This window comes from Vigna unguiculata, unplaced genomic scaffold (genome assembly GCF_004118075.2).
Source record: "Vigna unguiculata cultivar IT97K-499-35 unplaced genomic scaffold, ASM411807v1 contig_543, whole genome shotgun sequence".
In the NCBI taxonomy this organism is placed as follows: Eukaryota; Viridiplantae; Streptophyta; class Magnoliopsida; order Fabales; family Fabaceae; genus Vigna; species Vigna unguiculata.
Genome location: NW_021011261.1, coordinates 94,411 through 165,719, shown reverse-complemented (window position 1 = coordinate 165,719; position 71,309 = coordinate 94,411). Strand labels below are relative to the sequence as shown.

General features: G+C 44.2%; 3 protein-coding genes across 3 annotated transcripts; all 3 read right to left on the bottom strand.

The window, feature by feature from the left end:
• Window positions 1-29,519: 29,519 nt before the first annotated feature.
• Window positions 29,520-33,145, bottom strand: LOC114172408 (ribosomal protein S3, mitochondrial-like). The gene is made up of 4 exons (XM_028056899.1): window positions 33,029-33,145; window positions 31,837-31,986; window positions 30,153-31,743; window positions 29,520-30,067 (listed from the first exon to the last, which is right to left on the bottom strand). The coding sequence occupies exons 1-4, from the start codon at window positions 33,143-33,145 to the stop codon at window positions 29,676-29,678; spliced, it is 2,250 nt and encodes a 749-aa protein (XP_027912700.1). The 3' UTR covers window positions 29,520-29,675.
• A 181-nt stretch (window positions 33,146-33,326) lies between these two features.
• Window positions 33,327-36,290, bottom strand: LOC114172406 (NADH-ubiquinone oxidoreductase chain 1-like). The gene has a single exon (XM_028056896.1). The coding sequence runs from the start codon at window positions 35,081-35,083 to the stop codon at window positions 34,577-34,579; it is 507 nt and encodes a 168-aa protein (XP_027912697.1). The 5' UTR covers window positions 35,084-36,290; the 3' UTR covers window positions 33,327-34,576.
• Window positions 36,291-42,904: 6,614 nt separating this feature from the next.
• LOC114172407 (ATP synthase protein MI25-like) lies at window positions 42,905-49,265 on the bottom strand. Its single transcript, XM_028056898.1, has 3 exons — window positions 44,800-49,265; window positions 44,682-44,706; window positions 42,905-44,594 (listed from the first exon to the last, which is right to left on the bottom strand). Exons 1-3 carry the CDS (start codon window positions 45,065-45,067, stop codon window positions 44,015-44,017), a joined length of 873 nt encoding a protein of 290 aa, XP_027912699.1. The 5' UTR covers window positions 45,068-49,265; the 3' UTR covers window positions 42,905-44,014.
• Between the last annotated feature and the right edge of the window lie 22,044 nt (window positions 49,266-71,309).

Genomic DNA, 71,309 nt, shown 5'->3' with positions numbered 1-71,309 from the left:
TGACACTAGTTAGCGAACTGAGAACCCAGAGCTAGAGACGGAGATGCTCGATAGACGAACAGAACAAGTCCTCATTTCCTTTATGTCCTAGGAGCCTAGATTCCATAGATGAGTTCCCTAGGTTAGGATGCCCTAGATCGGTGACCATTAGCGATAGAAGCTCTTTCCCGGCTAAGCGCCCTATTCTTCTTCTACTGGAACAGAGATTGAAGCCAAGGAAGAGGGCAAAGCCATTCAATCAAGTGGGTATAGCGCGTAGAAGGCATGCCGCAGGCTCATTTCAAACAAAAAAGAATTAGTTAGTGGGCATAGACCGATCCATCCTATTCTTCATCTACGGGAAAGCATCCCAAGATAGATCAATTGGCTTCGTAGCTTGGTGCCGAGGGAAAGAAAGTAGGACTCCATTCTCATTCTAGTGGTTAGAGCACCTCCCCTCCATTCCATTCTAATGATATTAACATCAATACCCTTTGTTAGCCATCTCTGTGAGTTCAATCCGGGGAAAGACCTCTATTTGGTAGTTCATCTAAGGCTTTTTCATTCTCTATCTAGCTATCTCGCATCAGTCCAATCAACAAGCATTCCTTTTCCTCTTCGCTAGCTGTAAGCAGATCCAGAAAGGTTCCTTGGTGTTCTATTCATGGAAGGCTGCTCATTCTTGTTCTCTCTATCCTCGCTACCAACACGCAGTGAACTCATCAATGCTTCCTTCTTCTAATTACCCCCGGGAGAGATAGATTGGTTCTCTATTCCCAGCAATCAATCAAGGTAGCTATCTCATCCATCTGTAATTACTTTAACAACCCAAGGGGGCATGGATCAGACGATGATCCGCACATAGAGATGAGTGAGTCCTCATCATCGTGATTGACTTGAAGAGATAGCAAGTCAGGTATCTTGAGATCGCTACGTTCCATGAGTGCCCGCTCCCCGAGAGCCACTCTCTCCACTGCGCTTACTGTAAGTTGATGAAGATGGATGCCATGTTTCATTCCAATGAGCTTTCTTATTGATTCTATCGAGATTCTCTTTTTACATATGTCTGGGGCATTCCATTAGCACTACCAAGCATTCCTTCTTCAACTACGGTGAGTTAAGATAGGAGTCCTTTTGCTCCCGTTAGACAAGCAAGGGCGAAATAGAAAAATCAAAAAGCTCCGTCTGGAAAATCAGAGTAGGCTAGGGCGAGAACCAATAGAATATAACGAACAAAGGAATGGGTCTTCACCACAGGCTGGAAAGCAAATCCATCAGGTACCCTAGAGCAATGAGTCTTCGATGCCGAGTTCTTGATGGGCCGAGAAAGAACGATGTCCGGCATGGATGCCTTCTCTTCCCCGAGCTACAAGGACAAGGAAGCATTCTTTCCATGTGTCCTATGGGAAAATGAAGATGGATCATTTGATTCCACTTCTCCGTTCTAGGACATCCTTTTAGCAGAATGAGTGGGAGGCTAGATCGATGCTTTCCCAGTAGATCGATATAGAGAATCAGAGGACTCACTCTATCCAATAAACCGGTAGAAGTCCCACTAATAGAGTGGTGATCTTCCCCTTCCCTTAGGGGTTAACAATACAAAGATTCCACAGAAGCAGAATAACAAGTCTATAGGTCATGAAGGCATCTGGGATGCTGGCTTTGACGAGTAAAGGCAGTTCCTCTTTCTTTCAACAAGGGTTGCGGACAATGCCTGTTCTTCTTCTTTGATGATTCAATTTGTAGATGTCCCAGTGGACAGATCAAACAACGAAGCTCTTTCTCGATGTCAAGAGCATAGATGACATCTTTCTGGTTTGCTTTGCAGTTAGGCCTCTTTGTTTGGTTACGGGTCTCTCCCCTCAGAATGGTATCTGATTCAGGATAGCCTTTTGCCTGGCCGGTTTCCCAACCTCTTCCCACGCCCGGAGGCTTTTAGCTTCTTTCTCTTTACTTTAGTAGCTCGTGCTGATCTGGCTCAGCGAGGCCTTGATCCATATATCATTGAAAAAGGGTAGCTCACCCAACCGGAAAGCACCCCGTAAAGGCTGCTAGGGCTAGGGAGAAAACATACGAAGAATCGAAGGAAGAACTCCCAATGGAAAGAAATCTTAGCTATACAGCAAAGCAACTACTCTTCCATAATGATGGGAAGAGAGTGAAGAACAAACTCAAGTCAAACACACTCTTATGTTTCAATTAGGACTGTCCCGGGCAAGGATGTGAGCCGGTTGCCCTTTTCTGTAGACACTGATATGGAACCGAAGACTGACTCTGTGGTCACTGAATCTGAACTATAACCAACCGGCAAGGACGAACCAGAGAGATGAGCCTGATTACATTCAATAGAAGCCTAATGGAAAGAAGTCCCTTTACCTGATAGATAATGCTTGATCTTTGTTTCATAATGGTATAGAGATCCCGTGTTGAGAAACTGACTCCGTCAGAGCTATAGTGAGAATCATAGTTGATACCATTATCACATAGTGTTTCTTTTTTTCTACATTATGAAGTTTGAGTGGGTCAAAGGATGATAGGGGAAAGAGAATGCCCCAAAGATGAGCATGGGCAGGTGCCCAGCCACTGGGAAATGAAAATGAATCCAATTCAGATGCCAGTTTCGGGCTCAATCCTTCCATAAGCCTTTTCGTCGGAAATCGGATTCGAGACTGATTCCAGAGTCATAGACATCTGCAAAGGCATCAAGCCAGTCTGTCCTTTCCGCTAATTGCTTCACGAACTGCCTTAGGAAGAGTCAAAGCCAGGCAACGATTCCATCTGGTCTAGTGACTTAGATTCCCAGGCTATCAGCCTACTCATTTGGCATGGGAACTAGCCTTAGGGTACCAATATCGCTCCTGTCTCTTCCGTATAGGGGAAAACAAGGAGGACTCATGATTGGCATTACTGATTGGAGAATGAAGAATGCTTGGCATGGGCCTACTACTTCTATTGACTTGGATTCCTTTTCTATTGCTTCTCTCGCTTCCTATGGAGTCAAAAAGGCTGTCAATCAGGCTACTTTTGACTGCCATATGAATGCACACCCAAGGGAAAGAGCTTCCAATCTTGTTGCTACTCTTCCATAAATGGTAGTTCAATAGATGCTTCGTCACTTCCATTCTACTACGTAAGGGGAAAGTCACATCTATGGGAATCTCGCTACGAAGGAGCACATCTCAATCTGTCTATTCCAATCTATGTTCTTGCATCTCCGATCTAGCTACGGAGATTGATGGTAGGTACTCTGACTTCTTCTTATTCTATTTAGAGTGCATAATAAGGGTATAAAGTGAGCCTGTGAAAGAGCTTCTCTGAGTGATCTAGCTTCTGTGAGTTCCCTTCTTCTTTCTTTTTTTGTATAAGGTCTTGACTCGAAGAGGGAGTCGATTCACGTACTTCACCATTTCCCGGGTCGTTATCGCCTTTCCCCGGTTCAGGGTATGGGTTCTTTCTCTATTACGAAAGTCCCGGTGTGAACTCCCCTACTGATCTGACTCCAGCAGATTATATAGAAGCCAATTCTCTCTCTCGATCTACTTGACCGACAAGAGCTCTGAATGAATGAGCAATTAGTTTGATTCTAACTATTCAAAGCAGAGGAAATGGAATCTTATATAGCCTATAGCTATAGGGCTAGGCTCCGCTCCTCGCTCGAGCTACCAGCTTTCTTAGATTTCATTCCTGTTGACTAATCCGAGTCCTTGAGAGCTTAGACGTCAGCGGGGAAGAACTCCTAATTTCATCGGCTCCTCCTCTCTTGCCCTCTTGCTTGATGGTATCCAGTTGAAATGGTTGCTGGATTGCCCCTAGTTCAAGCTCTAAGTCAAGCATTCACGCACCAAAGACCTCTGACTACGCTCCTGAGCTCTATCTTTCTCTGTTATATTGATGGAGATAGAATCAGGAAACGCAGCCCGAAAGAGTTCATTGGCTGAGGCGTAAAACCGGCCTCTTCCTTTTCAATCAGAGGTTCCCATCCCACGGCCTCAAAGAAGGAGGCCAGTTAGCCGCAAAGTCGTCAGAAAAGAAAGAATAAGAATCGAGCTATTGAGATATGCCTCCCACCCGAAAGAGAAGAAGACGGAAAAACATAAGGGGATCTTTTTTTTTTTATTTGGCTTCCATTGTCTTGCTGAACTGCTTTTCCTGTTGAAGCTTTTACGGGGGCTTTTGCTCATGCCGATTCTGAATGCTTTCTCATGATAATATGAAATATCTCTTTTGTGTCCATTCCCCGAGACGAGCACAAGACAGTGGAGATTCGATCTTGTCTTCTTTCGCTTGGTTTCCCCAGGTGGTGCGGTTGGGGAGTAGAGAAGGCTCGTCGAGACCTCGATGCCGGGTCGTTCCAAAGTGACTTGCTATTGCTGCTGCAGTGCATCTTGTTCATCATCCAGGAATTTATTTCTAATCTTTGCCTTCCTTACCAGGAATTGGATTCGAACCAAGTATAAGATATTATAAATGTCGGAGAATACCGGGTATTAGAGTTTTTAGCATTAACACGATTAAATCTTATTTTTTCCTAGCCGATTCTTCCCTTCCTTCTCTTCTCACTCCCCGGGTTTAGCTCCCGACTGGAGGGAGAGGGGCAAGGCATTAGGGATAGCTGCTTTCGTCTCCAGTAATGGATAAGGTGGTAGTGCAAAATTTAAGAGTAGCCGTAATGGAAGAACTTTTTGCTTGGTTGTCCGGCCCTCTTCACCGATCTCCTAGCCCTACGAATCAAACATCTCCGGGCATCTGGTTTCAAAGATAGATTGGTTAGTCGCCTTCTGTTCATTCTTACCCCTTACTACCGGACCCCATTGGTTAAGTTGGGGCAGGAATAGCTATCGGACTACGATCACAGGCCGGGCCGACCTTCCTTTATTCTAGTCCAGTTGGAGAGGGAAAAGCCCCATCCGTTCCAGAAGTCGCAGAGAAATGGAAGGCTTAAATACCAAAAACTACGGAGGCATGATCTAAAAATGGGTAAGCCCGGTGGTTCAAGTTGAGCCTAGCCAACAACCAACATCAGCTTCTAGGGATAGTAGGAGCTCCAGTTGCTCCAACCATTCTAGTGAACCGGTCGAGACCAGCAGCTATGAATACCCTGTGCCGGTTGTGCGAAGGCAGCCTCAATCAAAATCAAGAAAAACGTCCTCCTAAGGAAAGAAAGCTGATTCACCTCTACCCAGTTAATCCCGAAGGAAGCTTCCCTGAGAGAGCTGCTATAAGATAAGCTCTTTTTCCATTTAGTTTAGAGAGAGTAGCTTGCTTTCCACGGTCTGCTATTCCTTTCCTCTAATGACTAAATTGAAAACCTACCGAAATGGCTCTTTAAAGAAGGGCTTTATTCACAGGAAAATTGGGAGAGGGTCGACCAGTCCATTTATCCTCCCACCACTCACCCAATAAAGCTCAGGAGTTCAGGTGCTTTAGCTGCTTGAAGCCCGATCGTCAGTAACTTCCACCTAAGAGATCTTGTTTTTGTCCTTCTCGGGTTCCAGTCCAATCTTCTGCTGCAACCTTTGCCTCTATCTCTACTTCTGGGTCTCGATCTCGAACTCAAACTGATGCCTAGCTCTTCTAGATGCTGAGACGCGGGGACATGATACTGACGGCCGGGGACCGCTGAAAGATCAGATGATCTATCTTCCTTTGACTTCCCCCCTTCATGAAGGAGTATAGTAAGGCCCCCAACAGGGTCAATGCCATGCAGCCGAGCAGGCACCGGTCAGAACTCAGCACCAAGCCGAGCATTCGCCGCCGCCCGATCGCTTGAATCTATTCCCACCTTCACATGCTTGCTGGATTAGAGGTGGGCTTGCTAGCGTCTTGCTATTGGCTTTCTAGATAAGACGGCTTGGCTTGGAGCTAAGGTGAAATTGAACAATCTGAACAACTACCTTTAAGACTTGAAGAGAGAAGAGACCTCCGCCCACCCACCATGCTACGCGAAAGCTGAACTTCAATAAGTAGAGCCTTTACGCCTTTAGTAGCCCATTTATCTGTGGAAGGGTTTTGGCCCCGGGCCACAAGTTGAATTACTTTATTTCAGCAAGCAATTAGGCCTCCCAGAAAGGAAAGGACATGTACCAGCTGTACGAGAGGAGAGCCGTGAGCACTTTTTCCTAATTAAGATGAGTGGGCCTACCTATCTGATGTTGCATGCTCGGATTGTTCAGCCTACCCTTTCTTTCTTCTTCTTATGCCAAGGCTTCAGAATCATCGAATTCCTTTCCTGATGCCGAAGCCTTTCTTTCGCCTCCTTCCCTGCTGCTTAGTCTGTTGATTAAGATGTGGGCAGATGATGATTTTGATTGAACTTATACTTATACGCCCACCAACTTCCACCTTAGCTTTCACCAACTAAACGAAAGGGAACTGCTGGCACAAGTCAGATTTTCACTGCGAACTTAATAAAGACTTCCTTACCGGCTACGCACTAGGATCCCCGGTACCAGATCGTACCATCATAAGCGACTACCCTTTTTGGTTGTGGTGTTGTATTTCCACAAGGAAGAACTTTATTTGAAAGTTCTTTCCCTCAGGTACTTTAAGCTTTCGAGAGAGATAGAGATGGCCTGCTTTATTGGAACTTCCTACGTGAGAAGGCATTCCCCCAGACCGGCTATACCTCAGCTTATATCCTTATATTCTAACCACTTTAAGTGAAATATCTTTAGAGAATAACTGAACTTGTAAACTGGATTTGACCCTTGGGTCATGTGCCCTTGAAGTGACCTCCTTTCAAAGACCCAGAAGTCTTCGACTACCTTTACTTTGAAGAATAAGATTTAGCCATTGGTTTGGCTACCACTCTAGTGGAGCACCGTGATAAGGCGCCTATTACTTACTTATTTTTCATGATCTCAAGACGACTTAAGCAAACCGATTAACAAAGGGATTTCGTGGTATTAAGGCTCATACGCTCGACCAAGAGTAAATGGGGGAAGCAGGTTTTGAGGCGAATGTCATGAAAGAAAAGAAGGGCGCGGTTCCGTCGGGCTAAGGTAGCCTTTTTTATTGAATTCCAAACCAATAGACTTCAGTCTTTATAACTACTTACTTATACAGCTTGATCTACTACGAAAGAAGCTAGACAAGATCTTATCGGGGGCACGGCCAGCTAAGGCTATCCAATAAATAGGTAAGCGTCTTTTTCCGATACTCTTCTTCTTTCTTATGGTTGATGTGATGGAAGCTAGGGTCATCGGCTATAGCTTCTAAAGTTACAAGCTGTTCAGCAAGTGATTTCATTCCCTTTTCTCGTCAGTGATCGATAGCTTTCAAGAGGGGCTTTCCAATGCGGCATTCACAAGGTTGAGTGAAAGAATACAAAAAAGAATGACCCAAGGGGGACGAGGCTATTCTCGCCTCACTTGAGCGGGTAGGAGCTGCTTCTTCCTGATTGGTTAACCAGAGAAAAGATTGTGGATCAATGTTATCCGAAAGAAAAGATCTTTTGATGTGCCTCTTTCGGTTGCTATCTAGCTTTACCGAATGAAGTTAGTCACCTTCCTTTTCCGCTTTCAGACAAGTAGCTAAGTCGTCTTAATCCAGCGACGAAAACTCTAGTCTTCCCTACCGGTGAATTCATTGGTGTGTATTATAGTGAAGAATGAAAGTATGCGCAAGAAATAGGCTATCAGATCATTCCTCTCTCAGGCTACTTATTTGAGAAGATGAAGAGTCCTTTTGAGGACTATGTTTCCGATATATTTAAAAGCAGACAAGAAGCTAAGAAAAGAGGAAATGAAGCTTTATCCTATATTTACAAGATCCTGTTGAATTCACTATACGGTAGATTTGGTATTAAACCTGAAAGCACAATCACTACCATATGCGAGGAAAATAAGTATAACTATCTGATTCAGAATAAAGATTTCAACATAGCTAATAAGCTTAGCGATAAAGACTATATTCTATCTGACTTAAATAATAGAGATGATGCCACCGACTGGGCTCCTCCAAGGTTATCCGCTGTACAACTAGCAGCTGCGATCACAGCTTGTTCGCGTATTCACATGTATAAATCTATATCTAGAGAAGATTGTTACTACACAGATACGGACTCCGTCGTTCTTAAAAATCCTATTCCTGAATGAATAAGAGATATCTTAAGAATTAGGTAAATCTAAGTTAGAATACAATGTTAAGAAAGGTACCTTCTTAGCACCAAAGAGTGATTTACTTGAGCTTCCAAACGATGATATTATCAAGCATAAGGGTCTTGCCAAAAAATTAGTCGATAAAGAATGGTTTGACTTACAATACGAATACATTTGAAATCCAGAGAAGCAAAATGAATTCAATAAAATGAAGAGAACTGTGGAATCACACTTCCACATAGATTGGAAGAATCTTATCATAATGAAAAGTAAAAAATAAGTTAAACTTTCTATCGATACGGGTACCAAGAGGACACCAGTTAGAGATGATAAGAATAATAGGGTTATCACAATACCATTGAATGTGAAAGACTTATCTAATCTAGAAAATAGGATTATGCTACAAGAATATAAGATTCAGAATCAAGAGAATCTAATTAAGTCAAAAGATGATCAGATTAAGTTACTGGAATCTCAATTAAAAGAATATGAATCACTTCAACATGATACTCTAGTGAAGCTTCCAATAAAGAAAGATCAGAGTCCGTCTTCAAAAGATGATCCAGTTGAGGCCCTCTCCACACATCCTGCAGATGAACCCAAGCTATCTACAACCAAACAGAAAAGAAACTAAGACTATATAATAAGAAGACTCAATAATAAGAGGAAGAAAAAAGAATACAAAGCTAAGAAAAAGAAGAAGCCCGGTTAAGCTCAATTACATCAATCCAACCTGGAGAGTAGCGTAAAGGGTATTTACTCGATGAGACGAAAGATGCCCTCATAGCACTACTTCTCTGCGGTTCGAAGGTGCCATCCATGGCGAAGAACCGCCATCAACCTATCATGGACAGGGGCTAACAACCTCTGATTGACGTAGTTTCCTATGCGGGTTGATAGGGAAGAAGAAAAACCGAAGATGAGTGATCTGCCCTAGTTGATGAGCCAGAAGTGGGCGTAGTTTAACCGATATCATAGAAGTACTAAATACGAGGGAATCCTGTCATTATTCTAAGATAAGTGCGCCCTTCGTTGCGAGGTGAATTAGACCGGTACCGGAGATGTGGAAATAGGTAATGGGATCTGGTCTTTTGACCGACAGAAATGCGTAGGAAGCGGTTCACTCTTCGCCAGAGTAGTGTCGCATAAAAAGCTGCTCCCCTTCGATATAAGCGGAGTTCCGGAGTACAGGCCCCAGGTCTTTCCTTTCCTGTATGGCAGGAAGTCCCTCCAGGTTGTCTGGTTAACCGGGCTACCTATTCAAAGATGAACTAATTGCCTTTCTTTGGTTTCTTCTAATGGCAGGCCTGTCCCTCCTCTATCCCTTCCGGGGTACCTCTTCATCTAGTATCAGACGATTCTATTGATTTCTTCTCGGTGTAAAACAAAGGGGTCTATCCCTAGGACTCTTTCTCGTGAACTAGGGTCAAGTCAATAGATGGATCGCCCTTTCCTGTCCTGGAAGTGGATCCCAAAACAAAGGTTCTAAGAGTCAAGTAATAAATGGCCTATTAACTTATTGAGGCTCTCTCCGGTTTTCTCATCTGACTCTAAATCATTCTTAAACCTGAGTTAAGTAGCTCTCTTGTTCTTGGCTGCTAGACAAGGAGCTAGGTAGAGAGATATAATATATCCTATCCCTAGGATGGTAGCTTCTATTCCTTGATTGCCCTGTAAGTTAAAGAAGGGATTAGAATGCTTCTTGAAGCGGCATAAACTACTATTTAGAGTCTTTAGTGCCGGAAACCAACTAAGGCAACTCCGATTGAATGCGGAATCCCGCTAGCCATTATTCGTAGGAACTCCTAGATCCATGAAGGATATGGGCATCTGTAAGCCGGTGTAGCTAAGCGAAGAGCGGAAAGAAGGAATCACAAAATCAATTCATTCCTTCTTTTTCTTATTTAAGTAGCCTAAATCCGAAAAAAACCTACCACTTGGCTGCTATGGAGCTAATGAACCTTGGCCTTTGCCTTTCTTTCTTATCTTTCTATCCCTGCCTGTATCCTATCCTTAGAGCTCCCCTTTGCGTTGATTATAGGCCTTTTTGTTTGCCCTTTTGGAGAGGTAAGGTATAGAGCTTGAATCCCCCAGCTGACATCTAATTCTCCATTGGGCATCCTCATGGCATCTACTTCTTTTAAAAAAGAGAAAAAGCTTTTGCCGCTCTTTCCTTGGCTTTCTTTCGCGTACGTGTGCTCGTCTATCCTTTAATAGACAGAAGTTCTCTGTTCGAAATCAAGCTACAGGCCATCTTTGATGGCGGTAGAACAGCTAGCAAGAGGTGCCCAGGTACCGTTAACAAGCTCATTAATTTCACTTGAAAGCGAACCCCATGCCTTATGGTTTTAGAGTCCGTTTGAGTATAAGCCTTTAGATTAGAATGGTTATATATACTTTAGAAAAGGGCTATCTCTCTCTAGCTTTCCTTTCATGCTTGCGTTCCTACCTACTTGCTTTCTAGCCCCGATGCCAATGCCCTTTCTGTTTTCGAGTCTTTGTAATCTTCTGCCATTCCTCGAGTACTAGCACACTTTGAAATGGTTAGACCACTGTCTTCGAGTCCGGTTGAGAAATAGCGGAATTGAGTACCGGGAAGTAAGTATGAGTAAGGTCCGGGTCTGGTTGAGTAACTCAGGATAGAGAGAGTCCTTCATTTCTAAAGTATGAATAAATAGTAGACATCTAGCTACCTTTCTTCCACAAAGAATTTCTATTGACCTCCCGCTGGATCCTCTTCAATCGGGTGATTACGGCCTGAAGGATCGAAAAATGTGGCTTTTTAGCCCTATATCGACTTTCATTCCCACTTGAAAGTCATTGTTAGGTAAAGCATCTCTAGCAGACGCTATCAGTGAATCTTCTTAGTCGATCGGAGAAAGGTAGCGAAATACGAGTGCTCAATTCAGATTCGATATCAGGGTTTTCTTCTGTTGGAGTGAATCCCTTGCTTGGTAAGATAAATTGAAAGGATAAAACAACAAATAATAATAATAAGATCTTTTTTTATTCATAGAATGGCAAATATACCCCTGTTTTCTAAACTGACTCCATAAGAGCTATAGTGAGAATAATGGTTGCTACCATAATAGAAGTGTTTTTTTGAACTTCTACATTATTAATATGTAGTGGGTCAAAGGATGATAGGGGAAAGAGAGCTCTAACAGTCTTATTGATAGGCTCCCCACAGTCACATGGGCTAAGAATATTTGAGTGGTGGTAACAAACATGGTTTAAATAAGTATCTCTGATAGAATGAACAATGATTTGAATATCAGGAGCACTCAATGCCTTAGTAGGATTCTTTAAAATAGGGTAAGGGGCTATGCACGCCCATATAGAATAACCAAAGAATATACAAAGAAAAATCACAAAGCGAATATCTACGTAATACGAGTAGTGAATAGCATACCTTAGATTAAAGCTCTTTATCCTTATAGGGGTATAATTTTGTAAGATATCTGAAAGTCCTCTTATCTGAGGAATTTATAAGAAGGGTATCCTATATTTATAGATATATCTAAAAGGTATCCATTTATAGAATGTATAGGTAACTTAAGCACTAGTTCCTTCAAGTTGATCTTACATTTTGTATATAATAGATTTAGCATCAGGGGGTGCTGATCTCATAAGTGTTTTAAGCTCATTTATAACTATATAAGTCTAATAATAGAATATAACAAAATCGCTACCCTTTCAAATATACCATGCAGGTTTAATACCTAAAAAATTATTAATATGATAAGTGGGTTGTTCCCTAAATTCAGGTTTATTCGTAGTAAGTTTAATAAATATATGATACAAATTCATTTTCATATATATATAGATTAATTAAATCATATTTTCCCTTTCTTTTCTTTTTTCACCCTATATAGACTTTTAGCTATCTATAATAGCTACTACTTTTTCTCTTTACACCTATGTGAGAATGAAACTGATATAGGGTAGGATAAAAGACTTTCGATTAGCTTTTTACCTGGCCATACAATTCTAGATCACTCTATCATCAAATCGTCGGGCGTTCACAACTCATATATAGATAGAGACAGGCCTCAGGTTAGGTGTTACCTAGCTAAAGGAAAGTAAAGGAAGATTTCTTTTATCCGAAGATAGGATATTATCCTAGCCCTAGGATAGAATGTGATCTCCCCTCCCAAAATAAAACAGAGAGAAGCCCTTTTTTATCCTATAGAGTGAGTGATTGTATTGGGGTATTTTGTTCGTGTTGGGGTTGGGTCTTGCCTTTCCCCATGCATTCATAGCGTTCGTTGTTTTGTACAGCTCGGTCGAGCCTTAGACGGGGCGTGAACCTTATAGAACCCCCTTATAAAGCTCCAGGTTGTGGTGATCCCTGCCTTCATCCATAAGAGAGAAGCGCATCCGCCCCTCATTCACTAAGGTATCCAAAATCCAGAATCGCATCTCTCATGGCCATGCGGTAGTAGCCGGACCTGAACCTAGCCTTGAGGCTGATCGCAGGGCATTCCTAAATTTCCGCTAATAAAGCGAATCCCGTTCCATAAGATGATGATCGTACTCCTTCCTTTTCGACTACTCCTCTTCTCCTTTGGTCAGGCAAGTTAGAGGCTCCCTTCCGTTGTTGCCTGATGGGAACGTTCTACCAGTGTTCCCGCTGCCGATATACCTATCTATAGTGTAGTGATGGTGTAGCGGATCAGTCTCATCCATATCAATAACCAATGTATCTGCTATGAGTGAATCTACTCCGGCTCTGGGTGAAACAACCACTGCGATTGCCTTTGACCATACCTTTACCTATGCCTATATTCATATCTTCCAGTAGCAGATCCAGAGTGAGTAGTTGCTTCAGTAGAGCCGGTTGATTCCGGCGATTCTGTTGATGAAAGCAGTCAATGAATAAAGACATGGTTGAGTCAGTCGACCGAGCAGTAGATTCTGTCGATTCAGCAAAAGTAGATCTAGAACCAGCTTCCCCACCACTACCTCCACCAGCAGCATAAGGCCTAGTTCCAAATCCTCTAGCAGCCCAGGTAGTAGAGCCTACAGCTGCACTACCTAAAGTAGCAAAGCAAGTAGCGGCAGTGGAAGTCACAGTAGTTGTAGCAGAGTAAGCTAGAGCCAGAAGCTTCCCACCTACTACCATCTTGCTTAGATAGAGAGCCAGTTCTCGTCATCCATTTATATAGGCGCCACCTTGCCTAGCATCTCTTACAGTTCGTATAGCAGCATACCTTCCATTTCGAGATCCAGAGCATCCACTTTCAATTCGGAGAACCATTTCGTGAGCCATAGCCCGTAGATAAAGGGAGGCTGTTCCTTAGGGTGGGTTGGGAAAAATCCAGGCAATGTTGAATTGAGAAAGAAATGAAAAGGGGATTTTTTTCTTTCGATTTTTTTGTCCTTTCTTTTTCGACTATCTACTCTCCCCGGCTAAGCCGGCAAGAGAGAGTGAGGAGGTCGTTACGTGAGCGTTACATGACCGCTAACATTCCATTTATTATGGAAGGAGAAGGGAACGCCCTATTAGTAAGCATATCGAGGCGCAGGTAGGAAGCACATCTGGCCATTGGAAATGCATTTTTCTTAAAGCAAGAAAGAAGACAGGATCTTCTACTTATTTTTTTGATATATGCCAACTGCAACTGATTCCACTTGAGCAAGAGCAGCTTGCCCAAGAACAAGAGATATGCGAAATCAACCAAGACAGGCAAACGGATTGTATTGTTTCATGGAGAGGGGACTCACGTCCCTATGGATTCTTAAGGGTGTTTAGGTAATTTTTTCAGTTCTGTCACTCTCTTTTCCCTTTTCTAAGCTATATCAACATAGCCAACTATAAAACGAATGCGCTTGTAAATTCATTCTTGGTGTAATACGTAAATGATTGGTGTCAGAATTTTTCACATCTCAGTCTCATCCGTAGTGTAAGAATTAGGAATTCCTCTTCCAACTCGTCCCGGAATGGGCGTTATGGCAAAGAACAAGAAGAAAACAAAAGGAGGAATTTGTCCAATAGTAACAAAGGGTGCCTCCACAGGTTGACATCCGATCCAACCTAGTAGTAAGCGATCCGCCAAAAGCAACCAAAATATTCCTTGGTGAATAGGGCGAAAACTTGAACTACGCACGTACATACTTTTAAAAAAAGGTAAAGCCAACAGACATATAAAAACTGGTGCTATTGCGGCTACACCTCCCGATTTGTCAGGTATACTACGAAGAATGGCATGGATCGGTAGGAAATACCATTCCGGCACAATATGAGGCGGGGTGGGCATCGGATTAGCAGGTATATAATTGTCGGGATGGCCCAAAACATTAGGAGCATAAAAAATCCAAATGGAAAAAAAGATAGCAAAAGCTACCCAACCTACTAGATCCTTTACATAAAAATAAGGGTAAAAAGAAATTTGATCCATCTCTGAATGTACACCCAATGGATTATTTGATCCATATTGATGCAATGCGGCCAGATGAAGAAGACTGGCGCCTACTAAAAGAAAGGGGAGTAAATGATGAAGACTAAAAAAACGATTTAAGGTGGCATTGTCCACGGAGAAACCACCCCAAAGCCAAGTCACTATGGTATCTCCTACTACAGGTATGGCGCTAGCTAAGCTTGTAATTACTGTAGCTCCCCAAAAGCTCATCTGACCCCAAGGTAGTACGTATCCTGTAAAAGCTGTCACAATCATTAATAGGAAGATTACAACCCCGAGACACCGAACAAATTCCCTAGGACTGCTATAACTCGCATGATATAGACCACGAAAAATATGAAGGTGAACCACAATGAGAAACATACTTGCCCCATTAGCATGCATATAACGGAGCAACCAGCCCCCTTCAACATCTCTCATAACGTGTTCTACGCTGTTGAAAGCTAGATCCACATGAGGTGTGTAATGCATAGCTAAAAAAACGCCAGTCACTATCTGAATGACTAAACAAATACCAGCTAACGAACCGAAGCCCCACCAATAACTCAGATTGCTCGGGGTTGGATAATCTATCAAATGTTGATTAAGTGTGGAGGATATAGGTTCTTTAAGAAGAGAGAATCGTTGGTTCCTTATAGTCATTTTTGGATCTTTCCTATCGTGACAACTCTGGTTCCCCCACCTTTTTTTCGTTCTGGGGCCCTACTTAAAAAAAGAATCCATTCTTGTATTGTAAGTAAGCCCCCCTTTTGCCTTGAAAGAATTTGGTTTCGCTGCGCCCTGAATAAATAAAAAAGCTTATTTTTTTTTAATTCATCCCATTTTATTTGGGCGAGAGGGAGGCTGTGAGTCACCTGGGCTACGGATTTGTCGGTTGGTTGATTCTCGAAATCACCTCTTGAGAAAAAAAGGCCCTCGGGTCCCGACCCAAAAATGAATAGGAAGCGGGGCGGGCGAGGGTCTTTCATTAAAGGGGGGAAAAGAGGGGTGGGGCCGCCTTGCGCAGCTTTAGAAAGGAGATATTTTAAGAAAGTCACTCTCTCCAACCTTTTCTATCTATCCTTAGAAGTTGGGCGAGATTCAATATGATATTGATTTGCGTTGGTTTTTCCAACGAAACTAAGCACTTTTTTTTCTCGGAAGGCTCAGTCCCACACTCTGACTTCCATGATGGGAACAACCTCCGCACTCCGGCGCTCCAATGAACAACAGTTCTCCGCCTTACTTTAGAATAGTGGTCGATCCCTCGGGAGTTACATTCGTAACTTAATGTTATGTTCACGCGGTGATATTATATCCAAGAGTACTACCCTGTACGTAGTCTATGTCTGGGGAGCATACTTGACAGGAGATAGACACAGGCGGTAGATAGGTCCCCCACTTCGATTCCAGCCCCGTTAGCATAGCATCTCCGATCCGAGATAAGGGATTACTCCGTTAGGTCTTTTCGGTCCGGAGCCGGCCGGTAATGGACCTACTTACCTTGCTTGTGGACCAGCTGCAGAGCTAACCCTTGTTCTATTGGTTTGGCGGTTGCTACCAAGACGATTTCTTTATGCCCATCAAAGGACCTCGAGATGCTAATCCACGAAAAACGATACGAGAAATTCGAAAGAACTCATATACGGAACGAGGGCGACCCGTGGAAATACATCGGTTTCTTACTCGTGCAAAGGAACTATTTCTTGGCAACTTGGACAACTTATAACGAAGTTTGTCCCGCATATCACTAGGAAGATCGGAATCTTTACAAAAGGCTTTATAAAGCTTTCGTCTCAATTCATATTTAGCCGCGAGCAATCTGCGTTTGTTATCTCGTATATTTCGCTTCTCCGACATCTCTGACTTAGCTTAGTTTCTCCCTCATCTTTTTGCAAAAAGCCGCTCCACGGTGGTAAAGTCTCATCTTGTGTGTTGGCCGAAGTTACAATAGTCACATTGAACCCTCGAATATGTTCGAAGATCTCGAAATGATCTTCCAGTTCCGGGGAGAATTCGCAAAACTCCGTTTCCATCGAGAATTGAATGGAGTTTTCCCGTATTTCGACCGGAGAATCTAACAGAGACATTACTGTCGAGATTCTTACCGAAAAATTAGACATTCCATGCCCTCGGAGAGTGCTTTGTCGTGCTAGGTCACTGACATATCCTTTTTCTTTATTTGACCCCAAGAATGGATTGGATCGAAACGACTTTCCTGTCGAACCCCTTTGTGTCTGTATGAATTTCTGACCGCGCGGAATCTCCATAGCCAATTTTCCATTTTTGATTATGAAATCATAGGGTGCCTTTGGTACTACTCTTATTTCACACGATCCAGGAACTTCCATAACGTTGGCGTGATTCAGTTTGAGCAACGGATCCTGACGTGATACATCTTCGTAATGAAAATGGAGTGGAAACATAGTGATGAGAAATCCAAATTCCCTCCAGACACTCCGAAAAGCCTGTAGCTGATGGAGTAGGACTAGTGTTTTGATTGTTTGTTGTGGTTGGTTGTTGACCAACAGAAGTCAAGAATGGGATGGGAAAAAAGGCGGCACAAAGGAAAGGTATGCAGAAATTCGGAATGAGCCCACCTACGCACTATGAAAAATGTTCTCACTATTGTATCTTGACCTTCGCTGCACACTTTGCCATATATTGATTTGTCCTATTATTGTCTGCGTGCTAGCGGATAGAGAACAACTTGAGGAAAAGTCAAAAGCATTTACCGCGCTCAGCAAGACGAATCTTCTTTCTATACATAATTTTGATAACCAGACGACTTCTCTGCCCTATCGGTCCTCTACCCGCTAAAACCCTCTCTATACCGGTCAACTATCTTCGTTCCTAACTAAACGACGCTTTCCCTCCTTCTTTTTCTCTTGGGCATCTCAATGTTCATGCAATGCATTCTTTTCGATCTTGTACTTGAACCTTCACTTTTTGACACTGAAGACCAAGCCAATCTCGACAAAGTGAAAAGTGGAATCGATTCGATCATGAAAGTCGGATAGCATTTATCGCCGCGTTGATCCGACCTACGTTAACAGCTTTCTTCTCTTATTTTATTGTTAGTTACAGGGGCAGACCACTCACTATAGTGACTTTCTCTTATATATATAATAATAGAAAAAAAGAGACACCAATGATAGATGTAACACTCAGCCAATCTGGAAAGTGGAGTAGAATCAATCAACTGGCATACCTTGAATCTAACCGACAATCCTTTCTTTCTATTCACTCCCAAGGTCGATGGGTCTCATAGCAAACCAGTCATTCATCCCGCTAGTAAGAATCTTGGATCTATCTGGGTTATGGCCTGTCAGGCCTCGTTTTACCCTGTCTCGAATGCGTCTCGGTTCCATCCCATCCACACCACGCCCTTGTTTCTCCCGCTAGAGCTTGCCTAGCTGTCCTCCGCCGACGGAAACCCGTTTAGGCTCGTTTGTTTAGCAGAACAAATAAGACTTTCAACCGAAATCCTTTCTTTCAATTACGTTGATGAGCTGGCTGCTGTGTATTAGTATTTTTTGACATTGTTAGTCGGTACGGAATAGTTGCTGCCAAAAAAAAGGACCTCCATCCTGTAGTTATATTGATATATATTTACGACTTGAAATTGATTGATATTGAATGCTGTTCTTTTTGGTTTTCGCTCTCATCTAATAGATTCGCATGGGACGTAATATCAGAGCGCAACATCTGCTCTTTCTAAGTGGTATTTTTGCGAAAGGGCAATCCCAATGCCCCATAAAAGAGCTTAAGCTTTCGCTGTCGTTACAAACCAGTGGGCGAGATAAGAAACTTACTAGCCATATACACCAAACAAGCTAGCCACAGCAAGACCAACAGCTTTATGCGCAGAGGAAAACCAGTGAAAGCGGAGATATAGGCTATGAAACGAGGTAACGATTGAACAGGAATCTCCAACTCCATAATCATCGAAAAAGGCATTTATTTTAGCAGCCTGTCAAAAGCCTTTCTAAAGCGGTCTCCCGAGAATACGTTCGATTGGGTGCCTTATATATACTTCAATATACTTATTTCTTTTTTGGGGAGAACTGATGGAATCTACTCTCATCAGGGAAGTACTCAGGTTCAAATCCTGGGTGATCTCAATGGTGTGTATTGTCAGTCCCGGTATAGAACTGATCGAGATGTTGAAGTAAACCCTAAGTTGCCCAACGCCTTGCGCGGGGCGTTGTCGGCCGGTTGCCTGTATCAACGTAAGATCCTCCCTACCCGACTGCCCGATAACATCCACGTACTTATACGCAAAGCTGCACTTCCCGCGCTATTCCGTGGTTCAGTAAGAGAAGGCGATCCCTTCTCAATACCTTACCGGGATATTTCCCCTTGAAGTTGAAGAGGATTCATGCCTCGAATGCGCTCTTTTCATAGTAAAAGATATCCACGCACAGAGACTAGGCTACACATGAAAAGGAAAGGGCCACGAGAAGCGAGAAGCTACTCCAACTGGAAATGAATAGACTGGAACTGGATCGCTTGTTGTAGAAGGAATGTCACTGGCTAGAAAGGATAAGGAAGAAACCGCCATCGAATACCTATAACCACTCCGCTTTCAAGCCCCCTTTTTTCACTGACAGGAACTGCATTCGATCGTATGGACGTCTGAACCCTACCTATTGGCGCGTATCGACCTACTAAAGGAATTACAGACAGAAGCAAGGCCTTCGAAATCTAAGGCAGAAGAAAGGGATAGAGATTCATCTGTAACGTATTACCTACTCTCCAACTACAACTCCAACCGCAGGGAATAGCGTAGGATAGAGAAAGACTTCCACTCTATATCCTCTAAAAAATGTAAACCCTGAGAATAGGGCTATCTATTAATAGCTACTTGCCAATTCATTTGAAATGGGCCTTGCCTGAGTGACTCATACCTAAGGCCGAGGAAGGAAAGGCATGAAGTTCTCCCCCTATCGCTATCGCTCTAAGTCTAAAGACCCTATCGGGCGAGCGTCTTCAATCCTCTCACTTCGCTCGAGCGACTACACGTACCTCGAGCATGGAGAGGTCTTGTCTTTCCTGGGGTTACCCCGGATGACACACCTCAATGTACCGTTAGACATCAGACTTATGGCCTATCTATCTAAACTAAAGGGCGCCAATGAGTAGTGGAGTACTTACTGTCGGCACGACCGGTATCGCCGCTGTCTTGTTTATCAATAGGACAGTTGTGGTACCTGAATGCTTGATGGAAAACTCGCCCAGAAATGGGTGGTGGGATCTCCTCCTTTCTATTTACGCTGGGAACTTCAATCAAAGCCTAAGCCGGTCACCGGGTAGTTTAAGAGATAGTTTGATCCCTATTGAATGAAGAAGAAAGAATCGATTCTAAGCACAACAACTGGACACTTGAATTGAAATAGCGTAATAAAAGAGATCAGCATCTTCTTGTCTGTCTCTGCTTTTCTTTTCTATAAGTAGAGGTAGGAAGTTACTTGATCAACCGGTAATCTTTCTCTTTCTTTCCTTCTCCAGCAGCACCTATCGGTACAGCAACTTCGTACCTATCCCTATCGGGGGAGGCTTGAGCTAGAGCAAAGTCTTCTGCTTTACGCCCTAAGCAGACCAAGCTTCCTTAGCGTACTGAGACTACCTATTCATAAGAAGGACAGTCTCAACCCTTGAGTACGAAAGTAGGCTCTTCCTTTATTAGATAACGCTATTATTCCCATCTCGGGAGAAACAGAAAGAAGTACGTTGACGACAACAGATTCTATAGCTGGGGATCTTGCTAACAATGAAACTCCTAACCTTAAATCATATAACAGGGGCTTTCACTCCTTCTGGCCATTGAAAGCATTCCAATTGCAGCTTCTTCTTAGGATTCGTTAAAAGAACATTCCCCTAATCTAATGCCATGGCCTTCGCTCTAGTTATGCTACTAATGCCCGTACTCCAACAGCTAAATCGATGGCATCGCTTATTCCCTCAAGCCTTCCAAGATCGGATTCATCCCTTCCTCTCAGGTTCCTTCACTTAGAGTAGTGAGTCTAGTGAAAGCCGAATCCTAAGAAGAAGGTACGGAAGCTGGGATAACCACTTTATACGATAACGATACCATTCACAGCGGAACAAGAAGAATCACACTCGACTCAACTTGTGAGCTATCGAGTAAGTAGCGGCCTTTAGAGCTGGGATAAGTAGGGTAGCAGCTAAGATTAAGGCCTCTCCTCAACCGAGACATAGAACTCCTAGCTCTGGAGCTGATTGAATTGATTCTTTTAACAGCTACCGAGTCTTCTCCTCGCTCACTGAACTCCCCCCAATCTAGTCTCAGGTCAAGAGATAAGAGCGATGGCATACCTTGAGTCACTCGCTTCCATTGGGCGAACTTTCATCTGTTCTCTTTCAGCATTTATGGTCAAATGAACCACCTTGCTTATCACAGTTAGGTCGATTTTATTTGATCCTCATCTCGTTCAGTTTTGATGGCCGCTAGTTCCTTTATTACGTCGTTCAGTTCAAAGAGTCATTCGGGTATCTGCTTTCAATGTTTGCTAGTAAACAGTGGTTGTCTCCTTGATACCCTCTCGCCCTTACATACAACGTATTTGAGTGCTTTTTAGTAATATGATACGCTGTGAAGTGAAGAGTCGACAACTGCAGATAGGCCTCTCCCCCCAATGCAAGGAAAGGAATGTTCCCTACCTATCCGGCACCTTTTACTGGAAGCTAGTCCTTCCCTGCTCTTGAATAGCGTAGTTGTAAAATCCTCTCCTTTCTTCGTTGCAGAACTCCCTTTCTAGAAGAAAAGAAAGGGTCTACGCTCACTTATTTCTTAATAAATGTATTAGGACCTCTCTTTCATTTCTCAAGGCAGATGATTTGGACGATTCCAATACGTTTATCTCCGAGCTAGTCAGTCTGTTCCTCTCGCTATCGGTCAAGCAACTATGTACCTTTCAGTCGGTAAAGTGGCTTCGCTCTTTCCCCGCGCATTCCCCTAGCAGTGGATTCTCCAACTTTTGCAAGAGTAAGAGTGGAACCACAAGTCGAAGGTTCCAGAACCAATGAAAGAGAAAAACCTAGTTCTCAAAGGCTAGGAACTCCGGATATGAGATTGGACTAGACTGGGCTAAACTTTTTATAGTTCATGAGATCAAGTAGAACCGCTTACTTACTAATTACTTAACACTAAACATCGTCACTCTCGAGCGAAGGTGGTATGGAATTGACGATACTTAATACTTTAACTAAAAACTAAACGAGCGGGATACATATGATACCACACCTAAAGACTCTGGAACGCATTTATGCCGGATCTGATTGAACTTGCAGAGTAATACAAGTTTTTCAGAGAAAGGAAGAGATTCTCTGTGCCATGAAAACAGGCTTTCCCGTAGATAGGTTGTTAATTTACTCTCCCTTCCATCAGTCAGTCCCTATAGAAAAGAGATAGGAAAAGTAATTTAGACACTTCGCGAAGGAGGAGAGGATTGACTTGCTTTTCACCTACTTTGGTGAAGTTCAAGCACTTTGCTTTTCGATTGTATACCAGAGAAATCTCCATCTTTTTGATTAATGATTGAGTGAGAACACAAAGAGTAAAGCCTAGATTGACCACTTCACTTAGCGTACTTAAATCTCTCGATATCATATTCATTCCACAGTCATTCATCCCTACGATCCTCCTGCGAATTCCCAAGCCTTCTTTGATTTAAGTGTGCACACTTTTTGTACAGATAGGGACCTAATCCGAAGCAGAATAAGTGAGGTTAGCCAAGCAGACTTTCCCTTTATAGTGCTTATTGAGTCAGTGATAAAGACTTAACTAGTATATTTGAAAGAATGGAATCGCTGAAAAGGACTCGAAAGAATGAATTGACCTCCGTCCTTCTCCCCCAATCATAATCCTCTGTGAATGCTACTGCTTGTCTTAATGGCAAAGACCTGCTAGTCGGCTCTTTTTGGGGCATTCTTTGGTGCTTGATTTGAGCCTCTAGTCATCCCTTTTCTACCTACTCTATTCTCTTAAAGGCTAGAGGCAAGGCTCAACATAGTAAGTTGGCACTTCACTCCCGACCAAAAGAAAATGAACCTGATGCACTCTTGCATGGGGGTAAAGCTGCAGGACGGAGATGACTTCTAGCTAATGGCTAATGGGAGGTAAGCAAGAAAAAGCAAGTCAGCGTGGTTGGGTATTCATGGTAGCGATAAGCCGTGATAGGTGTAAGACAAATCGCGCATTAAGGCAAGCAGTATCTAAGAGGTGAGGATAGCAGAAGACGGTCTTCCTATGATAAACAAAAAAAAGGTAGTCCTTTTTTTTGATTGTGCAGATCAAGTATCCGAATGCTCGAGCAGGTAGAGAAGTTCATTTAGACTTACGATATACTTTTACACGGCCCACCTAGTTGGACCGGAATGGACTTCTTTCTTCGCCCGTTATAGGATAAGACGGAGAGGCCTGATCAATCAAAGACTAAGGAAGAGGCGGTAGATCGAAGTCAGGACCAGAGGCTGCCTACGCAAATGGGCGACGAAGGCAAAGCGCCCAGTTTGTTGAAAAGTATGGCTTCGAAAGCCTTCTAATTCAATTCCAATTGTATATGGTTTCAGCTGATTACGAGCACAGCAGGGTAGTAATGCCTAAAGGTAAAGGAAGGGGAGAGACGAGGCACCAAAAAAAAAGAAAATGAAGCGAAAGTCCCGAAGCATTTTAAGGAACTAGTCGAAGGGGAGTTAGTTTTCACTTCGGCTCACACCAAAGAGGCAGGCGATGAGCCTGTAAAAAAAAGCAAGAAAGAATACAGACAATTCTCGGCACCGAGGAAGCACCGCAGGTCCTTGCGATAGGCGCAGGTTGGAGGAGATAACTTCTTGAACAAGCCAAGAGAATAGTCAAAAAATGTGCTCGCGTGGACATACCAGGATCTTAAAAGAAAGAGACCCTTTTCAATTCAACCCATGATAACTATCACAAAAGATTGAATCCTCATTTTAATCTAGGTAGTCATCCACTTCGAATAGTAAGTAAATCCGTACCCCAGACTACGTGCCGTACCTACAAATCTGTCTACATGGTGAATTGGACGGCTTCCCCACTACTAATGACGAACCCCCGGTATTCCCATCAATACTCCCAGCCTTTGACCATTTTGAGCCTTTTGAAAATGCTAACGAAGAAAAAGGGGGCCTCCTCAGGGAACCAGCAGAAAGGCTCTCAAAAGCAGGCGCGTACCAAGCCATTCCACTTCCCTCGGACCATGAGCAGTGGTCAAAGCGCTTAAATCCTGGCTCATAGCCTTCCTCAGACCTTATTGACACGGGACGAGTCGCTATGATTCACTACGAAAATAGAAGCAGATGCACTAATCAATTCGAGCTAATTTACTCATCCCACCTCGAACTCTCATTTAGCGCATCGACTTTAGCACTACTTATATTATTATATTACTATTATCTTACAATTACATAAAATAAATCTACACCAGCGCATCCAGCATCAAAGGACAATAGCTCGTGTGGATAGGACTATCTTCAAGCGTTTGACCAAGGGTTGGAGGAGTATCCAAGGTGAGCTGAAGGCGAACTTTTGGAGTAGATAAGCAGGTCTACCTCAGAGAAGATCATGGAATCATAACAGCACAGAAAGAGACGCTCCGAACTACTTCCGCTTGAGGTTGGTCGTAGATGAACCCACCCAATATAATTAGTATCTCAAAAAGCAGCCGCTAGAGCTATTAACTATAGGTATTACAGAAGAAGCTAAAGAAGAGGAGCGGAGCAGCTCGACCAGAGGGAGAGGAGTTAAGTAGCCCTTACTCAACCGAAAAAAAGAATATGTCTTCAGCGATTCTTTCTTGAAAGCGAAAGCGCAGATCGAGGCTTGTCGAAGATAAGGGACTCGACTTCCCCTGCCTTATTAAGGACTTCCCAACTGACCTAGCGGAAGAAAAGGGCAAGGACCTCTTAATAGAAATATGTCTAGGTCACTTCCAACAACAACTAAAGCTATTTCTTACTGGTGTGGATTCTCCACAAGTACTAGAAACGATGGGATCTCTACAACTTGTTCCACAAACTCCAACTACTAGAAAGGCTGAAACTGACTCCAATCAGTCAACTACCATCCATGAGCGGATACCATCGAGTTATCGGCCAACAAGGTTCGATGTAATTGAAAGGTCCACTCTTTCATCCGCTTATGCTACTTTTCGTCCTTATTGAGGGGAACCACTCAGATGGAGTTCCAGGGATGGGATTAATGGCACATTAGTTCCCCGGGATCCATCTCCACCAACCAAACTCAAACTAGCCTTCCTCCATTCACTAGCAATGAGCCCATTGGGCTTTACCCCTGCTCTTTGGTCCCCAAAAGCTACTGAAAGTCCTAATCGAAGAGCCATATATTCCAGTCCGGATCGAGGAGCCAAACAACCAACTAGCTGATATCCTTAACTGCAAAACTGCTCCGAGTGGTTAGCGAACTATTGAAGTAGATAAGTTCCAGTCCGCATTGAGGAGCCAACCCCAAGCAAGGTGAAGCAGAAGCAGCAGCTCTTTTTGAACCCATTTTACCTTGGGGACAAAAACAAGCTCAAGAAAAGCATCCTTTCGAGGTAGGCGGAAGGTCTTCTTTTAACTTCAGAGCACCACCGAGAACAAATGATCGAAATATTTCGGAATGCACATGTCACCCCAGACATTTCACCCGAGAGATTGGCCAGGTTAGTGGGACAGATTTTGGCTCAGCTTCAACCTCGTGAGAGGTGATTGCACAAGTAGCAAAAGAGATCTCAGGATAAATAGGTACCATATCATATGTGTAACGAGAACGGACATGACACAGCAAGTTGCTAGTATAACTAGCTCACACAGGGGTCTGAAAGCTTTTCAGTTAAGACTGGTCGGGGCTCTGGACAGGAAGAATCTACATCGATCACGATGCGAGCAACAAGGTAATGGTGTCCTCGACCAAGCCGAAAGACAGATCTCATCACAGCACTTGCTTTCCCTAAACTATCTATCCTTAGAAGTAGGGCGAGAAAGAAATAGGGAATTCTCTAATCCGATAGCCTTACAACAAACAAGCTTGCTTAACGCACTAGCTTTTAATTCCGACTTAAAAGCTCTTAGAAGTGAAAAACCAAAAAACAAAGCGCATCGCTCTCACGCTCATCAGTAAAGTCAGTTATTCGCCTTTTATAAACGAGTGTTGTGTACTAATAGACTTGCTTACCGTAACCGCAAAGAAAGAACGGTTCTATCTATTTATCCATAAGGGCGTTCGCTCCTATCCTTATAAGTCGAGTTACTTCATACCTTTCTCACGGTATAAGTTACGACTTCGCTTCCGAAAAGATCGATTTTTGACTCTGATTCACCAGCATCCACTACCGGAAGGAATTGCCTCACTTACCGCCTGCTCTTATTCCCATCGATATGCCCGGAAACAATAACTTTCTCTCATGCCCTTTACCTTAAGCCTGACAAAGATAGAATGTTTCACTTGCCCTACCGGCCCGTAAAGACTCTATCTCTACAGCCGCCTTCTCTTTCCTTTTCATTAGAAACAAAGCGATCCGCTTTCATAACTAATAAGGCGTAAAAGAAAGGAGTTTTTGTATTCGTTCTGACTTCCGCTCGCAAAGGAACAAGATCTGGATTTTACTAGGGCGAGCGCAGTTTACTATGCGAGTGAAGAGATTGTTGCGAGCTAATAGCGAGTGGACTTTGCCCCTTCCCTTTCTTTAGACTTGCAGTAAAGCTGAACAAGTTTACTCAGCTTGCACTTGAGCTTGAAGCCTTTTTTGAAATCCTAAAGTAGCATTAAAAAATCCCCAAAGCTACAATAAAGCCGAGACTACAACCGCTACTTGCCCAATAGTACAGCGCCTTCCTCCCTGACTTTACTTTCCTAGCTATCAAACCCCTCTTCAAACCCTTGCCAGAAGAACGGAAAGATTCTCTGTGATACCGTTTGAATAACGATAATAGGCCTTAGAAAGCTTTAGCAACGCTAGGAGTTACTACTTACGCCAGCACCTTACGAGCTTACCAGAACCTTCTCCCGCAAGAAGAAGAGTTTGACTTGGACAACTTCATGATATGAAGAGCCTTTAGATGAAGAACGCCCTACTAATACAAATCAAGGAGAGGAAAGGACTCAAGATCCCGAGACAACAACGGGTGAAGTCAATAATAGAAGCCTTCCATCCCAACATCGGGCTTGATATGCTTTCTCTTCCATTTATTGATATAGAGATTCTATTTATTTTGAGGCCATGAAGAACGAGAGAGGAGAACGGGGGGGTCAAAGTGACGAGACACCGGGATCGCGTCGCCTTACGACACCAATAACAGTCATTTCTGATGAGGAGGAGGAAAGGGGATGGAAATTGATCAGCCTTCAAGGGGGGACACATGAAGGAGAGGAAGCTGGAAATGGGGACAAAGAAGAAGACGAAGAGAGTTCAAACTATTTTTTTTTAGTTCTGAGGATTCAACGAGCTTACCTTATTATTCTATTAGAGAAAGGGGGGATAATCCATCAGATCTGGTTCTCTAATGTTGATTCTGAATCTGGCGAAATTCTTCTATTGAAATTGCATTCTTCTCAAAGAAATAAATATCCCCCGAAGAGGAATTACATTGAGAGGCAATCAGAACGTCTTTCTCCCGAGGGCATAGTCCCCCAAGAAATAATGTATTTAAGTCAATTTCGTTGGCTGGGCAGCCTTTTCCTCTGTTGTTCCTTTCGGGAAAAAAAATCAAACAATTGAAAGCACTGAGGTTCATTCGCATAGTCAGAAGGGAAAGACGGCCGAGGATCGTAGATTCGACCGCGAAGAAAACAGATGTTTGTTGTTGACTTCCAGCTGCCTATTCAGCTCTATGAAACTTAATTCTTCTAATAAGACTTTATACTGTAAAATCCTAAGGGTCGAAAGAGAAAACAGCGCTCGCTGCAAGGAGATTCTCAAGATATATATTTTTTAGTGTATTAAATATCTATTAAAGACTTGCATGCAGGCCTCATAGCAAGCCTTGAATTCGAGCTCTATAGATCCTCCAATTCTTAGAAAATCTTGCTTGTAATCAGAGGAGAGGAACATTTAGGAGAGATTCTCAATTCTAGAGAAAAGCAAGGTTTGGAATCCAACTTCTAATCTTTATAGATAGGGGGTTCAATCTCTTCCTTTCCCCCTATACTCTATTTAGCCCTTAAAACATTCTATTCCCCCCCTTGGGTCAATAAGTTGCTTGAATTCCCTCTCGGCGAATAGTCTTCATTTTATCTCTTCCCTCCTGTGGAGCCCCTATAGACGTAAAGGTTCCGAAGGCTCCAACAGGCTCTAAGTCAGTGAATATCTCCTTCCCGCCCACCTTAAAGTTCAAGAGTCGTAAGTAAAGAGATCTTTCCTAGAGGTAAGTAAAGGATTCCTTCTGGCCTTCTGCTCTGGTAGCTAAGTCACTCTTCTCTTTCCTTTAGTAGGAATAGACAAGTCTCACTCTTGCCCTTAATAGGAATCCAAATGCGGAGGTCAGCTTGTTTTAAGTCATAAAGGGAATAGGTTTCTATCTCACTTAATGCCCCTACCTACTAATAATCGAAAGAGACGGAGACCACAGCTTGATACGAGTACGAACTATACCACAAGCCTATAAGCGTCGAGAGCCCAGGTAAAGGAGCTCTCTCAAACAGGGAACTCGAAAGCCTAACGCGAGGGTTCTAAACCCCCTCTATCCCACGTTGAGATTTTAGAAAAAGGTGGGCTTGGGCACAAGCTAAACTTCTTCGATTAGGCTACCACCCGGGGCTTGGTTTCGCTGAGTATGGGATTCGCTACCCAATTAGTCTCCCTACGCTATTAGATTAGGCACCTTTGGTCTAGGCTTTGCCCCAAAAGTCCACTTTGGATTGAGAACGTCCCACTGTGGATTCATAGACTGAACTTGACAGGTTCCACTGCGGAAAACCCCTCGAAACACAAGTCGCGTCACTGCATTCGTTCAGCCGGGTCGCCAAAGCAGTGGTGATGAAGGCTGACAAGCACGATTGACCGGAACTGGAGTCTCACGAGGGATTTAGCAGTTCCGTAGCTGCATATTCAGTCGAGCACATGTGACTGAGTCGCCCGTACCTGAGCTCGAGAAAGATTCCTTATACTGACCGAGTCTCCTCCGTTTCACGAGCAGTGGAGACAACGTTTCACACCTTGCCTTCGCTAACAGAGCTGACAAGTGTATGAATGAAGTCGAAGCAGTGGGGAAGAAAAGGACTCGGCTTAACGGTTCGGTTTCCCTTGTTACTATGGGAATGATGGAAGTTGCTCTTCTTCCTCTTAGCGTTAGCGACTCTGAGCTCATAGGGAGCTGGGAATGAGCTTGGTTAGCTGGGACCAAGAAGGGATAGAGTTGAAAGAGAGGATTTGATTAGCGCGCCTTCTGCCTGTCCTTTCCTGACTCTGTCGATGGTATGCCTGGCAGTCTTTCTCCTTGGCTTGTACTCGAGATTGCCTTTTTTTTTGTTCGAAATCGATATCTTCCTATTGCCTTTGAGAAAGGGAACGAAGGAATTCCTTCTGTTGTCACAAGAATTGTTCAAGTTGAATGCGAATAATCGATTGAATCCGATCTTTGAAGACTTGAAGGACTAGTGTCCAATCCCGGCCGATGTAGAGTAGTCCCTTTTGGGCAGCACTTCCTCGTAGGGAACTACCCATTGTCCTTCTTTCTTGTGGTGGAACCTGGGATTCACCCTCCCATAAGTTATTATCGCCAAAACAAAAAAAGACATATGGAATTTACCACAAGAGTCAAACTATAATAGTCTCCGACTCATATGGCGGCGGGGGCTGCGTTCCCCTCTCTTTCGTCGGTTAAGTGCTGGATGGGGAATGCATAGGTCGGCTATGTCCCTGGACCTCCCTCCTGGCTTCCCTGTCACGTCCGAACGTAATCAGAGAAGACCTGCCCAAGCACCACCTTGTGATCATAAAGATTAATATCCAATACAATCACAGGAAAGAGTACCTTAAAAAAAACCGTAACGTATCCGGGTCGTACGCCTGGAACAGTCGTACAATTTCGGCGATTCAAAAAAAAGGAGTATATCCCTCTCCCTTAGTGTCTTTCCACTTCCCTCGTTCAGGAACAAACCCTTCGCCTAAATCTTTTGAATCCCGGCCTGGTTTTTCCCCACTAACCAATTACGTTACGACCACTGAACAAACTTGGTTGACGAACATGGTTTATGCGCCGCTAATGTAGCGGCTTGTCGAGCATTTGACAAACTCACACCATCCATTTCAAATAGGACTTGTCCCGTGGACACACGAGCAATCCAACCCGTAGGATTTCCTTTTCCTCTTCCCATTCTGACTTCTGTAGGTTTCCCGGTAATAGGGATATCTGCGAAAACTCTTACCCATATCTTACCATTTTTTCGGGATTGTCCGCTCATAGCACGATGGAAGTGTCCGATTATAGCCCGACGCGCTGCTTCAATGGCTCGATATGAAAGACGCCCAGCTCTACAACTTTGAGTGCCATATCTTCCAAAACCAAGTTTTGTTCCGTCTGGTTTGCAACCCCTACTACATCTGCCTTTACGATATTTACTAAATTTCGTACGTTTCGGATATAGCACGTCCCCTTTTTTTTTTACTATATGAAATCCACACTTTGACACCTGAGATTCCGTAACGAGTAGATACTTCCGCAGAAGCATAATCGATTTTCTGGTTAAATACATTATGAGATGTTTTTCCATACTTTCCGCATTCAGTTCTAGCTATTTCTGCGCCTTCTGATCGACCTGAACAACATATACGGATCCCCTCAACCCCTTTTTTCATTACTAATGGAATATCCTTAACTATTCTACTAAAAATGGAACGAAATGATCTTGTTTTCTTTCTCAGTTGAAAAGAAATGTCTTGAGCAATCGGAGAAGCACTTTGATAAACAGATTTGATCTTGACCGACTCAATTAAGGTATTCGTGTTTGTTCTATTAGACAACAAAGATCGCATTTTTTTCACTTCGTTCAAATAAGAGTTGTACCCGTACGGAATTCTTCTGTTTCTCAGTATGATCTCTATCATCATCTCTATTCCCTTTATCCATTCTCCTATCCTACCTAGGTCTATTAATTTCTCTATCAATTCCATTACCTTATCCTTACCCATGAGGTTCCAACATTTGATCCTTAATTTACCTAGGAGTGGTTCCCGGGCATCCTCAAAAGAAAGGTTCTTATAAAAACCCACTCTATCCCTTGGAAAGAAAAAGGTAGCACCGAAGAAAGGAAAGAGCGAGATGGTTGTTTTTGTTGTTCCCGCGAAGCGAAGATCATTCGCCAAGCGAATGAAGTGGGTCAACCTCTTTTTGGCTTCGGCCAAACACTTTTTCTCGCTGGTCGAGCTTTCTACAAAAAAAGCGATGCGAGAACGTATTCTCTTATCTAAGCCTCTTCCCTGTTTCGCTCCCCCCATCGTTGATGGTTCAGCCACGCCCGGTGCCACGAAATGATTGAGAACTACGACGGGGTCGAAATGCATTTGGTTCTTTCTATTCAATAAGTATTGCATTACCGAATAATTCAAGGAGGGGCGCACTGCAGGGAGGGTCCTTTTAAATAGATGACTCGTCGGGCCGTCGGAGCGGGACTTATTGGGTAAAAATAACTTAAAGAACTTCCTTTTTCTGAAGGAGTCGTCATTTTCTATCAGGAACGCTATGTCATTGACAACCCCGGCGTATTTCGGATGCTTGAAGGCCCCGCTGACCCGAAGTGATTTAGAAAGATTCTTCTTTATCGATGGTGATCGGTCATGGTATCCATAGCGTTGCTTCTTTTTCGGCCAAATCCGAATTTCGTTTTGCTTCTCCCGGTCGTCGAGCCTGATCGACTCGACTCTTTTCCCTGCCCTCCGGCCTCTCACTTCGTTTCGTTCTTCTTCTGTATTGTCGCTGGAATGAAGACACCCGATCGGCCCGACTTTCCCAAATGCCCACCGCCGGCCCTTCTCCTTTCCGGGTCTGGATTTTTTGCGTCGTTTCAGTCGTCGTGGTCGACGGGGAAGAAAGAAATGAATGAATGTTCTTTTGGGAAAATGTATAAGAATACACCTACCGAGACGAAAGCCAAAGGTTAGTCTCGCAGGTGGACGTATCGAACCGAAATAAGATCTCAGATTGACATCTTGATACACTAATTTACCATAATAATAAATAGAGTCAATGGTGACTCCGCCGTGGGAATAGCCGCTTCTTTCTTGCTTTCAAGAGGGGCTTCCATTCACCTACGCAGACTTAAAGTGCTCTCCGAACCGTGCTGGATAGTCACCCATCACACGGCTCTCAAACCCAACCTGTGGTGAATCCCGGGAGACAAAGTCAAAGCGCTTGATCCTTTGCCCCATACTTTGAGATGCTTCTCCCCGCCGATCAAGCAGCGACGCTGCTCGTGATAGGCTTAGCTTTAAGCCGCTATCGTTCGGTTCGAATAAGTCAAGCCTAAACTGATTGAAAACGAAAGCGCTAACGCTATAATCATTATTCAAATAGCAACCTTTCGCCTTATAAAACAAAACAAGTTTACTTACTAAAAAAGAAAGCGGCAACAAGCACCTTCTTTCTCAAAGTCAAGTTTATCGCTTCTTGCTTTAGAAAGATTGCAGCGTTAGCGCTTCTTGACTAATAACATCATAGAAAGTCAAGGCTCCTCTCCTTTTCTACGAATCTACAACTCTCTTTACTGAGCGAGACTCCATCCATATCCCTACTAGTGGTTATATTAAAAATTTTCCATTTTCTCATTTGTTTGACAGCCTAAACTAGGCTCCATTTTAGATAGGTTTTCGGTATTAATAAAAAAAATAGGTCAGGGGCGCGTCGGAACGGTCGGTGGCTGCTTAGTCTCATCCGAGAGTCTAATCTCTTTGTACTGCTTTTTTCTTTTTCAAATTAAAAAGAAGGGGGTCGATTTAGGCTCCTTCCCTTCCACTGCATAGCTGCGCTAGCAGGTACTATGAGCCCTCTGTCCCACGCATCTAACCAGCTCGCGTGGTTCACCGGTTCCACCGAAAACTCTCATTTGTTGAAGCGGAGCATAGTGCGCTTTAGGCGCCGAGCGATAAAGGTCTCTTTATTCTTTCGTTTCGGTTTATTCACTGATCTGAAACTTAGCACTTGTTTTCTTATTGATTCCAGGGGCGGCGGCGTTCTTGAATGAAGTCTATCCGAACCGAATTAGCACTTCTCAGATCAGGCTAGGCCTCTCCAGCTCCGCTGGGCGCCGGGGCCCTGGATGCGCTAGCGATCGGCACATAGGGGGTGGTTGCCCGGGTTTCTCGGCCTGGTATCCTGCACCTCGCGTTCATGATATCTACATTCAACTGTGCCCCGGAGACACGGTCGAAGCACGCCCAGTGTGCTTCTTTCACGACATGCTCTGGTCCCGGGTGTCTTCCAGTGGTCTTCTAGCGTTAGAAGAAGTCGTGTCCGTCCCGGACATCTGCAACGTCCTCCCAAGCTTTTTTATTCAACATATATAGGACAAACTGAAGGAAAAGACTGACCCTTTCGGTGACTTTCGCGGTCGCCCTCACTGAACCGACTTGAATCTGAACTACGATTCAGATCGAGTCTTACCGAAATCGGATTTCCTTTTCGTGCCATATGCGCACTTTATTTACTTTTTCCCCTTTTTTCTTCCCGGTTTAATCTTTGTTTTCGAAAGTCTTCGTTTCCGTGTAGAAGCAAACTCTCCAAATTGTTGACCAACCTTTCCTTCAATGATAGAGGCAAGAACACTTTCCGGCCAGGCCTTACTATAACCAACCTCACAGATCCCACTCCATCTTTTACACCGATGTATCGTACTCTCTCGACCAGGTCATCCAAAGAAAAGACTGCGAAATCTTTCCGAAGTGAGAGAAGGAGGGAAGGCGCGCTACAACTAACATAACAGCCAGCTGAAAAACGCTAGCTAGCTAGGCTAGCGCGCAATGGCTTTCTCTGATAGGGGCTCGCTTCTTCAAGCTCCGCCCAACCTATACAAGGTGCTGCTCGCTTTCTCTCAGCCACCAGTGGCTTATGTAGTGGTCGGCATTCCTACGTGCTCCTCTTTGCCCCCTACCTACTTAAGAATCCAAAGGTCACCTTTGGCTGTTGTCTTGACGCTTTGGTTACGAGAGTCGCCGGGGTCTAGGTTTATGGATGGATTTAGTCAGCGAAAGTCCCTCAAACTCAATCAATATCAACAACATGTCGTGACCGGTTAGGCTTGGTTTCTTTTGTAAGAAAAGAAAGTAGGTTTCGGGGGTTCATTGATTAGTACACCTCCGGTGCTGATAAGGTCGGGACCGTGGTCGTCCGTCTCCGGTTTGCCGGCCGATAAGATCTCTGAGATTGACCAGCCAGCTGGGTGGGTTGGTTTGGCTATTCCTTTCTATGAGTCAGCTGTCTGCGCGAGTCACCTTCTTCTAGGCTCCGCTGGACGACACGGCATTCTCGTTTAAATATAGGCCGGCCGCACTTGTGATGGTTCCCAAAGATCCAATATGACCACTGAGGTCTACGTTGCCACGATATTGTTCTATGGAAGCGGGCGGGCTGTTATAAGTTCGGCCCGGTTTTTTTTGGTTGGTGTCGTAGGGGAGGGATTGACCTTTTTAACGCATATTCAGTCGTACCGGCATGGCCCCACTGATTTGTTTTCGATCGGAGCATCAAGCAGCGCAACCCGGTTCTACTTGACTAAGCCCCGTGCTCGTCCAAGGAGGGAGTTTGCTTTACCCAACTCCCTTTTGGATAACAAGGCAGAAACCCCCGACCCGACATTCATTAGTTTCGAATGAAGAATGAAGAGTGCCCTGCCCCAGCAAGCACCTACTCCTATCAAAATGAAAAGCGTGACTTTACTAAACAAGCAAGAAAAGCTCTTTACTAATAACATAGAAAGGGCTTTTATCGCTTGTTGCTTTCTTCGCATGCTTGAGCGCATTAATAGAATACATATAGATAGAATAAAAAATTTACTTGAGTTTTCAATCAATAAGGCTCGCGTAGGGGCGCTCACGTTTTTTGGCTTACTAAAATCTTCGATTTTTAAGTTGGTAAAGACCCACCCCTTGTTTCAGTCAGAATGAGTCCCCGGGACCCCGGGACATTGGCTTCCGCCAACAGTGGACTATTAAGGATCGCATCCCGCGCATATTCTACATTATAGCCTGCAACTGATTCAGCTTCCGCTTCTGGGAGATCAAACGGAGCTCGATTAGTTTCTGCTAGACGAGAAATGAAGAACATAACCAATACAGGGAACAAGGGAATACCGGACCATATCTGCTTTTGCGCCATGACAATCTCACTCGAATTACGGGGACCTACACATATTAGTACAGTATACCGGGGTCCCCGGCCAGAACCACACGTGCAAGTTTCCCTGCATGTGGCTCGTCCGCGCTTTCCGAGGCGCTGCCTGTGACTCAGCATGGGAGAAGGGGGCGTCACACTTTCGTGTTTAGAGCATTGTCCGAGTGAAGTGAATAGGCAGCGCCTACCAAGCAAAGCTTTCTGGAAGAGGCTGGGCTGGTTCCTTTTCGGCGCCCGCATTTGATTTAGATGTTGGGGCAAGGCAAGCCCCAGGAAAGTCTAGGTTGGCTCCCAGCTCCATCTCGGCCGGCATCCTGCTCTCGAGGGGGTGGGGTCCTGGAGCGAACTACTCATTGCTGTCTTGCCCCAACCCAAGGAAGGCGGCCGTTAAGGTTGGTGAGGAGCATTGTTTTGAGGGAGGGAAAGCGTGGTTGACAAGCCACTTCGAGGAAGCGACTGGAGTGCTTTCATCAAATGATGCATATGGGCTGAGCCATTCCCATCCCAAGTGGTGGCCCGATTCGGCCTGGCCTGGTCGGGAGATTCACATAGAGACTTTTGCTATCCGATCCGGGAATCTCTTTATATGTTAGCTAGCGTGGGCGGGCTTTCCTATGATAGTCCCGCTGCGGCCTCTTACCGTCCGTCACGTCTCATCTTGATTTGGCTATACTTGTATGTAGCCAGCCATGTTAGCTTCACATGAGAGAGCCCTTTTTTTTAGTTTTAGAAAGGCTAAAAAGGCACTCATCAGTAAGCTCGGCCCCTTTCCTATTCAGCTTTGCCGCCTATTAAGAGAATAGGTCCCGCCCCGCCCGTTCAAGCGGCCCGCCTTTCTTCATCTATACCAGCTGCCACGCACGACCCAATAGGAACGATTTCAGCGCCCCTCTCTAGATAAGAAGCAGAACGCGCCATCACCTACAGCCCTTTCCTCTGCCGGGGACTTCCACGAAATGAAAACGGGCGGCATCGTCGTATGCTCGACATTGGTTGCCCTGGTTTATATCCCGGAGTACTCCTATGGCCGATCTGTCACCCAACCTACTCAAAAATCGAAAGGCTTGACCCCGTCCCGTTTGGAGAATGACCCTTATGGCATGGCTTAGTCAGTTATTATCGCAGTTCAGATAAGATTCGGACCGCCACTTCTCTGAAAGCATGGTTCTTGCCTTCCTCCTCCCTCCTTGGAGCTCGTCCATTCGTTAGGTGATCCCTTGCTCTCACGTTCGAGTGTTTGCTCGTCGTTTAGGCCGGTGAGTGAGATTTCTGCTCATTGCAGTCACCTCCGGGGTTCTTCGCACCTGGATAGTACCAGGACCCTTGTGCCCCGGCCCTTGATCAGATAAATCCGCCCGCCCTATGACCAAAAACGAGAAATGAGCCTTGCGACGAGACGCGGACATTCCCCATGCTGCGGTTCCCTCCGGTCCGTTCCCGGGTTGGGTTAGGGGAACATCCGAGCGATTGCCTTCGCGGATCCAAACGCGCTCACCACAAGGCGCACAATAAGAATAAGACCAATAGAGACTTCATAAGAGACCATTTGAGCTGCAGATCGTAATGCTCCTAGAAAGGCATATTTCGAATATAGAGGAGTGAAAGTTCCCAACAATCAACTCGTTGATCATACCCTTCTTTGAACCGTACGAGCACGTCCTCTGTCACCCCCCCACCGCGCTTACGGCTCTATACCCCAACCCAACTTGCTCTGGCCCCCGGTCCTCCCTTTCTATTCCTCGGTAAGCGGACCGTGGGAGCATGAGGGGGGGCGGTATCTGCTTTTGACTGATAGAAAGCATCTCTCTTTTGTCCCTCCTGACCGAACCCGAAAAGAATCACTTTATGCCACTTTGTACACTAGAGTGTAGGCACCTTCTTGAAACGTGCCTGTGGAAGAGAGGTGCCAGGGGAATCCATGCTCTCCGCTGAAACAGGGCTTGAAGCCTTCGAAAAACCTTGATGCTCTTTTCTTCCTATCGAGTCAACCGGACTGAAAAAAAGAATAGCTTATCGAGCTCTTTGGTACGCGGCTCACCTTTGAAATTGAGCTGTTCTTGCTACTCCCATAAACTAAAAAAATGGGGTGGGTAGGATAAGGACTCTTATCATACAGCTCTTTTTCTTGCTCTTCTCTTCTGGTGTCCTTTTATTCTCTCTTGGCCCGTTGCGCCTGTTTGACCAATGAGAGTCCAGACTGGAGCTCATCTGATTAATTCTTCCGTTTACTCATTCGTCAGTATCGTAAAAAGCAGCTGAACTCAATCCCGATGGCTACCAGTGTCGATTGGCATTCCGCTTCTAGAAACTATATATACTACAGATGTGACCATGATTCTATGTGAGAGTGGCGTGACTTGAAGCTGCACGGAGACCATTTCCTTTTCTTGCTCTCGTGCTGGATGTCATCTCGGTCGGTTTAAGATGAATCCGGGGGGGGGGATAAATCCTCCATTGGCCGTTGACCTTTGATTCTCTTCTCTGAACTGCTCTTAGGCTAAGATTGAGTTGAATCCGCTTCTCTTCCGTATTCCTCAGCTCGAGTTTATGTTGCCGAAGCTGTCTTGAAGCCCTTTCTTTCCGGCTTCCTTGAGTTGAGTCAGCTCGGTAGCTAGTCTAGTAAAGTAAAATAGCCTTGATTCTCTTCCCTTCACTTAAGAGGGCTTGCTCCTTCTTCTCGTCCACTCGCCTTACCTTTCGCTACTAACCTGTTAAATGGAGTTGAGCTGGCTACTAAATCCATTGCTTCAGTGATGGTTGCTTCATCCAATCAAATATAGGTGGCAGGGTCAGACTTTGAGAAAGAGTCCACTGCTGTCCAGTCATAGTCAGTAGGAGCAGCTCCGGCTCAGCTCGATCCAATTTCCAAATTGAACTCTGGCCTTGTAGTACCTCGCTATCCTCTGTTGGTAAGTAGCCATTCTGAACTGAGCTTGCTTTCCTAACTCTGAAAGTCGAAGTTGGTCCTCAACTCTGTTGGAACCCACATTTTGAAAAGTTCTGTTAGGTTCTTAGTAGCAGTCGGCGACCTTTTCTTCTTTTACTTCACATAGCTTTTCGTCTCCTTGATAGCTGGAAGTTCTCCAAAAGTATGAAAAGCTGGAGGACTTTGTACCAGCCATTCCAGTGTGGTTGAATTTTGTTCCACAGCCCAAGGAATGTTCGCCCTTGTTATGTTATTTCCACTGGTTGAAGTGATTGTTACGACCACGAAGAAACGACAAATCCCAACTACGGATATATAAGAGCCAAAACTGCTAAGGGCATTCCATCCAGCGTAAGCATCTGGATAATCTGGAATGCGACGTGGCATACCCGAAAGCCCTAAGAAATGCATGGGAAAGAGGGTCAGATTAACTCCGAAAAAAGTGATCCAAAAATGGATTTGACCTAAAGTTTCAGGGTATGTCCGGCCAAAGATTTTACCCACCCAATAGTGAAATCCTGCAAATAAAGCAAAAACGGCTCCCATAGAAAGTACATAATGGAAATGTGCAACCACATAATAAGTATCATGTAGAGCAATGTCTAGCCCAGAATTTGCCAGGACTATTCCAGTGAGTCCTCCTATGGTGAACAAAAAGATGAACCCTACAGCAAATAACATGGGTGTTTTGTATTGTATCGAACCCCCCCACATGGTAGCGATCCAACTAAAGATTTTAATTCCAGTGGGGACAGCTATGATCATGGTAGCTGCGGTGAAGTAGGCACGGGTATCAACGTCTAAGCCCACAGTAAACATATGATGAGCCCAAACAAGAAATCCAAGAACACCTATACTGATCATGGCATAAACCATGCCTAGATACCCGAAGACCGGTTTTCCCGAAAAAGTCGAAACGATATGACTTATGATACCGGATCCAGGCAGAATGGGAATATACACCTCTGGATGACCGAAGAACCGAAAGAGATGCTGGTATAAGATGGGGTCTCCCCCTCCTGCGGGATCAGAAAAGGTTGTATTAAAGTTTCGATCGGTTAATAACATTGTTATTGCCCCTGCCAGTACCGGAAGTGATAATAAAAGTGGGAATGCTGTTACTGGAACGGACCACACAAATAGGGGTGATCTATGCATAGTCATTCCAGGTCCACGCATGTTGGAGATAGTTGTTATAAAATTGATAGAACCTAAAATGGATGAAACACCAGATAGATGAAGACTAGAAATTGCTGAATCAACTGCTCCTCCAGAATGGCTGGTAATACCACTTAAGGGCGGATAGACCGTCCACCCAGTGCCGCTACCCACTTCTACTAAGGCTGAGCTTAATAGGAGCAAGAGACTTGGCGGCAACAACCAGAATGAAATATTATTTAATCGTGGAAATGCCATGTCAGGTGCACCTATCAGAATCGGAACAGACCAATTACCAGATCCACCTATCATCGCCGGCATAACCATAAAAAAGATCATTAAAAAAGCGTGAGCCGTTATTAAAACATTATAAAGTTGATGATTCCCACCAAGAATTTGATCGCCGGGTCGTGCTAATTCCATACGAATCAATACGGAGAAGCATGTGCCCATCACTCCAGCAATGGCACCGAAGATGAAATAGAGAGTCCCTATATCCTTGTGGTTAGTGGAGAACAGCCATCGGACCGGATTTGTCATAAAATGGAGATTCTTTCGTTTCCTTCCTTATCAGAGAGGGGCCCCTTCTTAGGGAGCGGGGCTTCTTTCTTGAAAAAGGGGGGGTGAGAGGGGAAGGAAGAATGGAAAGAGGGGTGGGGAAGGTCCGGAAAGCCCTCACTTTATTGATTGATGGGAAATTGGGATCCCCTTTTCTTTCCTCTCAACCCCTCCCCCCCGGTTCTGGTTCAGGAAAGGGTCAACGCAAGGATCTTACTTCGAAGCAATCTCTGGAGTTTTCCCTTATCCGAACGGGTCTTGCAAGAAAATAGGATTTCATATTGAGCTCCAAATATTCGCTATTGGGATAGGATGGTTCCTACTAGCTCTCCCCCCTAAGAACCGCACGTGCGGGTTCCCCCGCATACGGCTCAAGTGGCTAAGGTTTGAGCTCGACCCGCTAACGAGCCCCTGAGAAAGCCTTGGTAAAGTCAAGCGCGTTAGCTCTTTTAAGTGAAGGCGCGCATCCTCTTGCTGGGAGAGGAACGAATCCTTCGCGCTTGGTAAGCGCTTCGCTGTAGCCAAGCTTACTGCTAGCCTATCGCCTAGAGCCAAGCTTCGACCGCGACTGCTCGTCGCTTCTGGGCGCCTTATTCCGTCACCCGAGATCCAAGTCAGCACCGGCAAAGATCTCTTCCTCGCGGCCGGGCCGGCTTGGAAGCAAGCTACCTGTCGCCTATCTCACCCCCTTTCTTATTGCGAGACCTAGATCATTTACTGTCTGGCGATAAAGAGAGGCCACATTCTCGTCGGCGATACAAACATCGTCTCCAAGAATGGCATACCTAGTAAAGCGCTGTCCTGGGTACACCTTATCTGCACAATAAAACATCACTAAGTGATGTGTTAAAGTGAAGAGAGGCCAAGAAGACAGAAAGCCAAGAGGTTGTCCTACTCTAAAGAATACGACACCTCGAACTGAGCGAAGAAAGGGTACTTCATAGATCTGCTGAAGATTGCATCTAAACAATCTCCAAAAGACTTACCACCAAAGAAAGTTCTAATAAGGTGGTTAGTCTTCAGACTGAGGGGCCACCTATCGGTGGCAGACTTCAAGTCAAAAGAATAAACCTTACTGAAACCTTTTCATCTATCCAACGAACGGTCGGAGCTGATGAAAAGTTCCATCCATTGGGATAGACCGAAGCGTGTCCATGAGGAAATCATGAAGAGGCTTCAATACCCTTTTATTCACAAAGTGACCTATGGCGAATATCTGTCTCTTACCAGCGCCAGCCTCGGTAGATTGCGATAGTCTACCAGGGGAGCCTGAGTCAATAGACTCACCGAAGTGTCTAGACCCGAAAGAGAGTGGATGGTACTCTCAGCGGTCTCTGTAGACCATGGAGATATCTCTTAATTCTTTTGGTCATAAGGGTATCGGATAAAGGGGGACCATAGAGGAAACCCTGCATCATAGTCACAATGGCTATTGATGTACAAACCAAACGATTTCATGACGCAGATGGTAGGGTAGAATATTCCTCCACGCGTCTTTTCACCTTTACGGCCTCCACTAAGGTCTCGCTTTCCAAGTTGGCTCCCAACGTACCCCCTGACACAAGGGAGTTGAGAGAAAACTAGGACAGTACCTCAGGATCAGGTCTTTAGATAAAGCGACAATCTCATTTTTTAATTGAGACTGTCTTGGCAGACCGGTGGAAGGGGTGACTATCGATTTCAATATCGATCTGTCAATCCGTTTCGCCAGGCGAATAGCCCGACAAAGACTAAAGACAGATATATATGAACCCATAAGTCGGCCTTCTGATCCTTCTTCATAATCATTTTGCGATGGAAGGAAGGTATAATCTTAGGGTCGTCAGAGACACTGGCCACAGGTAATAAACTGTGCGACTGACTGACCCCTGCATACGCTTGCTTACAGCAAGTAGCTGCTTGTTTTAGATAGAAAGCAGTAAACAGAGGGCCAGATCGTCGGTTTAACTGAATTACCTGGCTACGAGGTATGCTCCTATACAGAGTTCCTTGGTCAGACCGTCGGTAGCTATTATTAGTATCTAGAATACTAATAAGATTTTCCAAAATATTGTGCCATTTGATGGTCTTAAGAGACAACAGTTTGTCAAACAAATACCTGGAAAAATTCATTTTCATGTCTTTCCTTATCCGGGGTACCTGATGCAGAAGTCAGTCATTGGACTAACCTCCACTGGGATGGCTTCCAGATCACCGCCCTCCAATGTCAATACTCAAGTATAAGACATTTGCGAATCCAACCGGATTCATTTGACAAACTGGTTTATCTTAATAAACACCAAAACTCGCCTAAACGACTGAATGTCGCATCAGTCGTGGGGGGGCACCTAGTTAACCAAACCAAACAAATAGGACTCCATGTGTCGTGGAGTGAGGTTAAACAACCAAATGTTGAGATAGAAGACCCAGATCTCTCCGGATCTGTATCTCGCTACCGATTGTTCGCCTCATGGACAGTCGGCACCATTTCTGGCAATCCGACCGCAAAGGGTGATTCATCCCTTACACCAACTGGGTGTAAAACCCCAGTCGATGCCACCCCCTTTATTATTAGTAAGATAGGTTGCCCCTTTCTCTAAGAAGAAGGTAAGCATCCCTCACTGCCGATCTCAGCTGGGTGAGCCTTCGCTTTTTGGATCGTCTTCTGCCCAATGTCAATCAATGTGGTACCCTCCCGTTTTTGGTTCCCATTGGGTTTACCTTGTTTACAGGTCGACCCCATGGCAGCAAGAAAAAAAAAAGGCGATCTTGTGCTATACTCCGGTGATCTCTTTCCTACCGAGGCACGCAAACCCCCATCGTGTCCCAGATCACATTCCGTAAATCGAAAGGGGAAGCCTACTCATCCATCAGCTCCTCTCGTAGATCGGTGCGGTTTTACGAAGCGTCTAAGCACAGTTCACTCGCGTTGATCAATCAAGAGCTTTGCCGCCACTCCTTAAGGTTACCTGTTGTATCAGACACTTCATTCTTTCCCACGCTTCATACCCCCATTTCTTCTTTCTTAAGGTAAGGTAAAGGGCCAGGCATGGTGGGGTAGGAGCATTCTGCCGGCATTTTGGCTTGACCAAGAAGTCTTATGTCCTCCGAGTCGCACGGCGTTTTAACCGAAAGAACTTCTTGCGCAATTCATGCTTTTCTGTTTTTATGATCAGAAATTTTTTCTTTATTTCCATTTCAAATTGTTCTCTGGACTTTTTATCAATATGAGGTGATCGTAACACAGTATATAAGACTCGTGATTCAGGCAATCCAATCTTCCGTGTGTAAGGCTGAAGCCCCCCAAAATGGTTTTCCAAAAATGGGTGATCAAAAGATCGAATCACTATGCGTATCTTGGTGGTCGTTACTTTTGGTGGTCTTTCTTTTTGGCTTACCCCTCTTCCTGTTCTATTGATCAGAAGCATCCAGCAGCGCCACGCCAGTAGAAAGAGTTAAGCTACTAAGCTAAGCTGCTGTTGTGGAACTCGGTAGAAGCGATTTGCCGCTTCCGCCTCTCTAGGCTTCACAATGGCTCCCCCCCTATATAGATAATAGAATTCAAAATGAGTCTTCTCCCCTCCACTATAATTAATATAAGAAATCCGAAAGATAGGAATTTTCAATTCCGAAGGATTACCCTTTAGTTTGAGCAGGGGGCTTCGAGTCCTGTGTTGACAAAGATCAGATAGGATCCTGCTGTGATCCTCGATCTCTTCCTGAATATTGATCAACGTTCTATCGATAATTCAATGAAAGATCGAGTCAAGGGAGAATGCTGCTTTAAAAATAAACTAATAAAGAGAAAACGAATTCCATGAATTAGGAGACCTAATCGAATCCCCAAATCCATCTCTCATTAGCGAAAGCTACCTACCTAGTTTTGCTGAAGCTCCGCCAGTATAGCACGGTGCTCTTTTTTAGTGTCTTTATCTAAATTCGCTGAACACTTCCAATACCTCACCACACCGATTTCACAGCTCGATTAGAGCAGCTCGACTTTATTCGCAGCTTTCGAGCCTTATCTTTCTTGTCTTGCTCTTCTTTTTTTAAATAAATTGCTGGAGCGGCTTTCAAAGAAAATATTACCTTTAGCATAGCAACGGCAGGAGTCTTTCTTAGTGCAATACCTTCAACAACCCTTAAAGCGTGCGGGCGGCCCTAGCTAATCTAAAAAAGTTGCGAGATTGATTGAAAGGTCCAAAGGACTAAGCTTAACCCAGTACGCAACTCGGTTTTCCGCCCGAACGACCCTAGCGTACAGAAAAGAAAGAAGTAGTCCTCTTCGAAAACGAAATTTCAGTCCTAGTAGGTGCGATATTGAAGGCCTTCACGGGCTTACTTAGTGCTTGTGCTAAGGAGTTAAGGGCTAAGGGCTGGAGCGTAGGAAGCATGGGCTCTCAGAACCCCACCCCCGGAGGGAACTAACTCCTTTCTTGCAAAGCAGCTTCATGAGAAAGAAGTGCAGCAAGTACTTTTTGAGAAAGAAGTTGTCTGTGTATTGGATCCGCTCTTCTGTTAGCATGAACATGAATTAGATTCTATTCGTCTTATTTATTCTTAATAGAACCCCCCACCCGAACCATTCTTAAGACCACCAAGCTCTCTCGAATGAGTTCTATTTTTTCTGCTTTCGAGATACACTGGGGGCAAAATCTCCTCCTAACTAATAAGTGAAACTTTGTGCCTAGATCGTCCTGAAGACGGATGCGACGGGAAGAAGTGGCATTTGGAAGTGTTGCTGACTTAACATTTAGGTTTCGGCATAACAAAGCTTGCACTGTCTTTTCGCACTTAGGCGCACAGCGTGCCATTGGTAATGATTCTACTACGGTGCCACAAATTCGCAAACTGATCCTAAGTAATCGTTGTTGTTCATTAGATTCCGGAGGAACTACTTCGTTAGGATTGGGGAATTGCTGCGATTCTTCCTGAATAGCCTGGATTCTCCCGTCGAGAGTAACTTTGAAAGTATTACCTAAACTCTTCCGACTGAATATGATGAAGCCTATAAAACAACGAGCTACTATCATTTCTTCATTATAGATTGAGATCTTCTTCGAACTTAATGCACAAATAGATGGAATAGCAGCAAATAGCATCTTTCTAGGCATATTCGTGGAACTCAATCTCATTTAGTTAGAAAGGTTCTATCTATCTTTCAGCAACTGAACGGGAAGTGGTTTAGGAAAGGACTTTAGAATCAATCGGATGCGCTCGCCCAGCGAGAAAGGCCCTGACCCTGCCAACCAAGTAAAAATCAAAAAGAAAGAAGAGAACGAAAGGAGAAAAGAGAACTTCGTATTTTGGTAATTCTCTAGGAGTCATGTTTAACCTTGAATGCTATTAATAAATTCTACAGCAATAGTCCCTCGGACTCGGAAAGTTATAACGAAAATGGCTAACCCAATAGCGGATTCCGCAGCTGCCACCGTTGAAACCAATGAAGCAAATGATTGACCCATCATATCATCCGAAGAAACGGAAAATACCAAAAAGTTCGAATTCACAGCTAATAACATTGATTCAATTGGCATTGACATAATAGGAATATTTCGTCTATTAAGGAGGATTCCCCGAATACCTAAAATAGAGATGATCATAGAAAATGTAAAATATTTGATAGGATCCGTTTCGGAAACGTGGAATGTAAGAGAAATTCAAATGTTATAACCAATACGCCTTGTAGGTAAACGTGCGCCGTCGCCTTTATCGTTCTTGCCTTTTCTCCATTTCAACAAACCCATTAAGGATTCCCTTATCCTTTTTATATCCTTCCTTCTCAATATAAGATTCCCCTTGAGGACTTCCTTCTTTTTCCTTTTGGTAAAATTCCATAACTCTTCCTTTATGGGACACGCAAAACTTGGAACAATATATATTATGACCCTTATCACTATTGAACTCAATTACCAATTCCACGTATTTGAAATGTTGCTTGATGAACCCCCTCTTGTATATGTAGAACAGCAAGGTTAAAATTACTAAGAAAACGAATGCAAAAAGAGAAAGATTCTCCTTTATCAATGGGATTATCTCAAATTGATCAAGAGGGCTTGATAGGGAGTCCCCTGCATCACAAGGAGCAATCGTGAGGAACTCGCTCAAGCGGGCTAGCCCATAGAGTGATGACAGCTAATGAAGAAGTCAGTCCCTAAAGAAAGGCGGTATCGATGCCAGCAGGTTCTCGTCCTTTCACCCCGCACACAAGCTGCCTACCAGTCTGGAACAAAGTCCAAGAGCAAGTCAATTAAGGAATTGCAGCACAAGCTTACCAGACTAAGCAGTCGCTACTCCCTGCTATGAGAACTAGGTTGATTCTGACCCTACTGTCGAAGATTCCAGGGACTTAGCCTTCGACAGGACTGGAATCTTCGACTCCTTTCTGGGACCATTCCGCAGTGCCTGAGAAGGTCGAGTCATTCTAATTGCGAAGTTCGTTCTCGATTAGTCATGTGCGGAGGGAGAGAACGGTGCAATTGCCCCAGACCAAGTCTCATCCCCCTACCCCTACTCCAAGGGGCTTCACACTCTGGGAGTTCCTTCTACTTGACCAGCTTATTCGGATTTCAATTACCAGCCCCCTATAGGTATTGTCTTCCAATCAGTGGGTTCATGCCGCACAGAAAGCGAGACCTACTTCTTTCTATCTCGGATAACTATGAAATTTGGCCTAGTAATAAGCTTAGAGTGGAAGAGTCGGTGAGGAGGAGGGCATCTGCTCTTAGATGACATTTCGTTAACTGCCAAGAGCCTGAAAAAAGCTTCCTTTCATTTAAGAAATCCTTGCCTCGATTAGAAGGAGACAATCTCGAGTATTTCAGAGCTTTGCCCAGCCCTTAAACAAAATGGGCTTGGCTGTTGCCGATGATAAGACTCAATCGGGTGATGCGGGAGCTTGAGATGAAAGAAGGAAAAGCCCTCCTTTTCACTCAAGTGAATTGGTTCATTTGCTTTTGGCATTTGGGCAAACGATCTTTTTAGCTCGCACGTGATGCTCTTTAATAGCGGTCACTATGATCCGTAGCTAGACGGCATCTTTTTCCTTCTGCCCAGCTCCCCGAAACCTAGGTTCGATTTCACCGACGACTGGAGTCTTCATCATATATCGATATCTTGCTGGAGGCAGATTTTAGGAAGGAAAGGGGACGCGAGAATCCTTTGGAAAAGGCGGTGAATGGCTTTAGCCCCTCCTGGTCATTCGACCAATCAAGCTATTTGATATGGATCGACTCGAAGAAGCAACCTGACGCACTCCGGCTTTAAAGCCTACGTTTGCTGGAATGACTGATCTGATTCCAAGGCTGGCTGTATAAGTGACTGATTGGCACTGATTCCCTCCGATTTCGATCTGCTAGCAACTCCGATAGTTAAGCCAATTCCTATCCTCTCTTTGACGGCCAAGCAAGAAGGGTCGCCCACCCATTTGTTGCTCGATGAAACGATCCAGATGACCTGACCATGTTTTATTACTCTCTTCCTGTCAACTCGTCTCTCGAGTATACAGATGGTACATAGGCCTGCCCGCGACAACGAGATTTCTTCGTTTTTCTTTCGAATCAAATAAAGGCTGAAGCGCGAACCTAATCTTTCTTTATTGACTGGATAGGGATGCGCATTCGAATCATTGATCTACTGATTGAGTTGAGTACGAAACGAGGAAGCTCTTGATGTTTAATTCAAATGAAAAAAAATAAATTTCCACGTGGACATTACTCCACTCTTCTTGCTCCACCAATAAGCTCCCGTAGCAATAGTTGCCCCTGTGTTAGCATCTTAGGAAGCCGTGATATGATAAGCATAAGCATCTCCGTCCATGTGAGGCCGGCGATATGGATGAAACGTATCCCCGTCCGTGGTAGGAATCAAGCCAAGCGCGGCTTTCAGGCTCTACTAAATGAGAATTCCCGACTCTTAGTCATCGCTCTGTGAAGGAGTGGGCGAATAAACATCCGGCAAAGGCACAGCTAGCGCACGGAAGGTGACACCAATCACACTCCTGGCTAGGCGCACTCTCGTCGATCCACCACAAAGGTGAACGACGTATTCGACCGAGTTTTGAATCAAAGAAAGGAAAGGGGGTCCACCAGCAGATTATCTATGTGCAACTAGAGATGCGGTCCGGTTCGAGCATATCCTCTTTCATATCCATATCTCGCAGATCCAGATTCCACTGTGCTTTCAAACTAAAAGATTCAATTAAGTAAGCTTGGCTTTGGCATTTGCCATAGGAAGTTTATTTATTAGGGGCATGCCCCAAGTAAAGTAAAGGAGTCACTTTCACGGGTATCTAGAAACAATGGGATCTCTCTTCTTAACTCATTCTTTCATCTGAAATCCCGGGGTTTGATAGTTGCAGTTAATAAAGCAAGTTCTTCTCTTAACACAGGGAACTCTAAAGTTCAATGGCTTACTTTTTTTTTTGCCTTGCTCAATGCTTCAGAAAGAGGGATTGCTTAAACATATAGCGAGTGTAGTTTACGGAACGAAAAAGCCTACACTGGGATTATTGATTAACAATAAGCTAGCCACGCACGGTAGACTGAAAAAAAAGACGGATACTATAGGCATTGAGAATTGCTTATAGAGAAGACTGACTACTGGTGCGGAAGATGAGCTGTGCTGTTAATAAAGATTCTCTTACTTACGCAATTCAGTCTTTAACAGCGCTTATCCCGCATCCTGGACTATTCTTAATGTTCTTACTGGGAAACCGTAGGTAGCCTATATGCTATAAGTTCTAAGTTAGAGCGAGGACCGAAGGGATGGAAGAGGCACGATAGCGAAGATCAATCCATCTCAATTACAAAAAACATTGCCTTGGGCATGCAACCCAAAAAGATCGAAAGACTGCATCAGGTGGTAGCTTATTTGCTGTTGCTGGTGCTACTGGAGGATCTGGGTCTCGCTTACGAACATCAGAATCTTTCGATCCCAAACATAAAAATATAGATCACTAGCATCCGGCTCTTCCTAACGATCACGAAAGACAGAACCCCGATCACCACTAGCACTAGGATCCCTACTTGAAGTAAATTCTGGATCTTACTCCCGATAACGAAGATCAGAATCTCTATTACGAGCATCCGTCACTGCATAGCATCATAATCTCACTATCGATCTGTAGTTGGCCAGCAGCATAGGCTAGGCACCATAGAACATGCCACAGTGCATGCCATAGCGATGATGACCACCATAGTAGTTGATAGGCATATTAGTGTTAGCCACCTTTTTCCAAGTCTTCCTACTCGTTGACCAATTCCTGTTGCTTCAGCTCCCGTTCCTTCCCGAGCATCTACACCCGCTCTGGTTCTTCCTGTTGTTTGCTTCCTGCTTGTATCATTCAACCTGTGTAAACCACTGTTTAAAGTAAAGAAAGGGGTACCACTTTCATAAGCCACTGTCAACCACTGTAATAAGAGCTAAAGGACTATGAACCTTAAGCACGAACAAGGGAACAATGGATCGAGTAAATAGGAATCGGGGAGGAATCGAACCTCCCGGCCGGCTAGCCCGCGTTCCAACCGATCCGCCTCCATCCTCCACTCCGTCCTTCGTTCTCCCTTAGAATCAATAGGAATACATTCTTTCTTTTCACCGCTCCGTGGGTAGTCCTATGCATAGTCCAGTAGAAGTGATTAAGGGTCTGCCCAGTTAGAGTTTTGTTATTTCATCCACTATTATTATATTAGCCAAAAGGAACTATTTTTATATTCCAGTTCCCGGGTGGCCCACTTTCTTACTTGTCGCAACCGTCTCTCAATTTCTAAATCATCAAGGATTAGAGCGATGTCCTTTTTTTTTTAAAGAAAGGCGGTCCTTTTCTTTCCCCCGACCGATGACTCGCTTGTTCAGTACTGCTAACTCTTTTTGAGGATGCCGTCCCCTCGGGACTACCAGTAGTTTCGGTTGTTGAATATCTCGTGCAAGTTAGGTTGTGCTTGTATGGGCTGCAAGCGGAACGTAGGCGCTTTAGGTAGGTGTGTGTTGACCATGCACTCTCGCGTCATGTAATGTCGTATGATAGAGGTGGTGTGGTGATTGACCTCAATGCTAATGGTTATCCCCAAGGTTCAACGAATGAATGAAGCTATGATCGTACCCGGATAGAAATGACGGTCTTCCTCCTATGTCTCCAAGCCGGCCATAATAGAATAGATAGGCAAAGCAGCCAATAGCAGTCTGTTTTAGCCTATCGATAGATAGTAGGTTGCTTCCAAGCTCAAACCATTTGAAACTTAATTGCTACTGTATTCTTGTTATTGATAGAGTGGTTTTATCCGCCCCTGTCAAAAAAATGAGAGGGAGATAACTGGAAGAGAGAAGGAAAAAGAGCAAAGGATTTACAAGTCTAATGGGAGAGGAATGGCTGACACGTTGACTGCCTTCGAGAAAAATAGAACCCAAGCGGTCTAAGCCCCGGGACGGACCCCAACCGAAAGAAAGGCGCTAGACGGACTAACGGCAAGCGAGATAAAGCAGCTGGCCCTATGTGTAAAACCTTGCCGCGGGAGAGTCTTTCTCCAATGAGAATAAAGCCACTTTTTGGGCAAGACAAGAAAGGAACTCGCCCTTTGACACCACACCAAGGGATAAGAGCTGATTGCTGGCGATGACTTGGTGAAAGGAATCTATGAGAGAAGGTTCTCAAACCGGGTTCCGACCGAATAGAGCGCGGAGCCAACGAGTCTTTAAGTGGGCGAACAGCGTAACGAGTCTAAGGGCGGGATCAAGCTTGAAAGGAATGGACGGGCGTAGGCTTAATAGTGAACGCAGACCCCCCTGCTTATAGATATGAGATCAATGACTTAACAGATGCCGAGAGAAACTGTTAGACTTCTTGCGTTGCGAAGAGAGATCGAAGACGAAGATTTTATGACGCAGTGCGGGCACTGGATGGAATAGACAGATAATAATCAATATAACAACCCACCGGAAGGGCATACCTCAGGAGCACCAATCCCCCCCGGCAAACATCTATCTGCACGAAGCCGACCTATGCTATGGGTAGAAAGAAAAATGAAATATGAAAAAAAAAAGATGGGGAGTGTGAGATACGCGAACGGGGAGTACGCAGCCGAACAACCGCAGGGGCTTCCAGCAGTGATAGCTGAACTAACCAGATGGGCCGCCCAAAACATGGAGCTGACATTTAAATAAATAGGAAATCAACGTCGGATCCCGGCTATCCGAAAAACGCAAACTGAAGCGGAGGATCACAAAAAAATGCAACACAAAAGGGGCGAACCAAGCGCTTGCGCGAAGAAGGAAGAAGCGAATCAACCAGAATGGAGATAGGGAGGGGAGGCGAAAGAGATATTTTCGAGCCTGCAAAAAAAGCAGCAAGCAACAACGGCTGAAAAGCCGTTGCGCGCTTGCTTGTCATTTAGGGGGTAGGGGTGCCCCTTTCTAAAACTGAGATTTAATATAAGGAAGAAGAAGGCCCTTTTTTTTTGGAGTTTTCCCCAACCTATACCTAAGGGCTTCCTTTCAGCTGCATCGCACTGCCACATAAACAATGGATCCGCTGGGCTGGATGAGCTACCTTCTCTGGAAAGGAATAAGGAATAGTTAAAAGCCATGTCACTTGGAACGGAACTGGTTGCTTATTTACTTTTTTTTAGTAAGACCACTTTGCTTTGGTAAGCTAAATTCTATTCTATTATTCTGACTTAGGCATGGTTGCTTACAAGACAAAAGCTAGCTTCTAGATGTTCTTTGCCTGAACATATGGAGGAAGCAACCTTCTGGCCTCTGTACCAGTAGTGGAGTGGCTTGCGACTTTCAATCAGAAAAGTAAAATGGAGCAAGGCGGCAAGGGAGAAAGAAGTTGTCCCCTCTTCTCTGGTAACCCGCCGCCGGTCATATAGGGTGCTCCGCCCGCATATGTAGAAAAAGAGGGAGCGGGGAAGGAAGAACAACCGTTTGACTTTGGCACATGAGGTGGCGGGTTTGGCTGGGTAACATAATGGAAATGTATCGGACTGCAAATCCTGGAATGACGGTTCGACCCCGTCCTTGGCCTCGGGGAGTGGCGAGCAGCACGGAACTTTAATTAAATGGCATAAAAGGGGGGCTTTCCTTTGTTAGAAATCCACAGACAACATTCTGGAACTTCCAAACCAAAGAAATGCAACATGAGAAGTTTTACGTTACGCTTCAATAGAATGAATTCGGTCGGTAAGGGTAGAATACGCCCCATGGTCGAAGGTCCTGTGCCACTTGAACTCCAATCTATCTTACCTTCCATCCATCTTGGTCCAGCCAGCTCATAAATGTTAGACCAACCAATCTCAGGGCTGACACAACCGAATTGGTTGAGGAAAAGGAAACCCCAGCGACCAAGCACTCCCGCCTCAAAAAGCGGAGACCAAACAACCGCCAGGTTGTCGAAGACACGTCTGAAGAGGGAGGAGGCGGGCGCCCTCTAAGTTGACCACCCTACCCACTAATGGACTATGAGGGGGGGCAGGCGAACGGGAACCGACCGAGAACCCGAACCGCTTGACTGACCCCTTCATACATACTCGATTCATTAGGGTCGGGGATGAAACCAATAATCAAAGAAGTGCAAAAAATCGCGCAAGCGAAGCCGGGAAACGGACCGCAGCGCAACGACTAGGACTCGTGTCGGAGGAGTTTTGAGCGTGAGCTACCACTCATGCAGCGGCAAGGACCCTCAACTCTCGAAGGGGCCACCAACCGCCCGAATCACTGTAGTGTAGGAAACCCTCCCTTTACTCAATGGATAGCGCTTATCCTCTTTCAATCAACCAAATGAGAAATGGAGGAGAAAGAGGTCTTTATTGATTGAAGAGGCTTTGCACCTAGGACTAATAAAGATCCAGAAGAATGGGTCTAGGCTTTCGAAAAGATGAAGATGCAAAGGGTAAAGAGAAAAGAAATGTCTTTTTTTTGAACAACCAACCTGACATAAGGATTCTAGCTCGCCCAGTTAGAGCAGATGGAGATTCTCGGACGGGGAAAAGCGGCACTCGACATCTATTCTATTAAACAACACCAAGAACAAAGCCATACCATGCCCTCGGGAGAAAGACGTTCTGATTGCCATGAATGCTGCCCTCGAGGACGTGTACAAGAAGGTCTTTGCCGATTCCTATCAACATGGTGCACCTCTCAGTAGAGGGGCGTGAAAACGCCGTGGAGACTTTGACCGAATGAATAGGTATCAATTTATAGACATTTTTATTTAGTAATATAATCCAGGATGAACGCTTTTTTCGTTCGCTATGTGCGTGCTGACTGGATGCTCGCGTGATCGATGGACGGGGGAATTGCATGAATGATGAGACCGGCCTAACCGAAAGTAAAGGCTCTTCCCTCTCTTGATGGCGTTGATTGACTGACACTAGGAACCGATTCGGAGAAACAAGAAGCATGAGATACGCGGCGGCAATATTTCCGATAGCGAATCACTTGACTCGATGGAGGGTTTAGGGCCTTCCCCTACTGGTGGCTTTTGGCCCTCGCTCGAAGGAACTGGTGCTTCAGACTTCTGCGGATCACTACCAGAACCCTCACCACTCCTATTCATTTCATCAAGCCTAGCCTCCAAATCCTTATATCTTTGGGCAGGTGTGCGTGTGAGTTGAGGAGTTTCGATTTTTTCCACTTTTTTCAATCCCTCTTTCGCATTTTTTAGTACATCTGGGTTCATTTGGTTCCTTCTTTTATCTTCTCTCTGCTCCCCTTCAAAAAAATGAAAGAGAGACTTGGTTGGTAAACCGGCGCTATCTTACAGCAGTGCTGGATTTCTTTTGATCAATAGAACAGGAAGAGGAGGAAAAATGCTGCGTTATGAAGCGCTATCTTATGGTTGATTCTGCTAAACTTCAAAGTATACTTTGAAGTTGTGTTCGAAACATTCAAACAGAATCTACAAAGTCATTCTGTCTGAATGTTCTTTGTGTCCTATTCTGTTATGGGATTCTATTTTGTGGTTTTCTAATGCTAGATGGTCACCTCGATTGCATTTTCAAAGTCAAATTACTACTAATGATAAGTCAATCTTCGGCCATCCATTTTTGCTTTTTTGCTAATAATGATTTAAGCCGCTTTCAGGCATTTTTTTCTGAGCTATTTCTTTATTATGATGATTCTAGACAAGGAATCCTATTTTGTTTGGATTTTTTCTTTGTTTTGATATTGGAATTCATGTTCGTAAAATACCGCGGCGTTTTTCCATTAAGGATTGGCTTTGTTGTAATCCTTTTTGCATTGCCAATGATTTGCGAATAAATTATGTTATGGACCTTTCATTTGGTGGTGCTGCTGATCTTTCTCTATCTACTTCAATTCTTTTTCCATCAATTATGCCACGTTGATTGTCAAAAGAATGAGTCCTGTTCTACCAATCAAAAAGAACTCTTCTTTTACTTACTTTTCTTTCTCGTTTTTCTATATTTTCAAAGTGATTTGGATTTGAGGGAAACGGAATTTCACCTAACAATTTTTATGTTAGCGTCCAGTTCCTTGCTCATTTATCTCTGTTTTTTTGTCCACGAGACGAGCTTAGAACTTCTAATAACATCTTTTTCCTATCTTTTCCTAAATATTCTAATAGGAGCAGTAATAGCGGATATAGAGGTCTTTTTCCGATGTACCATGCTTTACGTGACTATCCAAAGTTTAATCGGAATGATTTTGTATTTAGTTAGTCTCCTTACGAATGAATCACTCACTTGTATTTTTAATAAAGTAAAACTAAAGATTTTTATAAGTAAATTAGTCTTTCTTTCCATGACTTTGAATTCTATCAATTTTCATTATTTTTTGGTCTCCCTATGGCTTCAAACTTTTACATTCCAACTAATAGTTTTGAATATCTATTCTTTTTTGATAACTAAAAACCCCGGGTTACAAACTTTAGAAAGGAAACCACCTTTCTTTCAAGGTTTGTACTCTATAGTTGTGCCACTTTCATTTTTATTATGAATCCGCCCACTGCTGTCATCTTAATGATAAATCCTTTTTTTATCAAAAGCTTACTTGCTCTCATTAAAACTGTGGGCAAACTACGAAGCGCCCTGGGGTGTCTTTTTGTTTTTTTTATTTTTGATTTGAGACGTAATATTGATTATATATAGTACCTTCGTTTTCTATTTTTGCTTAAGCCTTTTTATTGGGATCAGGTCCTCCATGCAAATTTGGAACAAAATTGATTGGGATGGAATATTGAGAAAATCAATATTCCATCTTTTAGGCTATGTGGGATTTATCCTCTTTAAAAAGGACATTTCAAAAGAAAAAAGGAAGAATAGAATCCTACTTCTATTGAAGAATAGAATAAGAGGGATTCTATTCCTGGTGCTCCTTGCTCTTCTCTTAGGAGAAGTAGCCTTTTGTGCCGATGAGGCATGGCTGGCGGTTTCCCCATCGGGGACTGAAGCTAGCTCATCTAGCAATTCGCAGTCATCCACCTGGAGCGGCTCCTGGATTTACCGGTGGCTTAATCCGCTCCAGCCTTCCTCGGCCCCGATACAGCCGGAAGGTGAGGTTAACCAGCCGCAACCCCCAGCCGCTGGTCCATGGGAACCAATCCCCGGTCCTGCACCCATCGACTCGCCTCAATCTTTGACTCACTCTAATCAAGAGTGGCTCAGCGCATTCTTCTCTGAGGAGGGCACAACGGTTGAACAAGAGCCGGGGGCTCCGGAGGCGATGCCGCAGGCGCCAGCAACCAAAATTCCAATTATTAAAACTTCAATCATACAAAGGATGCGGGAGCTTTACCCCAAGGGATCCACTAAATCCCCTTATAAAAGCTTCACTATTCCCCGGTGGGAAGGGGAAAACTAAGAAAAGGCCCATGACCCTAGAGGAATTACTCCATATAGAGCAGCATTTACTTCGCAACGGTCAAAAGTCCCACTGGGCTAAGGAATTACACCGAAGGATTCACAGCTGGGATTGGGAACATCCACGCAGCTTACCCTCCTTTCGCAACAAGGTAGCCGTAGGGAAACCCGCGGCTGGATTGAATCCTTTGCGAACTACGAATGACTTGATCCAAGCTAGGAAGGTACGTAGGCAAGCTCGATCGAATAGAGCCCCAAGTCAGCTTCAATGCTTTTCTTACATAGGAAACGAGGATTAAAAGGAAAGCTGAAAAGAAGCAAGGAAAGTCAGAAAGTTAAAAGCGTGTTCTCTTAAAAAAGCCTAATTCGTATTCCATATTTATCTTCTATTAGTTGTCTTAAACTATGTGGTGTCCTTTATTGTACTATTCTATGTCAGTTCCTTGATTTTATTTCTTGAAATATAGTAAAAATAAAACGTAGTAAAAGAGTATGCTTTTTTTTTCGCATAATCAAATATTCCATTTCTGTCTTGCTTTGCTTACTAGTTATCTAATTGAAAGAGCTAAGCGCATATATCCTTGTGTTTTTCTTTGCTTCATCTGTCTCTATCCCCGTGGATTTCCTTTTCTCTTAATTTGAATTGGATTTTTTTTTCTTTTTATAATAAATTCAAATGGATGGGCATCTACTCGCTGACATTTCTAGAATGTCCGATAGGCATGTTTTACGCCGAAAGCTATATTAAATTTTAGCTGGGAAGAGACAAGCTGATCTTCTATCTTAGAATGCACATGCTCTATTACTCGTTAGTCGTCGGTTGCTCAACCGCTTATCCTTTAATATGAGTTGCATCCCGAATGCAAATAACAAGACAAGATCGATTCAATGAGGAGTAGAAAGAAAGCAGTCCTCAATAAGAAGAATTCCCTACTTGCAACCTACTCGTAGACAAGCGATAAACTCACCTGCTGTCTCTTTATTCTTCTTAGACTCGCCTTGCTGAAAGTCTTCCGATCGCTAACTCTCAACAGGATTTTTATCATCTATCTCAATCGAACTAGCTTGCTTGACAACCTTTGTCCACAGCAAACCCCGCTCCTTGCAGAAGCTGAGAGTAGACTTACTTAATGGAAAACTCCCCTTTAGACGAGTACTTCCACAGAAGTTTGTCTTGAGTTTCGCTGTGGACAAAATGCCGCTAAGCTTCGGCAGGGTTGCGTCTGGCAAATATTGCCGAAGCACCCCCCAGTCCCAGTCATTGGTCTGAAGCCAGTAGTCGTGAATGGTTTTCCCCGGTTCCGCTTGATCCAAAGGACGGACCACACAGGAAGCCAAAGGAGCATCTTCGAGCCATTTATCCTTCAAACAAAAAGGAAGCTGCCTTACCGTTACCAATCCTCCATATCAGTCCCTCCTCCGGGGCTTTGTACCAAAAGAAAATGCTCCGCCATGTGTACGAGGAGGATGCTGCCATACTTGGCCGTAAGGACCCGAACCCAGTTCGGCTCTTGTAACAAAGGCCATGCCAGCTTTGCAATAGAAGCCTTATTCATTCATGGAGAAAGCGGCACCAACTTTAGATTCGAAAGTTGATGCGCAGGAAGGGGAAGACCCTGTAAAAGACATTTGCACCGTACTTTCCTGTCCTGCTTGACCTGACCCCTGGGCAGTTCGAAACCAAAGCTTTGCACGATTTATAGCTTGACTGACCTTGCTCTCTTAGACCTACCGCTTATCCCTGGGATTAGGTGAAAGAGCGCTTTATCTGTCTTTATAGACATAGACAGGCGGGACTACTTTGGTAATAAGAAAATATTATTTATTCGCGGGGATTGCTTAGCTTGGTGCGCTTGCTTCCCTCTAAATAAGCAGAACCTTAATTCAAGTCTTAGGTCAATCACTAAATTCTTTTTGTAACGACCTCTCTATAAGCAGTATTTACCAAACCAGCCTATATTGTTTAGTCCGAACTAAGATATCAAGTTTCTCCCTGAACAAAAGAAAAGACCAGAGTTGGAGGTTTAGTTATATTGCATTCTAGCAGCTATGGTTCCTTCTGACTTTTCTTGTGGATATCCCGTGTTATGAGCACCCAATCCTTCTGAAAAGAGAGATAAGCAGGGACATCTGTGAACTCGGATAGCCTTGTGGCATACCTTGAATCCAAACTAGGCTACCATCTTTCCTCTATTATGAAATATCATTTCTCTTTTGATAAAGAAGCCCTTCCTATCGAGCAACTTCTGGTTCGTAGCACTGGAACCAGGTATCCCAACCCCGGACCTGATCGGGTATGCTAATCTACCCGTAGAAAGCGCTACTTCCGTAGTCTATGGTCCCGCTAATCCTAAGCGGAGAAATTCGCCAAGAAGAGATCCTGGAATCAGTCTATTCTTTTTATTTCTTCTAGTAGGATGGTAATCCATTTCTTACTGACCAGGCTGGGATATAATCTAAGGTAAGGTTGCTTTCTATGTAGGTAGGAGAGCCTAATCTCTGTACTAGCGCTATCTATCAGGGAAGAAGGGACGACCCTCTAGGAGAACGTAATCTTAACCCAGAAATTCAGTCTTACTCAAGCTAAGTAGCTGAACCAAAAAGAAGACCGAGAGTTATATTTGTGGAAAGGATCCACTCCCTTCAAAAAAGGAAGGGCAATCCAACTATTCCTTTATTTAAAGGTAGGTTTCGGGGGAAAGACACCATGTCCAGATATGCATTCGCGTAGACGCACCCTCAGAGCAGAGGAAAAGGCCGACTTGACTATAGAAGAAAAAAGGGCAACTGCCCGGACAGAAGATATACATGGAAGGAATAAGAGTCTGTAGCTGAAGAGAAACCCCGAGTACGATGCTGAAGTGTTCATCGATGGGTTGGGGAAGCAGGCTATTCGTTGGTGCTTAGCTTTCCCTCTAAAAGAGAAGGCTATGGGTCCTTCTGCTATCGAGTGAGGGTAGAGGTCTCTATCCTCAGGTCCTCCTTTCAAGGGCTATGGCTCCGCTCCAACGGATAGATTTAGATAAAAGAAATATTGGGTCTCCTCCTTTAGACATGAGAAGGAGGCTTTTACCTATACCTATACTCTTTCTTATTACGGTCAGAGGGCCTCTCTTTAAGCATCTTTAGAAGAGTGTGAGTTCTAAGGTTCCAAGGCCAGAGGCGAGTACCGATCCTAACCTAAATATAGCTATGGGGGTATTGACTTGAATAGCTTTCCATTCCCTAGCTTATTATTAGAAGAGTTCCCTTTCGTTAAGGCGAGGGTGCCTTTCCCTTGCTTTAAGATAGTTTCGGTGATCATATACTACATTATTACTTTTGCTAATTGATTAGAGAAGAGGGCCCGGGGAGTCCGCCTTCATGGGAGTTTTAGTTTGACTTCCTCTCCCCGAAATCGCCAGAAGGAGGTATTCTGTCTATAGAAAGAAGGCTTGCGGACATTCAGATAAAGCCCTTTGACGGAGTTATCATTAAGACAAGAAGGGCCTATCGATGGACTGATTGTATTTACAAAATATTAGTCTTTCAAGAAAAGCTACCTAGACAATGAATTAGCCTACGCCCTTATACTATGGAGCTCCCTTCTCCTGCTTTCTTTTATTTGTTGGCACGGAACTTGAGATGTTAAGAGATTGAATCTTTCTCTAATTCTAGTCTACGCGAAAGAGAACATAGAAAGGAACTTAAAGTCAAGGGATTGGGCCTATCCTATCTAATTAGTGAGTATTTGTAGAGCCTTTTGCCGCGCTTCTTTATGTTTATCTTTAGGGGACGTCTTTTTCTTTGGTTTTGAATCCGGAGAAAATTCAAAACACGTACATGAAGTGGATTGAGAGATGAGTCTAAGGTTCAAAGAAAGGCTTTAGCGCCTAAGATCAAATCCCTCCTAATCACTATAACCACATTTTACCGAGGGGAATTGAAATCCTCATTCTAATTTTTATTTTTCTATCTATGGTTAGTGCTTTCTTATCCGAAGGGGAAAGCCCCGGCCTACAGCACCGCTATGATAAATCCCAACCCAGAGAAGATAAAGGAATTTAACCTCTGATAGCCCTTTCATTTAATTAAATGGAAATAGGGCGGCTAAAAATAGCTAGTATGAAAGAACTGACTTTCTTCTTGAAAAAGGAAATATGATTCCATAGTAAAGGCTGAGACAAATTCTGTGTTTACTTCGCGATAGCCTTAACTTGACATTATCAAGCCATACTATCTACCAAAATGGATTTTAAACTGACATTCTTTCTATCCTATATATCGGAGATATAAGGGTTGCACTTCCGCTTATGGTAACCAAACAAACTCTTTCCCGGCAAGAAGATCCAACATTTCCTTCGGGCAAGTTCAGCTATAGTTGGGAAGGGAACGACTTTATGGGGATGCCCGTCTTGAACTTATAATTGATGTATGATAGAGCCTCCAGCATATAGGCCTATCTCACTTGGATTCTTCTCACGAATTGGATTTGAACCAATATCTCCGGGCGACTTTCCTTTTAGTCGATCGTGAGTGGGTCTGTCGTCCTCCTCATTATAGTCCTCCTAAAATCAATAGCATTTCGTCGGAAAACATCCTGTCTTTTTACCTGAGTAGTCCTATGCATAGTAAGTACTATAGCCCCTATCATGGCAACTAATAAAATTAGACTAGGAACCAAAAACCAGACGAAATAGTAGGTATAAAGTAAATTGCCCAATGTTTCCAAATTAGTCCAACTTCGTACCTTTCCGGCATAAACCGTATATATAAGAGAGGTCGTATTTATTTGGGTTGGTAGTAATGGAATGGTTTCATTATCTAAAATGAAGAACATTTCCCACCAAAGGATCAGTCCAATAATACCACTCACTGGTAAATAGCGCAATACTTCTTCGTGAATCTCCGCTATTTGAATATGGAACATCATAACAACGAATAGGAATGATACGGCTATAGCTCCTATATGAACTACTGGGAAGATCATAGCGGAGAAGTCGAGACCTAACAAAAGAAGTAAACCTGAAGTGTCGCGAAAGACTGGGATGGGAAACAAAACGGAATGTACCGGATTTTTAGCACGTGCAACCATCAAACCAGAGACCAAAGCAGGGCTCGACAAAACAGAAAGTATCATGGCATTGAGAATAAAATCTTCCCTCCATACAGACTGAACCCCGTCAAGCCTGTAGGACTAGTGTTTTGACTATATAGAGATGTGGTTGGTTGTTGACCAACAGAAAGAAAGCATGGCGGCATAAACCGTATATCTCGGAGAGGCCCCCTCAGAGGAGCGTAGAAGGAGGAGAGTAGGCTGGGGTTGCTCCTTATGTGTCAAATCCAGTCAGCAATCTCGGAGTTGGAATAGCTTTCTATCTCCAAATCCATGACCATGATAGCGTAGGCAAATCTATTATAAGTAGTATCCGTGGGGGTGGTGGAAGCCACATAAAGCTTTCATGGACACAGGAGAGAGGTTAACCCTCATATCCTTGACCAGAAATTGTTTGGCAAACTCTACAGCACCAGTTGAGGATATCAAAGACTTGTGTGTGGATATCTTAACACCAAGCCGTTGTAAGCCTAGCCGGTACTGTTCCGCCACAAGTGGATCGGTGATGAGAACATCATCACCTAATATAGCATACCTGTCGAACAGGATCCCAGGTCTAACCTGTTCCGCAGCCCACCACACCAAAACATGATGGGTGAACGCGAACAAAGGCCAATAACCATAATAGCCTAACGGTTGACCGGTCACAAAGGACACTTGAGACAGAGCCCTCTTAACGAAGGGTACCTCAAATACATTCGTCCCTAATGTTGTATTCACAACACTTGAAGCAAATGACCTGTCAAACAATAGCGCAAGCCTTTCAAACAGAAACACAAGAGGCCACCCATCGGTAGCACTCTTGAGGTCATAGCTTAAACATGTTTGACTAGGAACTAAACGAATGAGAGGTGCTGTTTGATCATCCATTGGGATGCGGCGGAGGACCTCCGCAAACCAATGGTGGATGGGTTTCAGCAACCTCTCACATAGTTTCCTATTGCGAATATACGACGCTTGCCAGCACCCTCACACGTGCAACCTAGTTTGCCTGGGGATCCCTATATCGTCGCAGGATGGTAGAAAGGGCCCTATACGGCGCTCAAACCAATCCAAATCCTCGGGTGTGAAGGTTTTATTCCTCACATCAAAGGCGTAACGAATACGGGGAGGCCACAAGCAGCCATGTGACCATTGGGTACCCTGTGAGTGCCCAACGACCAACAGCCATTGAAAAGCGCCCAACTCATGAGAAAACGATGTGAATGAAGAGCGAAAGTTCCGAATCTTACGATAAGGAAGTTTCCTTCTCTCAACCCACACCCTTTTCGTCAATGAGTGTGTCGGCAAGGCTTTCCAGGTTGGTTCAAACCGTAACCCTTGTTCAAGGGGTATACGTTTTATCCAGGGAGCATAGCGACTGATAAGTCGATGAAAGTTCTCCTTAATCGAACCAACCAGCCCCACCACCTCGTCAATATTATTGGGTGGGGATATTCTACTAGAAAACGTTGATTTATCAACCTTCTTTGCCAAAGTAATGATCTTTGACAGAGAGAATCTTTTTTAATAAAACTTCACCAGCATGTCCGCTTTCTCATCCTTCTTCAGAATAATACGCCTATGATGAGACGGAATGATCCGAGGGTAACCGGACCGAGTGAGAGAAACTGGTACCGCATTGTCAGGATGAACGAATTCATCACCACCATAGGCCATCATCAAGGATGAAGCTGCTTGCTTAAAATAGAAAGCGCAGAACAACCACCCAGATTTCCGACCAAGGTGAACAATGCGAATAACAACAAGATGGATCCCCACACAGAGTTCCTTGTTCAGACCATCAAAGATCACTAAAGCACCTTTTGGTATGTATTGCCCCCTAATCAGATCCACCAGACGAGAAACTCCATTCCGCACTGCTGCTGAGTCGTCGGACTTATCCACCAAGGGATTCGTGGGATTTCTATGGATTGCGTTGGGGGAAATCTACCAAAGCTAGGCAGATAGATAGACTCCTTTCCCGCTGCTAAGGGAGAGTAAGAAATAAAATCAATCAAATGATTGTTTTTTAATTGAATCAGCGCCTCCTTTTCTTTTGGGTATGCAGGTACTACGAGTCCTCTCACTACCAACCAGCAGACATCATCTGGCTGGTCTTGCCGGTATCAACAACAAGAAAAAAACAACCAACCAAACCAAATGGAAACAGCAATTAACTATGGCTCTTGGCCCAGACAACGTCCTAGGCGTCGGGGAGATCGTAGCAACAAGGAACGCCTAGACGACGTTTTTATTCCTGGGCTGCAGTAAGCAGATCGAGAGGTCGTTCCGCCCCTTGTCCCCGAATATGGGTAATATGTTCTCAAAAATTCTTGCTCCAATCTGACCTAGCTGGCGAGCGATCCCAGTTCGCGGCAGAGAACAAGACAGCAAGCGAGCGTACCTTTGTTCGCTTCTTCTCCACCAAGCACGGAAGTTTAAGGATAACTGTAGGTCGGTGGCTACCTAAGGAAACTCCGATTCGATCCGCCCCCAGCTGGGAGGCATCTACCTCATCCCGATCACAAGGAGAGGTTCACCATGATGGGGGTACTTGTTTTTTTTTCCCTTCCGGAAAGAAATGCATAGGGGACCATCCTTTTGTTGTGTTGCGGCATGCTCCTAAGATTTACGGATTCGCAGGGGGCCTCAGGCCCTACTTAGTTGACTGACAATGACAAAGGCTTGCGAAACTAAGTAGGGCCTTTTGAATGAATTGAATCTTTAGTAGTCTATCAGTGGTGCAAAGCGGCTTTGTGCCCCTTTTCAGTAGGGGAGCTAAGGGTTAGACCTTCCTTAGAAAGTCAGCGAACAGCGGTTCTTGTAGGTATGGCCTTCCCCCTTGACTCTCCTAACGTCGAGCTAAGTGACTTCGTAACCTTTGCGTAGCGTAGTAGAATGAAGGCTACGCACTGACGCTCTCTTATCTATTAGCCTAAGCGTCTTCGCTAACTCGCTCGCCTACTATACTATACCCTACTATACAATACATAGGGTAGGCTAACCCATAGGTCCTTAGTAGCGTTGACAAAGAAGAACAGCCGGTTAAAAGACAGTGAATCTTTATAAATATATTTATAAAAGATTCTATAATAATGAAAAAGATATTTGATATAGGCCAGCTTGACAAGCTACCCTTCCTCTTGATCTTAGGTGCGAATAGAAAGATCTCTTTTTTAGTACTTCCACTTATCTATCGATCCCGGCCCGGAAAAGTGACCGACCAGGGCCCTCTTTTTGAATGAAAGAAAGGCTTTCTGAGCCCTAGCCCTGTAAGCCCACACCTGTGTAGAGTAGATCGTTCAACACCTGCGGCACAAACCCATTTTTGACCTATTGGTCCTAGTATCATAGGCGACCGAACGGCCGCCCCCTAATTACTAGACCAACCCGCTGTAATAATTCCATAAACACCTAACGAAGATATGGCAAACAAATAAAGTAGCCCTATGTTCGAATCTGACAATACCATACCATAATCAAAAGGTACAACGGCCCGAGCGACCAGACTTAACATAAATGTAGCCACTGGAGCCATTCTAAAAAGGGAGAAATTAGCACTACTTGGTGAAATAGGTTCTTTTAGAATCAATTTCAAACCATCTGCTAGAGGTTGTAACAATCCGAACGATCCCACTACATCAGGACCCTTTCGACGTTGCACAAAAGCCATTACTTTACGTTCAGCTAGCACTAAAAAGGCTACTCCTAGTAGAAGTGGTAGAATTATTCCAAGTATTTCAGCTGGAACAGCTATGTACGTTTTCGATTTTCTATTCACTCATGATCTGGCCTGGTCGACCCAATCATGATATTGAAGGATGGGACCTTTTCTCGAAAAACTTTTGTTTCACATTTTCGGAACTAGAAGACATAGTTGATTAGATCTAAAAAGTGAAAAATCTGTTCGCATAACCAAGCATTTTGGCCATGTAACATGACATCATAATAGTCATTTGTCAGAAAGCCCGGACTGTCAATCCGATCGTCGGAAATAACAGCCCGAACAAGGTCGGGCATCGTCCACTCCGGCGGTACTTGTCTATTTGACAGTAGAACTCAGTCTTCGCATTTATCGCAGATTTGATTAAATACCCGCTCTAACTCAGGTGGAGCGCTTTGCGCGTCCGACCTAGTTGAAGAAAGAGTGGAAGAGGTACTTGACAGACTATCAAAAGACATATTCCTAGTATCTGATAGCATAAATTGGACATCACTGGACGTTGGATTTCCAAAGAGTAAAAGTGGATTGTTATTCAACATAGGCTACTTTGGAAAATAGCTCTGCTCCCCTTCAAAAAAAGAAAGAGAGACTTGTTTGTTGTAAATCGCTGGTTGGTTTACCAACCAAGAAAGGGCAAGGGGAGCCCCGCAACAAATAGATGGGGGTAGGGGATCTTTATCATTCAGCGCAGTTGTCGCTTAAATGCAGAGAATTGGCCATTCAATCTTGTAAACTCATTGAGACCGCAATTGGAAAAAGAGAGACGAACGGAGAGGAATAACCAATCGATGAAATAACATGAAACCATTCTGTTTCAATAGAGGTACGAGAAACGGTTGGGGGCAATGAAGTAGGTGAAGTGGTTGGATTTTGCGAGCTGTTCCAACCACTGCCGGATGTGATTCCAAGAGCCAAACGAGAATGAATACCACACAGAAGAGTCAAGACCAGGCTCCCTGATGGAATGTTTAACCGATCCATTCCGGATCGACCGAATTGGTACGGAAGTTGTAACATGGGAAAACCACAGAAAACACAACTTATTTGAATAACCCGGTGACCTACCAATTGTAGAAGTAGGATCTTTGGCAAGCAATAAGCACTTAAATAATACAATTCGAGTGTACCATCTTCTTTCTCATTTCGAGGAAAAGGCGCGGGAGGGAAAGAAAACAACGAAGGGATCCGAATCGGACCTAAATGGGAATGACATGAAAAGTCTTTTTCAAAACCTAGTATTAAGGGCGTTACGACGATATACGAGAGGAATGAAGAAAAACTCGTGATTGGTGTGGAGGGGAAGATCTTTTTATTATATAGTTCAAGAAAGAGTCGTCTCATTTCCTTACATTAGCAATGGGAGATAAAAAAAAGTCAATATCTGTTGTTTTTTTCACTTAAACTTAATAAGAGGTCCCCTCTTTTTTAAATTGAGTTCATTAACTTTCAATCGCATTTGGGCGTTCTTTCTCTCGAGAGCCCTCCACCGATCACAGTCGTGATCCATTTCTGCCCGTAGCCGAGCACGTTCGTTGTCACGAACCCGATCTATTTCTCGGGCTTGATCCAACCGGCTGTCGATCTCGTCAAGAACCGTCTTGAGGCGCTGGAACCTTTCTTGTCTGGCCTCCTTACCCTCGGTGGGGGATTCACTCAAGTGGCGAATCTCCCTAAACCATAAGTCGCCAATCTAGGCGTATGGTCTTTGTTCATTCCAAAGAAAGAAGGTAGTGTTCGGTAACTAACTGTTCGCCGGTTGGCTCGTTTCCTATCCCCTATCCAAAAAAGGTGGAAGGCGACCCCCTAGCCAAACACTTCTTTTCCCTTTTCCGTAACCTTCAACTAAGCTTCAAGACCGATTCTCCCCTGTACAAACTCCTCACTTGGATCTTCCTACCGCTGATGAGAGGCCATCCCCTCCCTACCACCATATATTCAATATGCCTTTTTTTTTTCAATCCTCCCTTCAACAGATCCGTAAGGGCAGATCTGGTAGCAAGAGATCCATTATCAGATTAAGTCAAGGGATTGCCTAGCTAGCGCATATCGAAGAGTTTGAGCAGTGGCCTTTGTTCACATCCTGATTGGGTTCCATCGAGGTATCTTCTTCTCCTCTTGTTGCGACAAATCGAGTTGCAGCACATGACGAGTGCCCATCTTTCCCGAAGCTCCACTTTCATAAACACCCATCGGTACAACAATTGATCACAACGGAAAGTAATTAAGCTTGATCCCGTTTTCCATCGAATCCTATTCTCAACCTCGAGTCAGGAGTTGTTGCCCTAACTTCGTTAGCCTAGAAAGGCTTTGTTTGAAAGCTGTCTTTTCAAGAAGAAAGTAACACCGCTACTACTATTATAATATAATAGCTACCGATTCTCATCCGAGGAGAACGGAACTACCTTTAGAGTAGACCTCACTGCTGCGGTTACGCCTCCAACAGATGAAATCGCACCGTCGTCTTCCCAGCGTAGAGCAAAGCAAACAAGTCAGCCTGAGTTCCATAAGTCTCTTTAGTTAGTAGCAAAAAGGCTAATCGGTAATAAGCCTTCAGTCGACCATCGGGAGATACGCCTCCAGGCCAAACAGATAAGGGAAGCGAGAACATGATCTTCTTCCTTTGCCTTTGATATGATTACCTCTTAAGCGAGCGAGTACTCATATTATGCCTTCCTTTCAGTCCTCTGATCTTACCTTATACCCTCCATGCTATGCGGGGAAGCGAGGTAAGGGCTAGCTTCTAATCTCCGATGATGCCCAGCGAGTTACATACTTTCAGCGAGCATAAATAACCAGTACATAAGAGCAAACGAGCTACATAGTTATCGCGAGTATAAAAGGGATTAGCAGGTAAAATCTTTTTCCGCTTATTCCCGGGAGTAACGCAGGTTAGGGATTAGCCGTGACTCTTTATTACCTAACGTCGTCTTGCGCCATATGTACTGATCTTTGGTTGGCTCGTAAAGGCCATCAAGGGTCGACAGAGTTGAACCCTTGAGTAGATCGCAGGAGACTTGCTGTGAGACGAACGAGACCTTACTTGAGATATCGCACCTATCGCTCGGCTTAAGTTGGGAAGCGAATGGCTTCTTTTTGATCGCCTTAAAAAAATGGGTACAGCGGATAGATTGTATAAGCTTGACTTAGGAGATTCATTACCAATGATACCAATCAGTCTGATTTTGGATAAGGTGAAGCTTTTTGTTGGAGATGGAAATTGATATAGGCTGATATCAGATTTTCTTAACATTCCTATCTATGATGCGTAGGTTTGATGTTAGTATGCCTCCTATTGGTGAGCTCACAAGGGTGGGTCATATTCAACATAGTTTTGATGTCTTCGATCGTGAGTTTACTAAAAGGTTCCCTGGAATTGAAATTGATAGATTCGTGAATGAAGTCTTGATTTCGACTAGAGAGAATGATCAAGTTACATTCGATGTGGATGCTTTATATAAGCTATTGAATGATCTCCAACTGGTTGGAACGATCCATTCTATTGGTCCTGGCGATGATTGCCATATCATTTATAACCGGCGTGTGGTTATTGTGGACAATACTGGTAAGGTAGTAGTTCTATAAGAGTACGGTAATTGTAAAACCTTTCTACTTACCAGCTATTCCAGAATGGAATGAGCCCGTACCGTAATGAGTGAAGGCTGTTCTAAGATAAAATCCAGAGGCCAAGAGTTCCGACTATCGAATCAAAGAAGCGCGAGCTCTACTGTATCTACGCTATTGCCCGATCAGAACTCTACTGTATGAGATTAGTTATCCGTCTCCCCTGCCCTGTTAGAACAGTCTGGTCTTTAACAACACAACCTGAAAGGAAGCCATTCCTTTTAGTAAGTTTCTAGCCGTCTTGATGAGGGCAAGACTCAAATACGGAATAAGGAAATGGCACAGCTGAGTGCTAGAATCTTAGTCGATGGAAGTTAGATTCACTAAATGAATATTCGTTCCATTGAAATATCATAACTGTCAAACTCTTTGTTCTCATAACAGAGAACCCTATCATAGGCCCTTAGCCTTAGTTGGAAGCTAAACCAAAGCTAAGCTTGTAGGCTCGTAGAGAAAGCTATTGTGCAGTTATACCCACAATCCATGTTCCTGAACAGTCTCGTTCGAACATCTGATTCACCTTAGGGCGGACACTTCACTTCAAGCTTAAACCTCCGTCTATGATCGGCTTGCTTTCTCGGTATCGTGAGTCTCAACTCTTTAAGCCGGCTAACTAATAGATAGAGATATAGCTCAGTAAACACGGGAATCACTATCGCCTTCGGCTTAAACACGGCTACGCTTCGCTCTTTTTCACTATCGCTAGTCTGTAGTCTGTGAAAGAAGATTGCAATTTCTGGTCACTTTCAGTCTAACCCGGATTTACTTAGTTAGTCGGGACTTGCTTCTTAGCGTGTAGTGGATCAACCAGGCTAGCTTTCCTGTAGTAGAGCGCGGGGAGAGTGACCATCAGGGCCTTGAATAGGGTGTGCCTTTTTTTTCTTTCTTTTTTTAGGAGTACTCTTGAATGTACTATACAGTAGGTTCTCAGTGCCCTAAGATCCCAATCCCAGATCGAGTTCCAATCGCAGAATTGTTCTCAAGCGAATGGCTTTTACTCAACCTCAATTCATTCAGTTAGGACCTCCCTTTATGTATGTCATTTCTATCCTTGCCAGCGTGAGGAGTCAGATCGGATTCTAGCACTTGCATGGAATCTGGGAGAGTGGCTATTTGCAGCCTCTCTTGGCATGAGCACTAGCATCTTGCTAACATCGGCTTTTTCCTCCGACTAGAAGGGGATCTTGTTCACGGCGGATTCAAGATCCTCAAATGTGGCTTTGGCTTCAGCTATCTCATTCGTTCTTTTTTATCTTTTTATTGGTAAGTAGCCCTTTTCGGGTTAGTTGAAAGACCAAGAATGGCCTCTTTGAAAGAAGACGACAGACATGCTGGGAAGGAAAAGGAAGGAGATGTGGCCTAAGTAGGTACAACAAAAGGTACTAGTATGGGCGCAATATGCGATTGGAAGCTCTTCTTTGGCAGGTTTCATGATTTGCTAATCCGATCTTGTAAGTTGGCTTATCTTAGGCCACCGACTGAGACGATGGCTTGAAACCCGGGTAGAAATCAGACCAATCGAAAACCTTGGAAGCAACAAATCGCGGGGCGTAAGCTGTTGAATAAGCTGTGGGTCTTGAGGCAGATGTGGCATCTTCTGAACCACCGTAGTTAGGGGGAAAAAGCTCATCTTTTTTCAATGCAACCAGAGGGCTCTTAGTACGCTAACGCTACTACCTGCCCGAGGATGTTTTTTGGTTTATGTCGGCCAAAGAAAGGGCTTCCCTATCAGCACAAAGAATCAATTCAATAAGAGAGGATTGGATTTCAAAAAGAAAAGACAAAAACCGCATTGAGTGGGGCCTGCCCTAAAATGGCCCTTACAGAGCTTCTCTATCAAGAGCTGCTAGTTGGTGGTTGAGGAGTAATAGGTTCCGCATAAGCTACATTTCGTGGGGGAGGCACCTATCCAGTACTTCCGAACTCGTCTTTCATCTACAGACATTGGGTCGCTAAAGCCAATAGTTCGGTGTCCGGGCAACAGCCACTCATCTTTGGTTGCAGCTTCGGCGGAAGCCTATGCTTTCAGTTCAGTTCCATTCCTTGGTTCTCCGGTTGATTGCCCAGCCCGCGTCACACCTTAAAAAGCTTTGGAACGGCAGTTTAACTTACTTCTCACGGACATTGGACCTTCTTCAAACTGGCCTTTGAACTTGAGCAAAGAGTCTATGGGATCTAATCTAAAGGGGAGCTATTTGCTAATCGAGGGCTTCACTTCCCTGCTCTGGTTCAAGACTAGCTAGGTATCCTCCTCAGTATCGTTACCACGCTAGCTTGAATAGTCTCAGAGCTTGGCTACGATTGCCTCGAAGGAATGCAGAGCTGTCTTATAGTAGCGAGCACCCCCTTATGAACCTTAAACCAGAGGACAGAAAGAAAGCAAAAGGAGAAGGAAGAGAAGGGACTAATATATGTATGTTATCCTACTAGCAGTGACTAGAAGGAAGGGAGCCAAGTCACTAACTAGAGGAAGGGTCTACGATTGCCGGGTCGTGTTCGTGAACCTATAAAGAACTTAAAAAATGGCTGACACTCCTCGGAAATTACTGAAAGACTGGCCTACGACCCCTCACTGAAAAAGGTCTCTCTCTGCTTAAAGGAATTTAAGAAAAGTCTTTGGGCGTACTTTGACGAGGGGTGACAACTCCTTCTTTCTATTCTATATAAGTGCCAATAGCCGAAAAAAAATCTTACTATTAAAATAGAGGGATTCTTAGTCTAGCGCGTAGTTTAAAAGAATTAAATTAAGAGAATCAGCGATCTATGCCTTACGAACGTCAACCACCTCTTTAAGGTCTTAAGTAGTTAGGGGGCGCGGAGCCGCTGTTATCCCCTCTTAGCGAGTATGGTACCCACTCCTCTTATTGGCTGGGGATGTACACAGCAGTCGAAGCAACGTATAAGAAGCGTCGATCGCGATACGCCTTCGATCACCCGGATAGATTGAGTCAAGTAATGGCATCCACGGAGAGCTTACCTTAACTGGCATGACATTTAAAGAAGGCTACGTCTAGACCTGAATGAAGAATCCCTGAGTCTTCCGGTCGAGGCATATTATCTAAGCGACTCTCCTTTCAGTCTCACTTCCTACGTACCAAAGCTTTAGAGAGGGAATTCTTTATCTAAGGCAAAGTGTCCCTAGGGTTTCATTAATAAGATAGATTCCTTACAAGCAAGGGTGCAGATGAAGCAGCGCTCAAGCCTATAGCTAACGATTAGATCTTAATCTTTCTCGTAGGACAGTTCAGTGAGCCTTAAACCATAGGATAGGAAAGGAAACAAGCAACGGACCAGTTCAGTAATATAATTAATTCCTTCAGTTCCGTAATAATATAATAATAGGCGAAGGTATTGACTCGAGCTGCTATCTGCTCACCGCTCCTCTGTTCGAGCTACAAATCCACGAGAATCATGGACTATTGAGAATCGAGGTTTCTCACCGGGTCTTCCTACCCGTGAAAAAACGAGTTTTTGCTTAGTGACATCGAGGTCCTGGTTCTATTCAAAAGCAGCAAGAAAGCGTAGCGAGGTAGGTTTGAAATCTCACTTCCTACGTTCCTTGATTCTCCGGTACTAAAAAGAAAGTCTCATTCGACAGCTGTTAC

What these genes read in the sequence shown, in the direction of transcription:
- LOC114172406 (XM_028056896.1), bottom strand. Translation starts at nt 35,083, where the DNA reads ATGCGGGCGCCGAAAAGGAACCAGCCCAGCCTCTTCCAGAAAGCTTTG.
- LOC114172407 (XM_028056898.1), bottom strand. Translation starts at nt 45,067, where the DNA reads ATGATCATCTCTATTTTAGGTATTCGGGGAATCCTCCTTAATAGACGA. An exon ending in ATTTATTAATAGCATTCAAG is followed by an intron (nt 44,707 to 44,799) that starts GTTAAACATGAC and finishes CTTGGTTGGCAG; the next exon opens with GGTCAGGGCCTTTCTCGCTG. An exon ending in GGGCCTTTCTCGCTGGGCGA is followed by an intron (nt 44,595 to 44,681) that starts GCGCATCCGATT and finishes TAACTAAATGAG; the next exon opens with ATTGAGTTCCACGAATATGC.
- LOC114172408 (XM_028056899.1), bottom strand. Translation starts at nt 33,145, where the DNA reads ATGGCACGAAAAGGAAATCCGATTTCGGTAAGACTCGATCTGAATCGT. An exon ending in AGGGTCAGTCTTTTCCTTCA is followed by an intron (nt 31,987 to 33,028) that starts GTTTGTCCTATA and finishes GTTTTCAATCAG; the next exon opens with TTTAGGCTTGACTTATTCGA. An exon ending in TCTCCCGGGATTCACCACAG is followed by an intron (nt 31,744 to 31,836) that starts GTTGGGTTTGAG and finishes CCCTCTTGAAAG; the next exon opens with CAAGAAAGAAGCGGCTATTC.